The sequence below is a fragment of the Musa acuminata genome, chromosome BXJ3-6 (assembly GCF_036884655.1).
Source record: "Musa acuminata AAA Group cultivar baxijiao chromosome BXJ3-6, Cavendish_Baxijiao_AAA, whole genome shotgun sequence".
NCBI lineage: Eukaryota > Viridiplantae > Streptophyta > Magnoliopsida > Zingiberales > Musaceae > Musa > Musa acuminata.
Genome location: NC_088354.1, coordinates 30,987,815 through 31,059,903, shown reverse-complemented (window position 1 = coordinate 31,059,903; position 72,089 = coordinate 30,987,815). Strand labels below are relative to the sequence as shown.

The 72,089-nt window shown below is 38.7% G+C and overlaps 3 protein-coding genes across 4 annotated transcripts in view; all 3 read left to right on the top strand.

Moving 5' to 3' along the window:
- The first annotated feature begins 26,405 nt into the window (after positions 1 to 26,405).
- On the top strand, positions 26,406 to 30,369 carry LOC135640623 (alpha-(1,4)-fucosyltransferase-like). The gene is made up of 3 exons (XM_065155279.1): positions 26,406 to 26,935; positions 28,889 to 29,062; positions 29,556 to 30,369. Exons 1-3 carry the CDS (start codon positions 26,474 to 26,476, stop codon positions 30,120 to 30,122), a joined length of 1,203 nt encoding a protein of 400 aa, XP_065011351.1. The 5' UTR covers positions 26,406 to 26,473; the 3' UTR covers positions 30,123 to 30,369.
- An 8,990-nt stretch (positions 30,370 to 39,359) lies between these two features.
- LOC103988984 (zinc finger transcription factor YY1) lies at positions 39,360 to 43,308 on the top strand. Of its 2 annotated transcripts, none has more exons than XM_009407687.3 (6): positions 39,360 to 39,732; positions 39,890 to 39,948; positions 40,468 to 40,667; positions 41,181 to 41,270; positions 41,434 to 41,577; positions 42,566 to 43,308. In XM_009407687.3, the coding sequence occupies exons 1-6, from the start codon at positions 39,668 to 39,670 to the stop codon at positions 43,091 to 43,093; spliced, it is 1,086 nt and encodes a 361-aa protein (XP_009405962.2). In that variant the 5' UTR covers positions 39,360 to 39,667; the 3' UTR covers positions 43,094 to 43,308. The 2 variants fall into 2 exon arrangements, with proteins under 2 accessions (XP_009405962.2, XP_018682736.2); XM_018827191.2 differs by having other exon boundaries at positions 39,360 to 39,799.
- Positions 43,309 to 70,538: 27,230 nt separating this feature from the next.
- Positions 70,539 to 72,089, top strand: part of LOC135641553 (potassium channel AKT2-like) — a 6,127-nt gene continuing 4,576 nt past the window's right edge. The window contains exons 1-2 of the mRNA XM_065156976.1: positions 70,539 to 70,911; positions 70,972 to 71,190. Coding sequence (XP_065013048.1) covers positions 70,742 to 70,911; positions 70,972 to 71,190 — 389 coding nt within the window. The 5' untranslated portion in view covers positions 70,539 to 70,741. The remainder of the gene's footprint in view (positions 70,912 to 70,971; positions 71,191 to 72,089) is intronic.

Here is a 72,089-nt window from a genome sequence, read left to right as displayed (position 1 = left end):
ACAGTAGTATAAAAACTCCTGGCCGGCATCCAACCAAGGGGGAGGAAAGAAACAAACAAAAAACCAACAAAGCACTGACTTACTCGTTGAGGGGCCAAAGTCGAAAATCACCCGATGAGGGCCTTCTGTGCAGGAGAGAGGCCACCCCCTGAGCCACAACCATCCTCATCGAGTGCCGCCAACCAGCATCCCGACCGAGAGATGCCAATCAACATTCCGATGCCAGCGCATCGTCCCGAGGATGTGACCGACCTCGGCAACCAGCTCATCAACCGAGGACTCCCGACATCGACCCGTGGACCAGGCCGTGCTTACTCATCAGCCACAGCACATCAGTTCATCAACATTTTTGGTGCTAGAAGGAGAGCTATGTCGCAGGAGCATCCTGTTGAAGTTCCCCTCGAGGGAGAACCACTGACCGATCACCCCCCTTCGGGACTCGGGGACTAGCTCCTCCCCGTCCTCAGGGACAGGGGGATCCTAGCCTCGATGCTAGATAACTACTGACACTTATTTAATGATTCAGGGTTTTCTCCCCTCGGATATACCATAGGACCCTCGATCATTTCGTCCAAGGCGTTCCTCGTCTTGGCCAAGCAAGTATAAGCCTTGACGGGAATGATGCAGACAATCGTCTCGCTCATGCCACAGATTGTGCAGCTAGTAGCTCCCCCGATCGACCCAACTCAGCAAGGGTCGAGCAGGGAGCAACTCGGGATGGGAGATGCCTAAGAACAGATGATAAATTCGTGAGGCCTACCCGAGCAAAGCATACCCGCACCCTGCCGGGTCGCACTGCCCTGCCCCGAACCTGATACCATATCATCAAACTCGGCGGATGACTTGTTTAGAATCTAATTGTCCGTAGTCAACCGACGCCTGGATGAGTTCCAGCATAAGTTCCAGAAGTCGTGGGCGAGATGAGCGAAGGCAGCTTGGGTGGATCCCCCTTTGCTCAGGAGATACAAGACAAGAATGTATCGCTCAACTTCAGGCTACCGGCGTTGGAAACGTATGACGGCGACTCCGACACTACAAAACATGTCGCCACGTTACGGGCTCAGATGGCCCTTTACGACACCTCTGATGCCCTGATGTGTCAGGCATTCCTGACTACCTTCAGAGGACTGGTAGGAGCGTGGTTTAGCTGATTGCGCATGTTCTCAGTCTCATCCTTTGATCAGCTCACAAGGGAGTTCGAGCAAAACTTTCTGGCCAGTGTGCGACCCAAGCATTCCATCGCCACCCTACTCGTGTTATCCCAATGCAAAGGTGAATCACTCTCTCAATTCGTGGCGCACTTCGCCGCCGAGATCTGAGGGTTCCCCGACGCTCACCCTTCTTTGATCATGCAAGCATTTCTGATGGGCTTGAGACCCTCGAGGTTCTTCTAGTCGCTGATCGAGAAGTCACCCACGACCATCCCCGAGATGCTACAGCATGCCAATCAGTATATCACTACCGAAGCTCTAATGGCGGGGAGGTGCGAGGATAATAAGAGGCCGAGGATGGAACAAGCCCGAGGAGCAACTCCGGTGCCATCAATGCAACCTTGCAGGAGGCCTGACCGACCCGAGGCCCTTCGCCTCTGCCTCTGGACACGTCTTGTACTGAGATCTTTCTCTAGATAAAGGAGAAAGGTCTCTTGCGGCAACCCAATCCTCTGAAGGCCACTCACAAGGACTAATCTAAATATTGTAGGTTTTATCAGGACTACGACCATGACACGGAAGACTGCCGCAACCTCCAAAATCAAATCGAGGAACTAATTTGAAAAGGTCACCTTGGGCGCTACCTCAAGGAACCAGGAGAAGCAACTCCGTGCCCTAAGGGACCTATTGAGAGGCAAATTGACCTCATTACTAGTGGATCGACTGCCGACGGTAGCAGCTCGACGGCAAGAAAGGCCTACACCCGCAGCACGGTGGAAAAATGCCCTAGGCCCGAGTTCGAGCCCGAAATCACTTTCGGAACCAAGGAGGTCGAGCGTTCCCACCACGACGATGCCTTGGTGATCTCCATCTGGATCGCCAACACTCGGGTTAAAAGAGTAATGGTCGACACCGGGAGCTCTACCGATGTGTTGTACCTCGACGCCTTCAAGAAACTTAGCCTCACTAATGAGGACCTCACTCCCATGACTTCAGCGCTCATCGGATTCACCGGAGATTCCATCTCCCCGCTTGGGACCACCGCCCTCCCCGTTACCATCGGGGAGGAACCAAGAGCCAAGACAACGATGACTACCTTTATGGTAGTCAACCTACCCTCGGCCTATAACGTCATCCTCGGCCGCCCGACACTCAACAAACTGAAAGCGGTGGTTTCTACCTACCACCGAGCAATCAAGTTTCCGACCTCAACGAGGGTCAGGGAATCCCGAAGCGATCCGGGAGAATTGAGATGGTGCTACCTTATAGTGATCACTCTTCCGAAAAAGTCATGCCTCCGAAAAATCCTGGATCCCCATGAAGGTGTGACACCAGTGCACCTGGAGCCCCATGAGCAACTCACCGAGGTAACCCTGAAGAAGGACCAACCTGATTTGACTGTGAAAATCAGGATGACACTCCCTGAAGCAAACCAGCTCTAGCTCATTGACTTCTTGAGGGAAAATGCTGATATGTTCACATGGTCCTTGAAGGAGATGCCCGGAATCGACCTAGGAGTGACCCAGCACCACCTCAACATCCACCGCGAGGCGACGTTTGGGCTTCCCGAGGGGAGAGATGATCGCAGCATTTAAAACCCATCATGACTCCTTGGATTCCCCTAGATTCTCCAGTCTCAGAGGCCTCTTGCCAGATGCCACTCATGACGAGAGATCTCTCGCCAGGAACCGCTCGTGACAAGAAATTTCCCGCTAGAGCCTGCATCGCTCCACTCGGTATGCCACATGGCGCGTGAGCCCCGACGCATCGCCCAATGATGTGCCAATTAAACCTGAGCCCGAGATCAGTCGCTCGGCTAATAGGTCCAGTCTTTGCCCAAGTCGCATAGTTCAACCCTCAACTTGCGACTCGCTAGTCCTCAACCTGAGCCCGAGATCAGTCGCTCGACCAACAGGTCTAGTCAATGCCCGAGTCGCGTAGTTCGACCCTCGACTTGTGACTTGCTAGTCCTGAACCTAAGCCCGAGATCAGTCATTCGGCCAACAGGTCCAATCTTTGCCCAAGTCATGCAAATCAGTCCCCCGACTTGCGACTTTCCAGTCTTAAACCTAAGCCCGAGATCAGTTGCTCGGCCAATAGGTCCAGTCTTTGCCCCAGTCACGCAGATCGGTCCCCCAACTTGTGACTCACTAGTCTTAAACCTAAGCCCGAGATCAGTCACTCGGCCAACAAGTCCAGTCTTTGCCCGAGTTGCGTAGATCGGTCCCTTGACTTACGACTCGCCAGTCCTAAACCTGAGCCCGAGATCAGTCACTCGGCCAACAGGTCTAGTCTTTGCCTAAGTCGTGCGTCTCAATCCCCTGACCAACAACTCATCAGTACCATCCTACTTGGGCCCAGCCACCCTTCTGATAGTTTCAACCCTCCCCAAAGCATGGGTCACCGCCCTCTGAGCAGCCCCATGGTGAACCAACTCGACTTCCCCTCACAAGCAGCGAACGCACATGCAACAATCCGACCCAAGTGTGCCCCTCGCCCTCTCGCAAGGACCCCATGGCATGCCTCGATGGGGGGGGGGAGAAGTGATCAGGTATATTTTGGGCCTTGACCATGTCACAACCAACACCATGCCACTCCACCGCCAGATCAGCAAGAGGACTCCCACGTGTCGAGCTAGAACCCATACCAAGACGTTTCTCGGTACATCCTATCCCAAAAAGCTCGGGATGACGCTGTATGGCGCCGTTCCATGCGTCCTGGGACGACAATCGTATAAAGGTACCATCTTACGCCTCGAGGATTGGCCACCATGCTAAACCTCAATACGATCGAGCCTCGTACAGTAGTATAAAAACCCATGGTTGGCATCCGACCAAGGGAGAGGAAAGAAAGAGATAAAAAACCAACGAAGCACTGACTTATTCATTGAGGGGCCAAAGTCGAGAACCACCTGACGAGGGCCTTTTGTGCAAGAGAGCAACCACCCCCCGAGCCACAACCATTCTGACCGAGAAACGCCAATCAACATTCCGACTCCAGCGCATCTTCCCGAGGACGTGACCGACCTCGGCAACTAGTTCATCAATCGAGAACTCCCGACATCGACCTGTGGACCAGGCCATACTGACTCATCAGCCACAGCACATCAGTTCAACAACAAGTTCTTGTAACGGAGGTGCAACTATCTCAATAGTTGGTGATGCAGAACATGGATCACGAGAGGAAGAAGTTACTAAATCTTCTATTTCTTTGATTGATAATTCTCTCATCAAATCTTGGGTTATCAGAATTATCATTGTCAAAGTCATGAAGATAAGAATGGGTAGACGAAATGTGAGGAATATGAGTGGTTTTAAAGAAATAAAGATTTTTTAACAAAAATAACAATACACTATGTGAGATACAAATAAGCAATAGGATCATAACAAAGAAAACAAGATTATGTAGTCAATTTACTTCTCTCAGGAAGATGTGCATGGCAAAGACATCCAAAAATACCTAATTGGTTATAGTTGGGATGTTTATTAAATATACAAAAATATAGAGACTCATTATGAAGAATAGGTGATGGTAAGCGATTAATTAAATACACAATTATGGATAAAACTTCTATCCAAAAATAAAAAGATACAAAAAAATCAAGAAGGAAGCTAAGAGGAGTCAATTTTTTCTCTTGACAATTCTTATCTTGATGATAAGTATATGTGTAAAATCTTTGAGAAATAATTCTTTTACTCAGAAAAAAGGTTTAAAATTCATTAGATATATATTCTCCACTATAATCATATCTCAAAATTTTAATAAATATGAAAAATTAATTTTTTTGCATATGTAAGAAAATATTCAAAAGCATTAAAGACATCAATGTAAAATATATATCCAAGTACGACGATCGTGAGCATAACAAGAAAAATAAAGATTTATTGTTAGGGTAGTTAGGCAAGCATAGAGTAAACTGAAAAAATAAAATGAAGAAGATGTATTTCGTGAAGATATGGTGCTACCTATTTATACACGCTAGGAGGGAGGATCAACAAAGCAATAAGATTTTCTTATGCAGTTCAGAAAATCTTGTTATTATGGAAAATCTTAGCTACTAATATGCTCCTGCAAGATGGTGCTCCTGGGATGCCAATCTTGGACGTGAGAAACACATAGTTGATGTCTGATAATTTGTTCTCGCACGAAGTGAAAGCCGATGATAATATGTTTCATGCGTGTTGCTTTCATGCTCTCGTGCTCAAATCCCTGAGAAAAAAAGAGTTAGGAAAGAATTCAATTGAGGTATATTTTGTTTATAGAATTGAGAAACAGAAATGAAATTTTGTTTGATGTGAGGTGCATACAAATCATCATCGAGTGTGAAAGTTATGCTATGTAAATTAAGCATTGTGGAACCAATATGAATAATGGAGATTCCTATCACCGATGATGATGTCTTCATTGCCACCATAATTATTGTAGATAGACATGTTCTATAGATCAGAGGTGATATGATGAGATATGCTAGAGTCTACAATCCAATTATGTTGACAAGTATTCAGAGTAGTTATGAGTTTTGCTTGAGGCCAATGTGATGGAGCAGGAACTCTGGGCCGAGATCGATAGACTTTTGTAGAGTGGTCGACTTTGTCACACAACTGACAGACAATTCTTTATTGATTTGTATGGTCAGGACGCTAAGGCTGAGGATAATTGAAGTAGTCACCTTGATTGTTGTGACGAACATATTGATGATGTGGAGAAGGGGGGGTTTGTTTGGAGTTTACAAGTTCAAGAGGCATTCTGGCCAAACTTTTGTTGATGGTCTTATTATACTGGTTGCCTTTCTTCTTAGATTTTTAATTGACTCGAGTTGTGATGGATAGTCCTGATAATATGTCCTCATGCTTGAGATATATCTCACAGTCAGTTAACTTATTATAAAGTTCTTCAAATGACATCAGTGACTCATGTGCCCATATTACTACTGTTAATTCTTTATACTCGTCCCTAAGGCCATTAAGAGTGTAGACAATGACTTCTTCATTACTGAGGAAATGACCTATTAGAGTAAAGTTATCAATGATAACTTTTATATTTTGTAGATAATCGAAAATAATACTTCCCTCTTATTTTGTTTTCATAAGACTGGATAGGAGACTAAGCACATAAGTACGCGAACAATTTGCTAAGGTAGTTTGTAACTTGCACCAAGGTTTGAATAAATGAGTGGGGTGAGCGATCCAACGATTGAGGCTTAAATTGCTTGGAGGATAAGATGATCTTAGCATAACCATAATTTATGGTCCCGATTTAGTACTGGACTGGATGCTCCTAAGATGTTGACCATAGCTAATTCGTGCAGATATAGTGTTACTCCCTATTTATACAAGCGAGGAGGGAGAATTTTTCTCAACAGAGCAGCAAGATTTTATAACATCTTCTAAGAGGATTTTACTTTTTTCTAAAATATTTAAAGTATTATTTATCTTTTCAAAAGATTGGTGCACTTTTCAATATGTTCAAAGTATTTCTTCATCCAAGATGATCAAGTAAGACTATCTTGGACTAAATTAAGTTTAATTTTAACACTCCCCCTTAGACTTAGTTTTCTTCCATCCATCTGACTTAAACTTAGTAAATAGGTGAACTAAAAAGTGGTTTGGTGAACAAAGTAGATTACAATATCTTCCAAGAGGATTTTGCTTTCTTCTAAAATATTTAAAATATTCTTTATCTTTTCAAAAGATCCATACACATTTCAAGATGTTCAAAGTATTTCTTCATCCAAGATGATCAAGTAAGACTATCTTGACTAAATTAAGTTTAATTTTAACCCTCTCCCTTAAACTTAATTTTTCTTCCATCCATCCATCATACCAAATAACTTAAACTTAGTAAATATGTGAACTCAAAGCGGTTTGGTGAACATAGCAGCTACTTGGTCTTGAGTTTTGACATGAATAAGTTTAACTTCATTTGTTTTCATATAGTCCTGGATAAAGTAAAATTTTAAGTCAATATGCTTACCTCTTTCATGATTCACTTGGTTCTTAGTGCAATGGCGGATTTATTATTAATGTAAATTTGTGTTGCTTCTTATTTGATATCCATCTTCTCTAGTAAGCTTTTGAACCATATAGCATCACAAACACATGAGGATACCGAAACATATTCGACTTCATAAGTTGAGAGTACCACAATTGATTACTTTTTGGATGTTCAAGTGATTGTAGCATCTCTCATAGAGAATACAAATTCAAATATGCTCCTTGTATCATCAAGGGCTCCTCCCCAATTGCTATTGGAATATCCATGAAGTTCAAACTTATTAGAACTTGAATAGAATAAATAATGGGAGAGAGTACATTTGATATAATGCAAAATCCTTTTAGTAGCCTTCTAATGAGTTCATTTAGTCTCCTCCACAAATTAGCTCACTAATCCGATGTCATATAGAATATCTGATCTTATACATATCAAATGTCTTAAGCTTCTATCCAAACACTTATAAAGAGTTGCATCTATTGCTTTAATTTCATCATTCTTTAATAGCTTAACACCACAATCCACTTGTGTGCTAATTGAATTACAATCTTCCATCTGTGTGCTCTTGAGAACTTATCTTATACATACCTCTTGTAAAACAAAGACACCTGTTTGCTTTGTTTCACTTCTATTCTGATAAAATAGGATATTAATTTTATGTTAATCATATCAAACTCCTTTGTAATAGTTTGCTTAAAGTCTTGGAACATATGAAAATTACTTAATGTAAAAATTAGATCATCTACATACAAACAAATTTATAGCATGCTTCCATCTTTTTCTTTAAAGCACAAGGAGCATTTATAAGGACATTATATGAAACCATTAGCTTTAAAATAAGTATCAATTCTATCATTTGAAACCCTCGGAGCTTGTTTCAACTCATATAAAGCATTCTTCAATCTTAAACTTTGTTTTCACAGACTTTCTCAATATATCTCATAGGTTGTTCAATATAAACTTCTTCAAGAAACCCATTTAGAAATATAGATTTCACATCAAATTGATAAATTTATTATTTGTTTTGAGCAGCTAAAAAAATAAGTAATCTAATAGTTTTTATTTGAGCAATGAGAGCATACACCTCATCATAATCAATATCAACTTTTTTTCTTGTATCCTTTTACCACTAGTCTTGTTTTATATTTTTCAATTTCTCGTTAATTATTCTTCTTCACTTTGAAAACTCATTTGAGTCCTATGAGTTGATTACATCTTCAAAGGAAATAACTTCTTAGTTAGCATAAAGACAAACAAGAATGAGTTGGTTTGTCACCTCATACAATTTTTGTATGCTCCTTATTTTTCTTCTTGGTGTTGGACTTTCTTCCAATGTTACGCTTGATATAGGAGATAATGGAGGTGTAAGCTCTTTATTTATCACTTTATCTTCGTCTTCATCTTGTACCTCTTTCATATTTGTGCTTTAATTTCATAATGAAACTCCACATTTCTACTCACATGTATTTTTATTCTTTGGGATCAAATAACTTAAAGGTTTTAGATAAGGTATATAACCAATAAACATATATTTGGAGCTTTTATCATCCAATTTTGTTCTTCTTTGATCCAAAACATGAGTACAGGTAATGCATCTAAAAATTTTTAAATGAGAGATGTTGGACTTCTTACCACTCTAAGCTTCTTGGGTACTTCCAAACACATTGTTGGACATCTATTGAGTAAGTAAACTATGCATGCGACAACTTTACTTCAAAACTTCTTTAGCACCTTTTTGCTTTGTAGTATGCTTCTAATGATGTTAAAGAGAGTTTGATTCTTCCTCTCTACTATACCATTTTGTTGAGGAAAATAGAATGCTATTAATGATATTCGAATATCACATATTTCACAAAATTCTTCAAGCCCTTTTGATGTGAATTATCCTCCACAGTCTAATCGTAAGGCTTTGATGGTATAGTCACTTTGGTTCTCCATTTATCCTTTGAGCTTCTTGAATAATTCAAAAGCTTCTGATTTTTTTTTAGAAAATAGTCTTAAATTTTCTTACTCAAATCATCAATAAACGTTAGAAAATAATGATGCTCTCCATAAAAAAATAGAGATATTGATCTACATATGTTAGTGTAGATTAGCTCAAGAGGTCTCTTTACATAATAGACTGACTCTTTTGATAGCTCAATCTTTGGTTGCTTGCTAAGAATATATGCTTCATAAAATTGATTTAAAGAGTTGATGCGTGATAGTCCTTCAAGCATCATTTTTTTTTATAATAACTTGAGTACACAAAAATTGAGATGTCTAAGCCTCGAGTGTTATATCCAAGCTAAAGAAATCTCAATTTATAAATCTCGAAAAATCAAGATAAAACTCATTTATATTCAAATTATCAAATCAAAATCATTTTCAAGAGATTCATACAAAAAAAAACCATAGATAGATTCATTAATCTCTCATTTTTAAAAAATCGATAATGTAGAGAAATTTTTCTAGTAGAAAGATTTCCTTTTTTAGTATTACAATTCATATGATTGATTTCATATAAGTATGCTCAAGTTTTTTATATATGCCAAATCAAGACATGTATCATTTTTAAAAACGAAAAAGCCACTTTCATTACCGTAAAAATCGATAATCCATAAATCTCAAGAATCATTATGCATAATTTCGAAATTTATTAAGCATGATCATTATGCATGACATCAAAACATGGTTTCAAAATATTTAATATTTTCATTATATAATTCCATCATTATGCATCATCGAAATTGATTTCATCAAACATAAAGCATTTTCCACCAAGATCATTTTGTTTATTGTAGTCATGCATTTTTCCTTTTAGGTGAATCTAACTTTTCATACTTAGTTTTCCATACAAAAGCCATGCATCATCATTAAGTATGATATCAAACTTCTTAATATTTTCATTAAGACATCAAGCATGGTTTTAATCAAAATCGAAAATCATCAAGATACACATTATTTCTTCTTGAAAAACATATATAGGAACATTAGATTTAAGTCTAATATTTTTATTCATTTATCATAAAACATACAATTTTCATGATCATTTTCAAAATTACTAGAATGATAAGCATGATCCTAATTTTTTAGCATTTTTATTATATTATTAAACATGTAATTTTTAAGAAAAATAATTAAATTAAATTAAAAATAAATCATTAAAAGCATCATGTAATTTCAAAGTAAACTAAGGGCATTTTGATTATCTTATCGTCAAAAGCCGTTAAGGCATAGTTTGCCACCTCGCTTTTGTTGATTTTCTCCTCGTCTTTGGATGAGTTTGATTTATCCCAAAGAGCTTCCTTCATCTTGCCGTTCATAGCAAGTAGTTTCATTCTTTTTAAGTTTATTTTTATTCTTCAATTTTTGTTTCATGAACTTTTTAAATTTCATAATGAGGAGTTCAATTTCATCATCATTTGAGCTTATGCTCGAGTGGTCTTCTTTTGTTCGAAGTGCTAAATCCTTCCTATTCTTTGGAAGATGGTTCTCATGTTCGTCAAGTGCTACATTAGTCATTTCATAGGTCATCAAAGACCCGATAAGTTCTTCGAGAGGGAAATAGTTTAAGTTTTTCGATTCTTGAATAACCGTTACTTTTGAATCTCAAGTTTTAGAAAGCGATTGTAAAATCTTGTTAATGAGTTCAAAATTAGAAAAGTATTTGCCAAGAGCTTTTAAACTATTGACGACATCCGTAAAACGGGTGTACATGTCAACAACGGTTTTGCTTGGCTTCATTCGAAAAAGTTCAAAATCATGCATTAAAAGATTTATCTTAGAATTTTTTTATCCTACTAGTGCCTTCGTGTGTGATTTCAAGAGTGTGCCAAATATCGAAAGCCGTTTTGCATATAGAAATATGATTAAATTCGTTTTTGTCTAAAGTACAAAACAAAGCATTCATAGCTTTCACATTTAAAGAAAAAGTCTTCTTCTCCAAATCATTCAATTCGTTCGTTGGAGTAGAAGACTTTTGAAAACCAAATTCGATTAAATTTCATAAATCGAGATTCAACGAAAGCAAGAAAACTCTCATTCGAGTTTTCCAATATGTATAGTCCATTCCATTGAAAAAGGGAGGACGAATGAAAGAGTGACCCTCTTGAAAGCCGAAAAGAGCCATTTCTCATTGGATATTAAACCAAACAAGAAAAAACATCGGTTCTGAAAATATTTCGTATGATTAAAATCGATATCGGTGTTAGGATTCTTTTTCTGAGCTTTTGAATAATGTTTATTGAGTCTGTTTAGTCCAGTTATTTATTGAGTCGGTTTGGTTCAGTTAGAGTCAAGTAGAGGTTTATTTAATATTTGTTTATTATTAGAGTTCAAGTCTTGATGGACTCTGGGTGGAACTCTATAAATAGGGAAGTAACTGCTTCTTTTCAGTTATCTATGAAAAATACTATTCTGTCTTTTGACAAACCCTAGGAAGCCGATCCTCTCGAAGTGATCAAGGAGGGCCGATCCTCTCGAAGTGATCAAGGAGGGCCGATCCCCTCGAAGTGATCAAGGAGGTCGATCCCCTCGAAGAGATCATTATCATCCCCTTTCTCTTCTTCTTTTTTACGATAAGACTTTAGGGTCTTACCATTTGGTATCAGAGCATACGATAAGACTTTAGGGTCTTATCATTCGGTATCAGAGTGACGATAAGACTTTAGGATCCTATCATTAGGTATCAGAGCCTACGATAAGACTTTAGGGTCTTATCATTTGGTATCAGAGCGATGATAAGACTTTAGGGTCTTATCATTTGGTTGTAGTTCATCATCTAAAAAAAAAAAAAAATTTGAGGGCGAAGCCGGCAACCACGCATGCTGTTCCTTCTCAACCAAGAAGGAACATTTGCTTCCCGGCCACACCCCTGCTTTCCTTCTCCTCCACCGCCGGCGCTGCTTCCTGGTCGGCGACCACCGCCGCCGTTGCTCCTCGGCCAGCGCCCACCGCTGCCGCTGTGCCCCGGCCAGCAACCTTCTCACCTCGCCTCCTCGCTGCCCGCATCTCGCTCGAGCGAGAAGGGCCGCGGCCGCCGTTTCCCAGCCAGCGGACCACCCATCGCCGCTTCTACCATCGGCGATGCTGCCCTAGCCGCACCGTCATCACTGCCTTCCCTTGGTTGCAGCTTCGGCCGCGCGATCTGTCGGCGTCGCTGTTTTTGCGGTGCGATAGAAACAAGCAGCCGCAGGCGCCGGTTGCCTCTACCGCCGCCGCTGCTTCTCGGCCACATCAACGCCACCCCTCTTGTTCGTTGCCGAGCCACCACCGCTGCCAGCCACCGTGCGACGATCGCCGCACGCCTCCCAGCCGCCGATCCTCCTTGCTCTGCATCTTTTGTAACCAAAACAGGGCAATCACAGGCAACTCACATCTGCTGCCCTTGTTTCCAGCCGCCGCCGTCGCCTTCCAGCCGCTGCTCTCCCGTGCGATGACCGCCGCTCGCCTCCCAGCCGCTGCTTCCGCTCGCTTCCCAGCCACTGCTCCCCCTTGCTCTGCATCCGTGGTGACCGAAACAGGGCAGTTACCACCGTCGCAGTCGCGGGTTCCCTTGCTGCCGCAGTCGCGGATCCCCTTGCTGCTGCGAACACTGGTTGCCACCACCGTCGCCATTGTTGCCCAGCCAGCGACGACGCCGCTCGCCGCCCAGCCTGCCACGACCCTCGCTGCCTCCTTCTCCACCGCTGCCGCTGCGCTCCGGACAGCAACGACTGCTGCTGCCAGCCACCGCAGCCTTCACCTCAACCCCCTCGATCTGCACCGTTGCTGCAGCCCCCTTGCTCTGCATCTTTGCCGCAGCTGTCGGTTGCCACCACTACAGCCTCAACTCCGGCCGCTTCAACGCCACCTCCCTCTTGTTCTGCCTCCACTGCTGCAGTTGTTGGTTGCCATCACCGCAGCCTCAACCCGGCTGCTCGACGATTGCTTCCATGGGTCACATCAGTCACAACCGTCGCCTTTCAGCCTCGACGCTCTCATCTCACATAGTGACAAAAACATAGGGCAACAACTCTTCCTCCGTCATAGCCACCGCAGCGGCGAGTCCTTGCCGGCGCTGCCCCCAACCACACCACCATCACTGCCTCCCAGCCCTCAGCAGCAACGATCCCTCCACGCAGCGACTGCAACAAGCATCGTTGCCTCTCACCAGCGCCTCCTTCCGCAGTGTGACAGAAATAGAGCAACGCTGCCTTCCATCCGCGCCATCGCAGTAGTGAGCCCTTGGCGGTGCTGCCCCAACCGCACCACCATCGCTGCCTTCAAGCCCTCAGTAACAGCGATCCCTCTACGCAGCGACCGCAACAAGCATCGCTGCCTCCATGCGGCGACCGCAGCTACATCCCCGCATCCTCGCAGCAACCCTTCATTCCCATAGTGTTGCCACCGACTACGTCACAACAACAACACCGAATAGGGCAGTGATTGATGCCCTTGACCAACACCAAAAATAGGAGTTGAGATTACAGATTTGCAGTCTTACGAAATGGCCACCGATAACTCAGTGAAAGCACAAATGGAAGCATTGGAAATTAGAATTGAGAACCGGTTACAAGAAGTACTTAATGATTTGAAAAAGGACTTACTGGGGAGCCTTAGTAAATTTCAACAAGGTGGGAGCTCAAATTCTACGTTGCATAGATATGAAAATACACGAAAAAGGCTCCAAGATTATGACACAAACTACTTACACATGAAGGTGGAATTTCCGAGATGGAAAGATGGAGATCTGACCAGTTGGATCTCTAGGGCAGAAAATTTTTTCCATTTTCACAGAACTCCAAAAGAATCCAAGGTGGAAATAGCCTCAATCCAACTCGATGGAGATGCACTCCAGTGGTATGATTGGTATGTAACTGTTTACGGAGTTCCTTCATGGGAGAAGTTCAAAAGAGGGCTTCTTGTTCGATTTGGCCCATCCGAATATGAGAATGTTGATGGCCAGCCCACCAAAATTTTTCAAACTTCTACAATGTTGGAATATCAGAGTATGTTTGAAAGATTATCAAATCAAGCTAGAGATTGGTCGGAACGACAACTTCTGAATACATTTATTGAAGGGCTTAATCCGGAGATTCGGTGTGAAGTTAAGGCTCGTCAATCCCGCATTATGATAGTTGCGATCTCATTTGCACATCTACATGAGAAAAAAATTAGCAAGGAAAGATCAGCAAGGGGTTTGCACTATGATGAAAAGTGGAGTTTGGAGCACCAATGTAAACAAGGGCAACATCTAATGATTCAACCAATTAGAGAGGAACCGAAAGCAGAAGAGTTAGACTCTGATTATGAAGGTGTGGAAACTAATGAAGATATTAAAGCCATCACACATACAGTGCATGCATTGGCTGGCTATGCTAACCCACAAACTATGAAAATCAGAGGAACTTTAAAGCACCAGCCTTTCACTATTTTGATTGATACATGCAACACTAACAATTTTATGGACAGTGAGACTGTTGATCGATTGGCCCACTACATTGATGACTCTGACATATTCGAAGTAAAGATCATTGATGGACGGATTTTCACTTGTGATAGCAAAGGTTCAAAGATAAAATTGATTATACAGGGCCAGAAGTTTCATGCAACGATTACTACACTGAAAGATCGACATGTTGCTTACACTATCAAAAAGTGGAGACCATACTTACTTGATCAATGGGTTGTGATGCGTTGCAGATAGTCTATGGCTAAAGTGCTGAAAGAGAAGCTCCCCGAGATTGATGCTGCTCAGCCTTGAGGACAAGGCTGATTTGAAGAGGGAGAAACTGTTAGGATCCTTTTTCTGAGCTTTTGAATAATATTTATTGAGTCTGTTTAGTCCAGTTGTTTATTGAGCCAGTTTGGTTCAGTTAAAGTCAAGTATAGGTTTATTTAATATTTATTTATTATTAGAGTTCAAGTCCTGATGTACTCTGGGTGGAACTCTATAAATAGGGATGTAACTGCTTCTTTTCAGTTATCTATGAAAAATACTATTTTATCTTTTGACAAACCCTAAGAGGCCGATCCCCTCGAAGCGATCAAGGAGGGCCGATCCCCTCGAAGTGATCAAGGAGGGTCGATCCCCTCAAAGTGATCAAGGAGGTCGATCCCCTCGAAGAGATCATTATCATCCCCTTTCTCTTCTTCTTTTTTATGATAAGACTTTAGGGTCTTACCATTTGGTATCAGAGCATACGATAAGACTTTAGGGTCTTATCATTTGGTATCAAAGCGACGATAAGACTTTAGGGTCTTATCACTCGGAAAGATACTTAGATTGAAGGCATGTTTATAAAAGTATTGAAGACAATTTGCAGTTAATGTAAATTGCAATAAGTAAATGCAAACCAGATTTTATAGTGGTTCGGTCGTCATGACCTACATCCACTCCACCAATTCCTCTTCCGTCGAGGCCACTGACATCTACTTTTGGTCTTCCTACAATAGGCAAAGACCAACCACCTTTTATAACTTGATTCTTCTTTTACCAAGTTTAGGAGATAACCCTTATACCCCCACTTACTTCTCTCTCAAACTATTCTAACACTTAGAACTTTTGAGAGGAGTTCACACAAGACTACAGTAGCGTTTCTTTCTATTTGTACTCTCAAGTCTTGTGTGTGTTAACCAGGGATGAGAGGGGTATTTATAGGTCTTAAGTTGATTCAAACTTGGAGCCTAAAAACATCTCATCCTGGGTTTCCTAGGTTCGGGCGGTACCACCGCCTATGCTGGGCGATACCACTGTAGTGTCAGTCTGACACTAACACTGCACTGGGTGGTATCACCGCCTAACACTGGGTGGTACCACCGCCCAGACTGGTAATACCACTGCCTGCAACCTCTCGGAGGCTGTGTTTGGGCAGTACCATCGCCTGACACAGTCTCGGAGACTATGCCACGACAGTGTCACCTCTTGGGGCACTGTTTGAGCCTTTTTATTGGGCCCAACAAAGTTCTTATATTGGCCCAACTGACCCCTAATTAGGTTGATCCAATTTCAATCCCAATTATATGCTAACTACGAATTCTAAGACATTTCCTAAGCTAAACAAGTCCGTAAGTCTAGTTTCTTCCGGTGAGCTTTGGCGAACTTCCAACGATCTCTTGGCAATGTTCCAGCGGACTCCCGGCAAGCTCCTGGAACTCATGATGATCTTCTTGGTGAGTTCCAATGAGCTTCTCTGGCAAGATCTGAGACTTCTCGACTAGTTCCTGTAGAACTTCCGACGAATATATGGACTTTTGATGAACTCTCGAACTCCCAACGAAATTACGTTCTTGACTCCGGGGCTTCATTTTGCTTTATGCCTTATTATCGTAGTTAATCCCGCACATGTAAAAACACACTTCGATCTAGACAATTATTACTAAGCTTGAATCATGTTGTCCGGCATGTCATTGGTCCATCGACGCTTCATCTGATTCTTCGGCGCATTGTCCTCTCTTGCGGACAATTACCCAATCGGTCAGTTTACTCCGTAACTTCGATATCCTTGGCGTAATATCCACTCTTCTTGGCCCGAAGCCTTCTGTCGATACATCGATCGATCCTCTGACTCAACGTCCAATTTTTTGACATGTTCCACCGGCCCAACATGATTCTTCCTATTTTAATTGTCTCATCCTGATCGAAGCATCCTGTGTCACTAACAATGCAGATCAAATCATAAACACTTATCAATTGGTTTCATCATCAAAATACGAGATTCAATAGAGTAATGGGGATTCTTTTATTGTCACCGATGATGATGTCTTCATTGCCACCATAGTTATTGTAGATTGACAAGTTCTGTAGATCAGTCGTGATGTGATGAGATACGCTAGAGTCCATAATCCAATTACGTTGACTAGTATTTAGAGTAGTCATGAGATTTACTTGAGGCCAATGTGATGGAGGAGGAATCTGGGTCGAGATTGATAGACTTTTGCAGAGTGGTCGACTTTGTCACACAATTGGCAGACAACTCTTTGTTGATTTGTGTAGTCAGGATGCTAGGGGTAAGGATAATTGAAGTAGTCACCTTGATTGTTGTGACTAACATATTGATGATGTGGAGGAGGGGGGGTTTGTTTGGAGTTCACAAGTTCAGGAGGCATTTTGGCCAAACCTTTGTTGACGGTCTTGTTATACTAGTTGCCCTTCTTCTTAGGATAATGACTTCTTCATCACTGAGGAATGACCTATCAAAGACAAGTTATTAATAATAACTCTTATATTTTATAGATAATCGACAATAGTACTTTTATCTTATTTTGTTTTCATGAGATTGGATAGGAGACTAAGCATGCGAGTACACAAACGATTTACCAAGGTAGTTTGCAACTTGTACCAAGTTTTGACAGCGGTGTCATATGAAGAAATGAGTGGGGAGAGCGATCTAGCGATTGAGGCTTAAATTGCTTAGAGGATGAGACGATCTTGGCGTAACCATAATTTGTGGTCCGAATTTGGTATTGGACTGGATGCTCATGTTGATCATCACTATTTCTTGAAACTATAGTACTCCCTATTTATACACGCAAGGAGGGAAGATTTTCTTCAACAGAACAACAATATTTTATAACATTTTCTAAGAAGATTTTGCTTTCTTCTAAAATATTTAAAATATTCTTTAGTTTTTCAAGATGTTCAAAGTATTTCTTCGTCTAAGATGATCAAGTAAGACTATCTTTGACTAAATTAAGTTTAATTTTAACACTCTCCCTTAAACTTAATTTCCTTGCATCCATCCATCGTACCAAATGACTTAAACTTAGTAAATAGGTGAACTCAAAAGTGGTTTGGTGAACAAAGTAGATTACAACATCTTCCAAGAGGATTTTGCTTTCTTCTAAAATATTTAAAATATTCTTTATCTTTTAAAAAATTCCTACACTTTTCAAGATGTTCAAAGTATTTCTTGATCCAAGATGATCAAGTAAGACTATCTTTGTCTAAATTAAGTTTAATTTTAACACTCCCCCTTAAACTTAATTTTTCTTCCATCCATCATACCAAATAACTTAAACTTAGTTGATATGTGAACTCAAAGTGGTTTGGTGAACATAGCACCTACTTGGTCTTGAGTTTTGACATGAATAAGTTTAACTTCATTTGTTTTCATATACTCCTGGATAAAGTAAAATTTTAAGTCAATATGCTTACCTCTTTCATGATTCACTTGGTTCTTAGTGCAATGGCGGATTTATTATTAATGTAAATTTGTGTTGCTTCTTATTTGATATCCATCTTCTCTAGTAAGCTTTTGAACCATATAGCATCACAAACACATGAGGATACCGAAACATATAAATAATTTGTTCATCATTCAAGCTAGCATTCAAGCATTTGTCATCAACATGCTTTATGTTCAATATAAATAATTTGTTCTTGGCCATTTGCACTTGTATAATTATCTTCATACTATTATTTTTTTAGTGTGAGAATTATATTCTCCATGTGCACATTATATCATTTCTCCAAGTTGCCCTAAACTTAAAATGTTTGTCTTGCACATAATAGATATTAGAAATAAAATGATCATTTTTATTTTTATCTTGAATAAGGATTTATCTTTCCTTTTTAATTCAACCTTTGAGAAGCCTCCAAATGGAACTTAGTCCATTAACCTTTTTTATCTAACTCCATGAATATATACGTTTGCTTACATATGTGATTGCTTGCTCCAGTACTAAAAGTCTTCATCGTGAATGTTTTCTTCCTTTTGCGCTAACAATAAGATAGAATCATCTTCTTTTTCCTTCTTTTTACATAGTTAGCCTTCTCATCAACTTGATTAAAATTATTATACCAATATTCCGCCGAATAATGACCAATCTTGTTATAAGTATAACAATGAATTTTGGATTTATCATTCCTTCTTCCTCTTGAAGAATCATCTCTACTTTCTTCTTTCTTGGGGCATTCTTTATTATCATTATTATGCTGTACTTGTCCTCGGCCTCTTCCATGGCTTCTACCATGGCCTCGACCATGGCCATGACCATGATCACAACCTCTTTGGATTCTCTTCTGTAGTTTCTTTATTCTTATTGGAAAGCTTGCTTTGAAGAGCTTGTTCCATTTGTTCTTGTTCTTCTTTTATATTCTCTGTTCATGAGCTTATCAATGATCATGGCTTCAAGATCCTTTGATTATTCAATAGCTACCACAACATATTCGAATTTTGTATCTAAGGATCTTAGAATTTTCTCCACCACTTGATTGTCTTATAATGTCTTACCATTTTTTCTTAGTTAGTTGACACTAATCAAGATTCTAAAGTAGTTCGAAATAGATTATGTCTCCTTCATCTTTAATGTTTAAACGTACCCCTTAGAGCCTAGAGTCATACATTCTTCACCTTCTCTATTCGTTTATAGGAATTTTGAATGATATCTCATGCTTGATTAGATTTGATGGGTGACCTTCTCGAATTCTCCTTACTTGATTGATCAAGAAGAGAAATTTCTTGTCTCTCTTTCTCATATCCCTCAAGGACTCTTATTAATTCACTATAAGTGTAACTCCATCTTGGGACTCATTATATTCCTTCTTTATTATCTTCCATACATCTTTTGATCCAAGCAAAACGTTCATTTGAATGCTCTAATTTTCATAGTTGTTGGTGAAACGAGAGACAAGGAATGATATATTGGTAGTCATGTCGGATAACTTGATTTTGATACCACTTTATTAGAAATGTGGTAGAGTTATGGAAGAATAGTAGTTGAGGAAGAAGATAAAAGTTTAACTTTGTTTGGTTTTAAATATTCAAGCTTATAGTAACAATAATATCCTCTCATATATTTATGGGAGATAAGAGTGCATGATTACATTCATAAATGATAAAAATTAATGACTCCCTCGATTTTCGAGAGGATATTTTTTCTTCATAAGGTATCTTGACAACTTAGTATGCACATCAATTTTTTTAGGGATTATAGTATCTTCCAAGATGATTTTATCTTCTTTCAAAATATTCAAGATATTCTTTATTTTTTTGAAAAAGATTCATGCAAATTTCAATATGCATAATTCTTTTCATCCAAAACTTTTATTAAATTAAATTAAATTTCAATACAATTCCCAATGCCTTCACTGTCGAGGTAACTAAATCCAATCAATAGAACCATGTTGTCGATCATCTATCTTAGTTTCACTTATGATGTCAAAGACCTAGAAGGCTATCTCACTACGTGGAAGGCATTTGATTTTGAACTGGTGGTGGAGGGAATCAGAAGCAGAAACAGTGTTGCAATTAACAAATACTGATGATTGTTTTTCACCCTTGGAGATTCAGTTCAGATTCTTTGGGCTCTTCTCAGAGGTGGAAGGAATTATTGGCTGAACCTACCTTCCAGACTTGAAGAACACAACAAAATTAGATATGACAATACCTATAGTGGGCGAAGAGGATAAAAGTAAAGATGGTATCTCTTGTCTCTCTAGAATGCGATCAGTGTTTTTACCCCTGCGATAGATGACTTGACTTGTAAGGGCATCCTCCTTTCCTTTTTCTCTTGGTCGCTCGACTAAGATTGTTGGGTAGTGATGGAGCAAATGGATAGACATTTTTCCCCTATAATATTTATTATATTGATAACAACTACAAAAATTCTCATTAGTAAACTTATATTCAAAACCAAACAACAATCTCAACCAAATTGATCAGAAAAATCAGTAACATAGCATCAAGAAAAATTGATTCAAGTTGATATTCCAACTTGTCTATCCTTTTCCTTCCATTGCTCTAACTAAAGAAATCTTTTTGCTTTCTTTAATTTTTATACTAAAAGGAATGTTTCTTACATTCACTCAAGCTGCTGCCACTTGAAAGACTATAGGATGAGGGAGAGAATATTCCACTCGTAGAGGAAGGCACAGAAGGTGTACGAGCTTCTTCTGGTGATCCATGGCCTCGTAGAGCTTGTGGACATGGTGGTGTTGTCGAGAAATTTAACACATTAAATATGGATTAAACATGTTTTATAGAATCAAAATCAAATTTTAGAATGTTTCCATAAAAACTTATTAGATCCACAATAATATACATGAAATCCTATAACAATTATGAAATATATTATCATGAAAGCATACCTAATAAATCCATCGGAGTATTTTGGTTTAATTGGTGAATTAGCCTTCTAACTGCAGAGTATCTCTAAGAACCCTTTTGTTTCTCTTCGACGGGTGAAGAGAAATATGATGAATTGATACTGCAATTGGGGACCATAACCCTATTTATAGAAATGCCCGAAGATGTTTCATATTCCTAACTTGTCTTGTCATCAAGTCAAGATGTTTTATATTTTATCGAGTCAGGATGTTTCATATTCCTAACTTATCTCGTCATCAATTTAGAAATGTAACTTATGGTATCAACACAATTAATTTTCATAATAATTATGCTCCTTTGCCAAATAATATTATTTTAATTAGATCACTTTAATTTTGACTAATCAAAATAATGGTTTAACATATTTAATTATACATGTGTGACCTTTAAAATTCTAAAAATCTCCCATTGGGTCACATATGTATCCTTATAAATGTGCTATACTTTATGAGCTCAAAAATATTACCATTATTAAATAGGACATACAAAACAATCTTGTCCATTGGCCATATTAGTATAGAACTAAAGTGGTCTTCACTATATCAATCATAGCTAAACCCATCAATGATCATTAATATTAATATAACTAAATAACATAGATCAATCATGAAATGTGTAACATGAAAATTACATGAACGTGATATGTACATGTCAATTTTCAACAGGTCCAACTTTATCTTTATGAGATCATTAATAACTTTAATAGTCATAAATAAAAAATTAAAATTTTATTTCTAATAAAAAATATCTATACAAATATAGAGTCTGGCATAGAACATACAACAAACATATGACAAACTCCTACTAAACTAAAGTTTTCTCAAATTTTAATATACTCATATGAGTAGTATGCTCATGAAAGACCTTAGGTGGTACATCTTTTGTGAGAGGATCTACCAACATAAAGTTTGTTCCTGGGTATTCTATGAAAATTTATCTATTTTGTATCCTTTCTTTCACAACTAGAAACTTGATGTCAATGTGCTTTGACTTAGTCGAGTTTCTATTTTTATTGGAGTATAAAATAGTTGATTTATTGTCTAGTATATCTTTAATGGTCTTTTAATCTTTTGTACTATTTATAGCCCTATGACAAAATTCCTCTACCAAATTTCATGATTGGATGCCTCAAAACATGCTACAAATTCCACTGTTATGGTGGAGGAAGTAATAAGAGATTGATTGTCACTATGTCAAGAAATCGCCCCACCAACCAACATATAAATGTAGCCTGAAGTGAATTTCCTACTGTCTTAGCATCTAGCAAAATGGAGTCAGAATACCCAATGATCTTCAAATAATCTGATGTCCTATATATGAACATATGATCTTTTGTCCTATCTCATGACTCTTTTAGTTGCCTTCCAATAATCCATTCTATGATTGTTTAAGTATCTGTCTAACACTCTAATAATGTACGCTATATCTAGACACGTACAAACATGTCCATACATTAGACTCCCTATAGTTGATGCATAGGGAATCTTATGCATTTCTTAAGTTTTCAGATTTCCTTTAGGGTACTGATTGAGACTAAACTTGTCTCCCCTTATGATAGGGGTGTCTCCTAGTTTGCAATCCTGCATACCGAACATTTTGAGTACCTTATCGATATAACTCCTTTGTGATAATCTTATAATACCCAGAGATCTATCTCGATATATCTGGATTCCTAATACAAAAGAGGCGTCCACAAGATATTTTATTTTAAAATTTTTGGATAGAAATCTCTTAGTTTTGTGTAATATGCTTATATCATTTGTGGCAAGCAGAATATCACCCACATACAATATCAAGAAAATGAATTTGCTCCTATTGAATTTATGAAACACGCAATCATCAACAACATTCACCTCAAACCTAATAAGATAATTACTTGATGAAATTTGTGAAACCACTGACGGGATGCCTGCTTTAGCCTATAGATGGATTTTATCAATTTATAAACCATTTTCTTTGGGTCTCTTGACACAAAATTTTCTGATTATACCATATAAATCATTTTATCAATGTTTCTATTTAGAAAAGCTATTTTAACATCTGATAAGCTTCAAATCAAAATATACGGCTAAAGCCATAATTATCCTAAAAGAGTTATTCATTGAAATAAGAGAGAATGTCTCTTTAAAGTCAATCCCTTCCTTTTGAGTATTGCCTTTTGCCACAAGATATGTCTTATACCTCTATACATTACCATTAGAATCCCTTTTGATTTTAAAAATCCATTTATAACCAATGGGTTTCACACCTTCTGGTAACAGGATAAATTTCTAAACTTTATTATCTTGCATGGACTTATACTCCTGATTCATTACTTAGATCCACTTATCCAAATTGGAATCCTCCATGGCTTAACGGAAGTTGATTGGTTCATCTTCCATTATACCACTACTTGCTTCATGGTTCTGGAGAAATATCATATAATCATTTGAAATGACACTCCTCCTTTCCCTAGTGGATCATCGCAAAGGTGCTAGCTCTTATGGCATGGGTTCTTAAAGATGTTGAGTTTTCTCCTCATGAATAATCTCCTCATACTATATGGGAGTTGAAATGACTATATCCTTTTGAGGTATTGAATTTACCACATTAGTGGAAACTATATGAATTGGATCAAACTGAACCAATTCTTCCTCAAAAGTATCTTTTCAGTATATAATAACAATCTAAATATGCCTATAACTTTCACATCTACTAATTTTCTATCCCCTACATAAATGAATCTCTCAACATCATTGAGCCTTCAGTAGCTCAAGCAACCCTACATTGAAACACTGATGTTAGTAGTTGCACCAAAGTCTAACCATAAAGTGTTTCTAGGTACTGAAATTAAATTGACTTCAAAATAAACCAAAGTAAGAGACGTACCCTTTTTATCACCCCAAGTATGATATTTGGCATCATTCTTTAAATGCCTAGATTTCTTGTAGAAGAAACAAGTATCATCCTTATTTTATTTTTTCTATACTAGACCCTTATCAGCCTTATTATTTCTATATTTATATTTTTTTTTCTTACCCTTATCTTTAGAGGTGTTAGCCAAGTTGACACTTTCAGTCTTTTCTTGCTTCAGCCTTTCTTCTTCTTACACACAATATGAAATGAGCTCATTAAGAGACCATTTATCCTTTTGACAGTTATAACTGACCTTAAACTGATTGAATTGTGTAGGGAGAGATATCAAAACCAAATAGACAAGTCCTCTGATAAGCTAAGCTTTAATGCTTCAAGCTTTGAAGTAAGATTAGACATCTCCATGATGTACTCCCTTATATTTCCTCTGTCGTTATACCTCATGGAAAACAAACTTTAGTGTTTGTTTCCGTCTTATCATTTTTAAGAAAATGCTTTTCTATTTTGGTAAGAAAATCTTTGGCCTTAGTAATCTCTTCGGATATCGCACCCCTAAAGGATTTCGGAATCTCACGCTTAATGATCATGAGACTCATACGATTAGACCTGTCCCACCTCTCATATGGTCTCCTTTCATCATGAGTACTATTTTCCATAAGAGAAGCAAGTTGGTCTTCGCTTAGTGTAAAGTCTAGATCCATGCAACCCAAAACGATCATAATGTTTTCCTTCCAATCCTTAAAGTTGATTCCATTTAGAACTGATACTAAATTGAGGTTAGTAGATATTGTTGTAAGAGAACCTAAATAAGAGAACAATATACAACCATAAATTATGCTCATATATATTACCATAAACTTAAGTGAATTCAAATAATGATATAACTCATCTCAAGATAGCAAGTGCAATATTAATATCTTATCTTTGAACTTCAATATTAATTGCTAGTTGTAGGTAATGATCAAACACTAATAATAAGATATATCAAATGATAAATCCATCTTTGGATTGATTTATTATTCACATGTACAACTTTATAATTATCACATGTTTATCATTATAGGTGTGTATAGAATCCTACTAATCATAACTTCTTTTGAGCCAAATAATTTCCGTGTGGATATAAATATATATTATATTTAATATTTTAATAAGAAATATCACACATGAGAGGTCACTTTGTTAACTTCATGCATCAAAATACTCAATCTAATATTAAATAATTTTATAATCACTAATTGAATTTGAACCATATTAATCAAATTGGTTTAACTTAACAATCAACTTTATAGAACCAATATTATGTTTAAACCAATTATTAAATTTGTATAGATAAAATCCAAAGGTAATTAAAAATAATAATAATTATAATAATAAATTGGAAGATACACTACAGCAAGGAGGTTTATGCAGCATGAAAATGAACAACAATAGGAGCTCTAATACCATGTGTTGTGCTGAAGAGGAAAAGACATAAAAATAAAAATCTCAAATTGTGAAGCATGCTACATGTGTAATTATATAAAATTATCATCTTCTTCGACGACAATAAAACCATAGCTAAAATACTGATGAAAAGCACCATTTAAATACATAAAAAAATAAGTCGAGACATACAGTATAAGAAGGCTCTATACCACATGTTTGAGAAATTTAACACATCAAATATGAATCAAACATATTTTATAGAACCAAAATCAAATTTTAAAATATTTTCATAAACACTTATTAGAACTACAATAATATATATGAAATCCTACAATAATTATAAAACATATTAACACTGAAACGTATCTAATGAATCCATTAGAGTATTTTGATTTAATTGGTGAATTAAACTTTCATATCGACGAGATAAGTTAGGAATATGAAATATCTTGACCATTTTTATAAATAAGGTTATTGATATTACAATCGAGAACCATAACAGTATTTATAGAAATAGCTCAAAATGTTTCATATTCCTAATTTGTCTCGTCGTCAAATTAGAAACGTAACTGATGGTATCCACACAATTAAATTTTATAATAATTATACTCCTTAATCAAATAATATTATTTTAATTAAATTATTTTAATTTTGACTAATCAAAATAATAACTTAATTAATTACACATCCTTAAAATTCTAACAGGTGTATCTCATTCTACTTGGGGTCTTCAGCCTCATCATAGATAGATATCAGAAACACATAGGGTCTAAAATTGGTATGTCATTTGAGAATTTTTGTGAGGGTAGAAATTGAAGAACACACTTTCAAGATCATAACGATCTCATGGGTCATCCAATTTCCATCTAACATTATGAAATTAATAACGCCAAACGTTAAGTACCCATTAATTGTTGGGAATAATAATAACTCCTCCCTCTCCCTCGCCTCCGTCTCTCTTCTCCTCGGCAAAGCCATATGTTGCTGCCCTTGAAGCTCATCAACTACATAGTGCCCATGCTTGCCACCGCCATCCTCCTCCTCCTCCTCTTCTCCCACTACCTCGACCTCCCCTCCCTCTCCTCCCCCGTACCGATCTCCACCTCCGTCCGCCCCAGGGGCCCCAAAGCGGCCTTCACCGATCTCGTCGCTGCGTTTGAGCTGTGGGACGCCGAGGTGGGCTGCGCTTGGTTCCGGGAGAAGCACGCTGGATGGGCGACCAACGCCTCCGCGATACGGCCCGACGACGACAACGACGAGTGCGCTGCAGCAAGGATGAGCCACGTCAGCGTGCTCGTCAAGGGGTGGACTTGGATCCCGGACAGCATGGATGATCTTTACCCGTGCCGGTGCGGGATGACCTGCATCTGGACCAAATCGCCCGTTCTCGCTGATAATCCCGACGCCGTGTTGTTTGAGAGCGTGACGCCTCCGGCGACGGTAACTCCAGTCGCCCAGATACTTTAGCTTTGTGAGGAACATATAATTCATGCGAATTTGAAGATTATCCTGGAAAATGGCATATACAAATGTGATCTTTGGTGAAGTGGTAGCTTTAGAAACCAAGTCGAAGTACCCAATGTACCGATATTATCGCAATTAGTGCTTCTGCATTTTTGTTTGATGAGTGAAAGTAGATCTTGTTTTCATATATCTCTTGCAATTCAGATCGGTTGTTCTTAATATTGTCTTTTGGTAGCCTTAAAAATCTTTCTGATCTTTTGATTCCTTTCTGACATTTAATAAGGACTGTGTAAAAAATTAACAAGACAGATATACTTGGTGGATAAGAAGGACAAAGAAGAATTCGACAAGGCAACATAACCATCACGGCAATAGAAACTCTAAACCTGGGCTGATGAAGGTGTGCTATATGTAGCGACCAAGCCAAATTAGGCAAAAACACCAAATCCACAATCGCACACATTCAGTCGGTTAGTCAATGTTTTAAACCCACCTTTTATTTATCCTTCCCTGATTATGTTCAAAAAGTCAGCAGAACCCATTGATCATACCAGCTAGGTGATTCACTTTGCAATTGATACTTCAAACTCGTTGATAGTCTTTCGTCTTGCTTGACATCCACTTTGGCTCCCTTATCTCTTCATATGATATCCTTGTCAGTGGACACCACACCTGCTATGTCATCAAATAATTTTAGTATCTCCTATCTAACAGAACTTTGTACGCGAATCATACAAGTTGATTTGAAATTTCCACAAAATACACAGACAACTTTCTGTGAGGGCTGGTTTCATTAAACATGCAAGTTGTTCGAACAACGTACCCGTAGGAATATGAAGTATTTTTCACCATAGCAAACAATTAGCGTATGGCAATCTTCAGAAACATCTTTTGTTCCTGTTTTTACAAAAACATTACTCTTCCAAAATTCTGTCCTTATTCATGCCAATGTGCTGCTCTATTTGATAACTTTTCCTTGCTTTGCAATTTCATTTGCTGCAGTCTTTTTGTACCTATTACTCACTGAAACCTTGATCTAACTCTCTAATTACCTTGGTAACCAGACATTGTACCAGGATCCTCTTTGTTATGTGTACATGCCAACTTTTATAATAAAAGAAGTTCTATGAAATGTGCCTGCATCCTCATATGGACGGACCACTTTTTTGTTTGCTGTAAAAAACCCGGAATTCTGTCCCGCTGCACAAGGGAATTGAGAATCCATGATCAGGGGAAAAAATGGGCATTCCAAATGAGATGCCTATAAAATTCGTAAGTACAAAACGGTTCATTCTTAATGTGTGCACCAAAGAATGACGATGTGTTTTATTTTGCTCATAGAAATGTGTATCAATTTTTAGGAAACGATATACATTTTCCCCTTCCATTTTTGCTTACTGATTCTGAATAAAAAACCTTGCCAAGATCTCTCCATCTTCAATGAATAGGTGATGGATCAGCTCGAAGAATCCACTTGTTATATTATATCATGAATGATTCTAGAATTGTAATTATAAAAAATATTCAAAGTAATTGATTTGTTTTTGATACATTCGCTAGACAATTTCCCAGAATATTCATTTGGCAAGTTATAAGATTTATTGTCTATAATTTTCTCAATTGTTCATAAGGAGAGCAAGCATTGGCACCACACCATGGTTAATCCTTCATGACCCATATGACCAAGGTTCAATTTCTTTTCTTGCAGAAGGTTATGACCCTCCCTATACTTGTATTGGCAGGAGACTCATGTATTGGGCTGAAATATTTTTTACTCAAATCTAGTACAAAACAATTAATGCATCTTTGCTGCTGTATACGGCAACATATTCATGTTGAGCACTTGATATGCAAGAATATTTATGAGCTTTGTACATTTCTAGATTTCTAGTACCCTTATGCAACTTATGTTTACCTTTGTTTTACCAGAGGAAAAAAGGTGATCCACTACGTGTTTATATGGATCTTGAGGCCAGTAGAAAACCTTCGGGTTTCGAAGACATATTTATTGGTTATCATGCCAAGGATGATGTGCAATCCACATATGCAGGGACTCTGTTTCACAAGAGCCGAAATTACCATGTTTCATCTCAGAAAAGAAATGTGAGTTATCATTCAGACTTCTCAAACACTTCTTTTACTATTCTTGATGTTATTTGTCATCCTAATAGTGTCGTAAAGATTTGCAACCTACATCTTGTCATAGTTGGTCATCCTTATAGCTATACTGTACACTGGCTTTTTCTATTTGCTCAACTTTGGTTCTATGCCAAGCAACAATTGGAGCATTTATATCTTTGCATGCCTGAAAATTGATGCTTGTTATGAACACCTAAACACTTGATAATAGACATGGGTAGGATGCATTTGTGTAGAGCATGCCTGAAACTTGTGGACAGTGTGCTTCATGACATACGTACTTACCAAGTAAAGATAGAGCACATAGTGGTAGCAGCAGTTTTCACAGGACCAATACTCGTAAACATCATTTCCCCATATGAGCTACCATTTTATTCTGTAAATTTTCGTGGACAAATGGTTTTTAAACATGCATCGAAAATGATAATATTTTCTCACTTTTTTCATTTCCTTTCAGGACGTCCTTGTGTATTGGTCTTCTTCAAGGTGTCTTCCCCAAAGAAACCAACTTGCAAAAAGATTCCTTTCCCTCATCTTTCACCATTCTTTTGGTGAATGCCTGAACAACGTTGGGGGTCCTAATGCTGCACTTTCTCTCTATCCCGAGTGTTCCATGAGTGAGAACCCAGTACCTCATTGGTGGGACCACCTGCATTGTGCCATGTCACATTACAAGTTTGTGCTTGCCATCGAGAACACCATAACCGAGAGCTACATAACAGAGAAGCTCTACTATGCCCTGGATTCTGGTGCAGTGCCCATATATTTTGGTGCACCAAATGTGTGGGATTTTGTCCCTCCACATTCTATAATAGATGGGTCCAAGTTTAGTTCTCTAGAGGAACTGGCATCCTATGTAAAAGAACTAGCAGATGATCCGATTGCTTATGCAGAGTACCATTCTTGGAGGAGATGTGGTGTGATGGGCAACTATGGGAAGACTCGTGCCGCCAGCATCGATACGCTGCCGTGCAGATTGTGTGAGTTGATAAGCAGGAAAGGTGGAAGGAATGCCAGATCATAGTAAGGTTGTGATCTGTGGCCTCAATTCATAAATTGTATGCCTTATAGTGGTACCTACATCACGATCAAAGCATCACAGGTCTACAGATAGATAGGTTTTCTCCTATTCTTTAATTTGTCCTTCTTTTTATGCTCTTTAAAATCAGTCTTATAGTTGTTGTATAATAACTATTGATAGAACAAATGACATGAGACACCTGTCAATGTGTAAATAATTTGAGATGCAAAGTAAATGGGTTCAGCCTCAATGGCCAAGTTGTATTTAGCATGCCAAGGAGAGACATCTCCATACTTAGCAAGAACCACATTTATCCGCAAATCATTAATCCTATTATCAAGTATAAGTTAATCCTCTTATTCTGAAGGGCCAATTTGGGAATCTGTAAGTTATCAATGTAATCAATTCAAATATTTAATTTAAAAATTAATTTTTATTTCTTTACTTACCATTGTAACTTAGGAAATATTAATCTTGTTCCTTGTTTGTTATTAGGAAATGATTATTAAGCATTCCAAATAGGATGATATCATATTTGTTAATATATTAAATAGAAATTGAATCTCGAATTTTGATGATAAAACTAATTGATAGAGTTTATGATATAATCTGCGTTTTTGAGTAACACAGAACTAGCTTCGATCATGAAGGGACAGTTAAAACAGGAAGAATCAATGTTGGGCCTGAAACATGTCAGAAGATTGAACGTCGAGCCGGAGGATCGGTTGACATATCGGTAGAAGGCTTTGTGCCATAAGTTCGGGCATCGGGCCTAGAAGAACGAACATTGTGCCAGGGAGATTGGAGTTGCGGAGGTCAATATGTCGATTGGGCAAAATATTGCAAAAGAGGAGGATGCGTCGAACGATTGGACAAAGTGCCGATAAACCAATGACATGCCGGAAAATATTTGATTAACACTTTATAATAATTGATTAGATGAAAATAGTATTAAGATTTAATTGAGTTGGAATTAGGCCAACTCAATTAGGGGAGCCATTGGGACTAAGTAAATCAAAGTTGTGCCAAATGGAAGGCCCACTTGACCACTTGGAACCATGCTAAGTGGTGGCACCGCTTGAGGCTCAACCTCAATAGAGGTTTGGGCGGTGGTATAAATGTTGTCAGGTAGTGGTACCATTAGAGCCCAGTCTCCGAGGCTCTATCAGGCGATGGTACCACCAGACTGGGTGATGGTACCGCCCAGTGTAAGTGTTGTAGGTGGTAGTACCGCCCAACATAGGTGGTGGTACCGCCAATACCCCGAAAATTGGGGATGAGACACTTTTAGGTTCCAAGTTTGAATCCATTTGGGGCCTATAAATACCCCTCTCATCCCTATTCAGAAACATAAGAACTGAGAACAAAAATAAGAGAAAATTCTGTTGTAATCTTATGAAGTTTTCCTCCTCTAGTCTAAGTGTGATTTCTATTTAGAGAGACGTGAGTGGGGGTATAAAGATTCTCTCCTGAGCCTATTAAAAGGAGAATAGAGTTGTAAGAAGATGATTGGTCTTTGCCTATTAAAGGAAGACCGTTAGTAGATGCCGGTGGCCTCGACGGAAGAAAAATTGAGAGTAGATATATGTCATGATAACCGAACCACTATAAAACTTGGTTTGCATTTACTTTAAACACTTTAATTTCATTGCACACTATCTTAGTTAACATCTTTCTGATACGTTTTTTCATCGAATAAAAGTTTTTCAAATCGGTGATTTTAATGAAAGCACTAATTCACCCTCCCCTCTTAGTGCCAACTCGATCCTAACAGAAATAATTCATATTAAATAAATATAAAAATTAAGATAAATTTCTCTACTTTTCTTGAAATAAAAGTTTTAGTTTTTATTTTAATTCTTTAAATGTTGAAAGTTTTATAGTTTGAAAATATTTATTAATCCGTCAAAATTTTTGTTGTTATATTAAAATCTATGAACTGAAGTTTTTATAATATTCTTGAACCCCTACTTAAGTTTTTTTTTAGATTTAAACATGATAAAAATTTACATGATTTATGTATTAAATATATGATATTTCATAGTATTACAACTTATTTTTTAATCTTATCTGGATTAAAATTTTGTTATTAGATTAAAATATGTTATCTAAAATTTTTAATATTCTTTGATCTGAAATTTAAAATATGTTATTCTGAATGGTTTAAAATTTATTTTACTAGAGTACGTTGAAATTATACATATGTTGAAAGTATGATTTCTAATTCTTGTTGAATTTAGAAGATTATTTCCTTGTATCGAAGCTTATCTCCCAATCTTCTTTTAATGTGTTATCATGTATATATATATATATATATATATATATATATATATATATATATATATATATATATATATATATATATATATATATATATATATATATATATATATATATATATATATATATATATATATATATAATGACTCTGTTTTTTATAATGCCGTTTGTATTTTTACGAAGGGTGATGCATATGATGTCACATGCCGATTTGTGGATTAAGTGAAGGACAAAATGGTGCTTCCACGATATAAGACCCATGCAACATCGATGTTGTTTTGAATGATCTCGACTCAACATTTTGCCTCAAAATTTTTGTCTTAGGATTTGTAACAAATGACTTGAAATCAACAAATTCTTCTATATAATGTCAAGTCAGCTCCACTCTCCCTTTGGAACGTCGAATGGATTATGTTATTACGATATCCGATTTGTGACGAGGACTTATTAGATGGAGCAAAACCGCTATTTGCTTCATGTTAAATACTTTTTGTGAGTTCTACAACCAATTACTTGTATCGATATTATGTTTATTAGCTGCTTATTTAAAATCATGTACTCTTATAGTTCTCACAACTTCTCCTTGAAGTTGTATAAATGTTTCAAACAGTATCTGCGTTTGGCGTCATGAAGCAAATGTGCAATGGCCTCTACTCATCTAAACCACTGATTGAGATGTTCAAATCCCTAACAAGTAAGAAGATGAACCAATTCCATATATTATTGTTCTCCCTCTCAACTATTGTATATGCAAATGAAAATATTTGATTATTTGGGTCACTTCTCATAGCAATCAATAGTACAACTTTTGATGTATAACTTGTATGATATCCATCTAGGCCTATAATGTGCCTACATTACAGGAGTGAATCATTCCAGCAAAGCTGATATAGAATCCACGGAATTTATCATTTTATTTATCAAATCTAGAATTGAAAACACATGTGCTCCCTGAATTTTTGTTACATATCTCCTCAGAATAATTCTATAATAAAGTATATTCTTCCTAAACCTTGTGTATTGGGATATTCAATATATATTCTTTTTGAATTATTGACTTCAACAAATTACAGATTCATTTTAATTCTATCATAGTATTTATCGAGCTAGAGGATTATCGAATGATCTCCCATATGAATATATAGCATTCAAAGTTTTCACTTATAAAGATGACTCTTGTTGCTTTTACGATGCATCTATCATCAATCAAATCCAATTTGGCATACCATCCTAATCCTTTCTTTATCGTCACTTTTATCTAATTTGAATCTAATATAACCTAAATTATATTAGTCTAGGGTGATTTCAGATCAGTTAAATAAGGATTAGAGATTAATTCAGTTAGGTTCTAGTAAATCGAGTTTAATTGGATCGATTGAACTATGATTCAAGTCAAATGAAGACTAATTTGTATTATTTGATATTGATGATATTTGAAAGAGATGATTTAAATATATTATTTCATCCCGATATAGACATGACTAGTATGACATTATGTTATTCCATGCGAGGGCAGGTAGGGCGATTCCCTTCGGGGATTAGCGGACCGTCAAACATAGCGGCTGGACGATTCCTCCATCTGCTATTGGGAGGAACGTGTCCCTACTTTGGTGGGTGAGAGACACCACTCCATCCACTATTGGGAGTGTGATATAGTTTGCCTCCATCCGCTGTTGGAAGAACACAAACTCATCTCGTAGGATAAAGCCTCTCCATCCGTTGTTGGGGGAGTGCTCCTTCGGGTATTTAATATACGTCAATGAGATGATTGATTTTTGATCATATATTCATTTTGAGTTGACTTTTGGGGTTCCTACTCAGCATTACTGAATTTTCTTTATTTTTGATTTTCAGAGCAGCTTCCCACTAGTACTAAATCGGATTCCAATGGAAAGCAGACCTTCCTCTACCGCTAGGTAGAGCCACTTGGATAATTCTTCGAGTTAACATTACTATGTTTACCTTTCTACTTATGATTTGATGAATAAATAAATTATAATAAATATTTATAAATAATGAATAAAATGATATTTATCTACTTGGCTCTAAATGTATGGAAAGATATGATCTTGAAAAAAAAAAATCTGGGATATGACAATTGATCCTCAATCCACTTTCACACTTTGGGTCTCCTAAAAAGTTGTAGCAATTTTTTGTATATTGCCCAACACTTCCCTAGCCATCCAGTCACACTTGAGACTGTTTAAAATCAATCAAGGAATGCTCAATATAGCTATCAAAGTAGTCAACAAGGGTGATACAACCAACTTGAGATAGCTTAGAATCAACCCACTTCCGTTGTATTTGTTGGGTAATACCATCTAAGATCAAATTATCTCTTCTATTGTTAAGAATATCTGAATTATAGATATTGACCAAACTCACCATGTTGATCAAGATCTACTTGAATAAAACATTCAAAATCCTAATAGAGACAACTAATCTATTGTCATAGTTGCAGTATCAATTATATCTTTTCTTCCCTGAAGATATCTCGAGATCTTTGTGGAATCTATGTATTTCTCTAGATATCTCCTTCATAGAATTTGTGGCCTACATTATTGCCTCCCCTTAAGGCTAGATATCTTTATGGAGGTTACGATGTCAACTTGCCACTTAATGGGACCTTGAGGGCAACGAGATTCTTTTCGAGTTTTACGTAAGTAACAATCGAGATACCCCCATTTGGTTAGCTATTCAATTTATAGTTTCAAATTATAATAATATATAATTATCATGATTATAATTTCTATGAAACTAATAATACTTTGTCTTATCTCTCATGCTAGGAGACTTCATAAGTTAAGGAGAAATCCCTTATTGGTAGCATGTGGACTCCATGAGGAGCTTTTTTTATGGTTGATTGAGAGGGATTTTCTTCTTTAGTTGGTTTTTTTTATTTATTTTCTTCCTCCCGACTAGGGATTCAACTACAATATACTTATTTGACTTTTTGTAGGAACTCTAGATAGGTGATCAATGAATTTTTAGCAATCAACTAAAATAAAAATTGGTAGAGGCTAGTAACGAAGGCTAGGATGAGAACTATCTTTTTCTTATCAGGCTGTAAATATTTTAGACCTCTTTGGTAGCTAATAGTTAATATAGTTAAGCTTGAACTCACTACTGAGTTACTTAAAAGAACTTATTGAGTTTAAGGCGAGGCATGTGTACCATACTCAAACCACACCATACAAAGATGTTGGGCAAGATTAACACATGAGTGTTGTATATAGGCAATTTGAGACACAAAAGTCATGACATGCTTAGTAGAGTTCGAGCTTTCCTCAGGGGTTTCAGAGTAGGTAGGTGGAATGCTTAAATGAATTAACTCAACTCTAATGTCTTGCATAAATGGGGATCACATGCAAGGCTTGTACTATGTGGGTTCCTTTCTCTACTTTATATCTTGCCTTAGTCTTAAAGGCATTGATCAATTCAAAGAGTTACTCCTTCACAACGAGAGGCAATTCCTCTCTTAGAAAGTGATAAGGGGAAAGTACCTCACAAGGAGCCTTTGGCAAGATTGATTAAGAATCAATAGTGATATTGGAAATAACCTATAATAGAAGTATTATTGGCCTCCCTATTGCATGAATTATACTAATTGTGGAAGGAAAAGTATGATGGTATATATCATTCTAGTCAAGATTTAAACTTGCTGAATCATGAAGTTTTTTATGATCATGGTGATGGTGGGTGTATTGATTGGTGGAGGAACAATCATCAAATAATTATAAATGCATCTAAATACTAATGCCCATCATCGAAACCGAAGTCAAGATCAAGAAAGCAAGGTCCTTCAAATATGCTTATGAAGTTATGATTTAATTATCTTATAATATGTTGAGCCTTACTTCTAGCCCTAATCTGCTATGTTAAATTTTGGTTGATCAACACATCAGGGATTTAGATACAACTTAGATCCTCCAAAATTGCATCGGAGGTATACCCACAAAAGGCCCATTTGATACTTAAATTGGTAGAGCTAGAGGATTTAAGAAATAAAATATAGAATATTCGTTTTAAATGAACTAACAAATGTACTTGAAATCCTTTTAGAATGAGATTGGTAACCATTGCAATAAAACAAAGAGTTATGCAAAACAGTTATGTGAAATTATCGATCATTATTCAATCTTAGAGATGTTATGATAACTGCATGTTGGCTTAGGTTGAAGTTAGGAGTTCTTGACAAGTGTGTCAAGGTGAATCGATATCCACACTAATACTAATGAGTTGATGCTATCATAAAATGGTTGTGTGACTAATGTGTGATATTAAAAAGATGCTAGATGGATCTAATGTTTCGTTAGATTATTTACTTGTCATTATTTTCTATCACATCCTTTAGTTGAGAAAAAAAAAAACTAATTTATATTTATTTATATAATCCCATATGGTATTTCATGGAAATGAGATAGCCTTTACTAATGTGCTTGTGGTGCTTACCAATATATGAGATTAGTAGTATTGTTGCTTGGAAATAAGTTTGGAGGTAATATGGTAATCCGATGTCACTCCCAATTTAAGTTTGGCTTGGATGCCACTTCAACATCAATCATTCTTGTTGCATTGATAATGCTTCTATCAGTCTTTGTTACCTATGTAGTTTTAGTTATGGACCTCTTAAACCCTTATTGTTTATATATATAAAATAATAATCTTTATATTTTAAAAAATATAGTATATAAGTCCCTCATGTCAAGTTTGAGTTAATAGATGTTAGAATCTATTTCATGACACGTTGACTCATAATAAATCATTAATATAATGAGACATGTAATTTAGGATTAGTGTTCATTTTAGTCATGGACATTTTAAGCCTTTATAATTTACTCGTATCTAAAATAACCCATATATTTTTAAAAACATAGCATATAAGCCTCTCCCGTTAAGTCAGAGTTAACATACGTTAGAGTATGCTTATATGAAATATTGACTTCCAATAAACCATTATTATAATGACACATGTAACTGAAGTTTAAAAAAAACTAAGACCTCCATCAATGGCGAGACTAGGCATCATCGTGGAAGCGACCACTAGCAGCAGCATCGAACCACTACTACATAGCAGGACATCGTACACACGCAACCTCTCCCACGTTACGATGAGCTCAAGAGCTTCCGATCCTCCCTCAGGTGGATGTGCGTCGACGTAATCTCTTGGTCCCTCTTCCTCCTCTTGGGCATCTTCATTCTCACCACCTCCCATTTCATCCTTCTTGAGCTTCCGATCCTCCCTCAGGTGGATGTGCGTCGACGTAATCTCTTGGTCCCTCTTCCTCCTCTTGGGCATCTTCATTCTCACCACCTCCCACTTCATCCTTTCTTGCACCCCCATCCACTGCACCTATGACATGGTGGTCTAACTTTTCCTCACCTCCGCCTCCAGCCTCTCTTACCTCTGCCTCTCCGCCTTCGTCTGTCGTTATGGCCTTCGCTACTTCCTCTTCCTTGATAAGCTAATCAGGGAGAGAGAGTAGGTGCGGGAGGGCTACATGGACTAACTCAACCACTATTTTCACCTGCTCTCCGTCTTCATAATGTTGTGCTTCGTGAGGGAGATAGCTTATAAGGTATGATAGTACTCATCAGGATCGGAGTGAGTGCCATTTATGATGGCGAGGAACGTTATGGTGGGTGATGTGGTGGCATGCGTCTTGGAGCTGACGAGTGACATCCGAGTGGAGGCATAGGAGAGAATAAAGTAAGAGGCGATAGGGACAAAGATGCCTAGGAGGAGGAAGAGAGACTAAAAGGCTACTACGTGCTTAGTGTCGGACTAATCGACACACATTCACCTGAGGCAGAATTGGAAGCTTCTGAGCTCATCGTTGGCTCGGGAGAGGTTGTGTATATACGATGCCCTACCAAGCAGTAGCAGCTCGGTGCTACTACTAATTGTCGCTTCCACGATGACATCTCCTACCATTGATGGAGGTCTCAGTTTTTTTTTTAAGCTTAAATTATACGTACCATTATATTAATAGTTTATTGTGAGTCAATATGCTATGTAAGCAAACTCTAACGTCTATTAACTCATATTTGATGGGAGGGACTTATATGCTATATTTTTGAAAATATAGATGATATTTTAGACACGAGTAAACCATAAGGACATAAGAGGTATATGACCAAAACCATAAGGGTTGAAATGAACTTTAATCCTAAATTATATGTGTTATTATATTAATAATTTATTATGAATTAGTATGCTACACAAGCAGATTCTAACATCTATTAACTTAGAATTAACGAGGAGTTTATATGTTATGATTTTAAAAATATAGAGCTTATTTTATATACAAATAAATCATAAAGGTTTAAGGGTTTTTAAAAATATAGATCCATGACTAAAATCACATGATTAAAATGAACCTTAACCTTTAATTATATTCTTCAGTATGGTTACCCTTCTCTAGCTGTTGATTTATCGATGATAATATTCTGGCTTGGTGGGAAAGGTTTGGCATTAATGGATGGTTTAAAAAGAGTCATAGGAAACCTAAAGAATATATGAATACGAATGGATGCTATGAATGTAATTAATTTTATTTAAAAAGATTTTACTACTCTCTATTACGTATGCATGGTATTAGGGACCATTCGAGTTACAATTGTATAGCTTATAACTTTAAACTAATTTTGAGGGAACCGAAAGGTTATCTGGTTCTGGTAGATTTTGGGGAATTTGGCCGATTGGATTTTGCTGATGCAACAGCTAATGGTTGTTTTTGGAGAATCAGGGAGTCGGGCCCATAGATTTTGCTGACGTAAAAGCTGACCAAAGGTGACTGAACTTTCCGTTTTAATCATCAACAACAATCATAATAATAATAACAATAATAATAATAATAATAATAATAATAATAATAATAATAATAATAATAATAATAATCTGCTGTTATTATAATGAGGGAGGCAGTCGGGTGTTTCAGAAATACTCCAACTACGTCCCTTATCAGGAGTCGGAGCAGGAATCGGGTACCATACCATACCGGGAGGAGGTGCGATAGCGGAACCATGGCGACCTTTCCTTCCCCGTATGCTGAATTCCACAATATATCTCCTCCTCTCCCTCTTGCTATTATCCCTTTGCCCCCGTCTCTTATAACACCCCATCTCCACTCGGATTTGCTATCCGCTTCAGCGGTTGTCTTATCCAGCCTCCCCTATTCCCCCTATTGCTCTTCCGATCCAAGCCCTAGCCGGCCCCTTCCTCCCATCCGCCCTTGCCATCGGCTCCACAAGGAGATCGCCGTGCGATGGAGAAGCGCTCCATCGCCTCCGCTAGAGGCCGCCCCACTGCCGTCCGGTGGTTCAAACGATGGTGCCTCTCTCTTTCTGATCTTGCAATGCGTTATTGTTTCCGAGTTGATGACGCGGTGTAATAGCAAGTGGATAATTGTAGTCCCTGCTTGGTTAAATTTATCCGATCCATTTGGATGTTTTGGTAAAGGTTGTTCGTTTCTTGTTGCTTGATTTAGGGTTCCGCAGGATGTGGTTGCTACAGGTGGGAAGTGCCACTTGTTGAAGTGGGTCACAGGTATGGTTCTATTTTTCACTTCATTTGCCTTTTCCATGTTTGGCATGATCTCTATTTCATCTAATGGAGGTTTTAGATATTTCAGCGCAAGAGATTCATTGCTATGATGTGGTTCATGTTAGAAGTTTAATTACCATGATGGATGTAGTTCGTGAATATGATTTCTATTAAATTCTTTTGATGATTCATTCTTTTGAGGGTGTAGCTGTTGAGTCCTCTTTTTACTATGCATAAAGTGGTGTGTAAGTCTTTTTCCAGTACCAATGCGTACTTTCTGGGAATATCTACCACACAACTGCTGATATTAGTGTGCCTGATTGGAAAAGTTCGCAATTTTGACTTCTTTTTAACTTTGTGGAGGTATAGATGTTGAACCCCTGTTGATCAAGTAGAAGTCCATATGAACATGCTCAAGGAATCTGTATGATTGTTAGTTGCTAATTCAGCAGTAAAGCATAACTTAATCATTGATGATAATTATATCAATTAGATAATTGATCCTTCATTGTTTGTTACTAGAGGGAATGTTAAAAGCTCTGGAAGACAAGTCCAAGGATTCAGTTGCTGAAGAGCAAAAACCTGAACCAAGAACAGAGACACTCTACCTCTGCACCTATGAAGGTTGTGGGAAAGCTTTCATTGAGTTTGGAGCTTTAAAGAAACATACACACACTCATGGAGAGAAGCAACATGTTTGTCAATACGAGGGATGTGGGAAGGTAATTGGTTCTCCTTTTTCCCTCTTTTGGTTGCTTTCGTTTTTTTGCTACTTTGTGTACCATAGTATATGTTGGTCAAAGCCCATATTGAAAGAAGAAGGCACCAAAATCAAGGTGCAGTTGAATATTTGATGGAACTTTGTTCTGAATTTATGACATTCCAATTGTATCTGTTCACATTTTCTTTTATCACATACTTTCCGAGCAACATTGTCTCTCTTCTTCGTTTCTTTCTTGTGGTTTCATCGCTGAGGATTGATACCTTCAGTTTAAGAGTGTTAGGCGCACTCACTCCAATTATTAAAGCAAGAAGATATGCACCCTACTTTGAGAATTGTGAAAGACAAACTTCGGCGATGCCATCTCTAGATAATCAACACTGTTCCACATATCAGTGATTGTCTTAGTTAATTCAGTAGTTGTCCTATTTTATTGATTATTTGATTGAAGATGACTGAAACTGCACAAAAGTAGCTACTTGAGCCTCCTAAAAATTAATCTTAAATTTTGCAGAAATTTGTAGACAGTTCAAAGTTGAAGAGGCACTATCTGATACATACTGGTGAAAGACAGTTTGTTTGCCCACATGAAGGCTGTGGTAAGGTAATTGTAGTTTACCATGATCTGGTTCATATCACATATGTACTTTTATTTTGTAATTTCATATCATTTTTATATTATTGTAATACTGATATTACTGTGTTAATTTTGTTTTAGAGTAACCTTTTTAAAATAAAATGATTAAACAAAAGGTATGTAATTGCAGGCCTTCTCATTGGATTTCAACTTGAAGTCACATATGAAAACACATTCACTGGAGAACTATCATGTTTGTCCTTACCCGGAATGTGGGAAGAAATACACCCATGAAAGCAAGTTAAAATCTCACCTAAAGGCACACCATGAAAAGGTATATCATCCTGTGTATCCTAAAAGTTTATTATCAGTACCTGTTTTTTGCAACATGCTTCTTGCTTTGTTTGGTGAACAAGTCCTGAATTCGCCTGCTAGATGTCTAACCTCCTCATATTACGTACCTTTTTCTGAGCTGTTATGCAAGATCACATCAATCTTGATTAGTAAGGCTGACACCATTAATTGATTCTTTTAATTGATTTGCATTGCTGTTACGTAATGTGTTTTGTTCACGAACATGCAAACTACAAACAAAACAAAAAGATTATCAAGAATCTCTTATCAATTATTGATATATGACATTATTGTTTGTAAAATTTGGAGTTGTCTCCACTAAGATCTTGGAGAAACTTTGTAAATGGACCATTCTTTGACATAACAACTAAGTTGTAAATTAAGTTGTTTCCACTAAGTCCATCTATTGTTCTTTCGATCTCATCCAAGTTGCACCTCAGTTAGGTTAGTTATCTTCTCTGAAACAGATTCCTTACAACTGAATATGGGAGTATGTACTCTTTCAAAGAGGTTTGCCTCTTGACCTTCACTAAAATTTCATATCATATCCCTCTTCCAAAGCATTTAGGCGTTGGTTTATCATATTTTCCATTATTTTTGGTATACATAAAACAACTACAGCAACCTATGTTAAAATTTTCAACTATCATATTTTCCATTATTATTATTTTGACACTGATTCAAATAACATTTGGAGTGATTTGGTTTTCGTTTCTTTCTTTTTTTTCATGCTGCCTTTTTTTCCTTCTTTTGTCTAATTGTCAGGAAAATATTCCTGTTATTTTTGGTCTAAAACAAATAAAAGGTTTAAATTGGTGTTGATCAACAATAAATATAGATGGAAATGGAGAACAAAGATATAAGAAATGCTTTCATAAAAGTGCAAACTTTTATGATTGGCTTGTCCAGCCTAATTAATTATAGATTTATGGGATATAGCTAATTCTGGTTATTTCCTTACTCCATAGGTTACTACAGTGGAAATGGTGAAGCGCAAGCCAGCCTCGGATAAGCCCCATAATACCTCTAAGTCTGCTGCTACTGCTTATGTTTCTGCCTCTGCTGAGCGTCGTTTTGCTTGTCCATATGAAGGTTGTGGGAAAGCCTACATCCATGAATATAAACTGAACCTCCATTTGAGAAAGGAGCATCCTGGACACAATCCAGTAGAAAATCGCAAATCTGCTCTTTCTATCGACCAGACCATTGATGAACCTAGTAATCAAGATGCATACACCACAAAGGGTGGTATTGGCAAGAATTCTAAAAGACGCAAACCCAATCTGACACTGCTGATGCCTCCTGCCAAACTTCCAAAACGAACAAGACCAAACTTGGTACCGCTGGATACAAAGACTGTCAAGAATCACATGCAAACCAAAGAGATGTACGAGGAAGATAGCCAAGAAACAGAAGAAGATCGAGGCAACATCAAGACGGATGGATGGAGTCACCATGATATGAACGACGATGATGAGATGGAGGCTGTAAAGTGATGTGTATATATTCAATACTTGGCTGGGTGGGCAGATAGATTTTATCTTACATGTAAGAAAGGAACTTCTGCTAGAAAGTTAAATTTGTATCGGGGATTAATTAGCCATACCTATTTGTTGCTGGATCTACTTTTTGATCGATCCAGAAATTCAATTATCAGTGTTATTACATGCATTTATAATCATAATAAAGCTGAGATATGTCTTGATAACAATTTTATATCTCTACAGTGTCGGAATCGAGGCACAAGGTTAATATACCAACGAAGGACGCTGCAACGTCCTGAACAGTTTCTATTCGTTCTGGCAGTATATGTATCATTTTTGTTGGGCATTTTGCAAGAATTTGTCAAAAGATAAGAAGGCAAAGTGTAGCCCAAAAATGATAATAAGATTGAAAATGAGAAGTATTTTACAAATTATTTTTATTATTTTATTTTTTATTAGATTTTATTTTATCTTATTTTTCTTGCTGGTTTCATTCTGAATCGACGAAAGGACAGACAGACAAAGAGGTTGGGCCGCTGACAATAAATAAATAGAATAAGGGATTTTTATGATTAAAAAAAGGATAAATAAAGAGAACATAAATGCTAGAAAACACGTGCTTCACACCTCTCAGGATAGTTCAGTATGCCAGACGAGCGGCACCACGAATCACCTCCACACGTGCTTCACGTGTGCTCGGCATAGTTACCACGCTACAAGACCACGGATTACCTTCCCACATCATTCACCAAATGAGCTATACCGTGAATCGTGCACATTTACTCCCTTTCCCTCACTCAACACAAGTGGTACCACGAATCCTGCATGGTTTCTTCGTATTGGAGAAACCCGAAGAAAAGAAGCTGCGGGGAGGAAGAAAGATGGTCACTATTTTGAAGTACTCATGTGTAACAACACTCTCGGTTTATTCATAAATCAAAGGCAAAAAGAAATTTGAATTGATTTGGTTTGATGAACGTTTGGACATGTGGTCATAAAATTTTGAAGTCAAAGGATAATTATCGTATCATATTGATAAATGATATTAAAGTCAATATAATAATGAGCATGAAGAATTATACTCAGAATGATTATAAGTTACCTTTAGACAATGATAAAGATGTTAATTCTTTGAATGGACGAGATTAGAATACCTTTAATTTAATTTCACATCTGAAATGAAAAAAAAATTAAAATTAATTTATAAAATTTAATGTATTATTATTAATTTAGGCTTAATTATTTTGAGTTGTATGGCAATTGGTCTATCAAGCTAAACATCATATGTAACATAAGGTCTACTAATTCTAACACCTCTAGTTTGGTCACCTATTGGAAGTAAGAAAAAAAAAATTAAATTAGTTTTTTTTAAAATAGATAAATATATTACTATTAACTTGATGTTGGAATAAAGTAAAAATTAATTTTTAACTTTTTTATTCTCAATGCAATATGAATATTGGATCATTAAATACTTATAACAAAAGATGTCACTTGGGGTGCTTGACCAAGATGACTCAGTTGACTTGCACTATGAGTATTTTGATTTGTCCAATGTGCCATCCAGGGTCTCATGTTCTAACACCCTATTCTAATCCCGCTTATACCTTATATGCATGATTAAAATATAATATCACTTTTCAATTCTTTTATTGCTATCAAGGAGTATGCAATCTTAAAAATAAAATATATTAATTTACTTTACTAAACAAAATTATAAGGTTCCTCCTATACACAATGATTTTGACACCTGTACGTAATTATAACCTCTAACCAAAAGAAGAAAAAAAAATCTACATAACATGTCCAAAAGTTATATACAAACAAATGCTTATAGGTCATCGTCCATATCAGTACTAGCATGGGCTCGCATATGCTCACTTTTTGACCTAATCAATAGGGTATTAGTATCTTTGTCTATAAAATAGGGTTTATAGTGAGTAAACACTCAGTAAGTATAAACCTTTATAATTTTATTTAAGTGAGAATGTATTATACCTTATATATAATATTTTAAAATCATCGACAGAAGATACTTAATGGTAAATCCTTTCATCCTATTACTTCTTTAGTAAGTATAACGCTATAATTCAGAATGCTTATATGCACATATAAGAAATAGTGAATTCATAAATTTCTATACCTCGTATCATAACATATATATATATATATATATATATATATATATATATATATATATATATATATATATATATATATATATATATATACACTCATTCACCACATGTTATAGTATATACATGCATTACATATCAATTTGAGAATCTCAAATTGGGACACTCATAACTCTATGTACCTATCTTATATTAAAGTCATACCAAAAACTTTAGAATAATAAGATATTTAAAATATATTAAAAAAATTAAATATAAATTTAAAGTTTAAATTACTCAAAAGTAATTGAAAATATCAATTTATAATCTATAAAATTGAAATCCTAAGTATAGCAAGGAAAGATTAAGTTTTTCTTACATAAACCTTCTTTAGAGTTGGGGTTTCCTAACATGCATGAGAAAAGTTAAGAGAATATCTAAAGAATAAGAGAAAGGGTTATAGGTTATTTGATTAGTAAAAGAGGATAATGTTAAAATAAGATAGAGGTGCTTAAGAGGTTACCTTGAGGCCTAGTGTTTAATCCCATTGGACCCTATTTCAAGTTTTTCTTTTCTTTTCTTTTCTTCCTTTACTAATATAATTATAAGGTTGTAGCAACTTCAATTGATTATAATTTAGTTTGATAAAGATGATATTTTTGCTCTAAATATATCATTCAATCTTACTTATGTATCTCAACATTTTTAATATAATACTCTTTTTTATTTATAATTTCATTTAGTTTTTCAATACTCCATCCATGCCTAGGTAGTTATTATCCTGTATATATATATATAGGATAATATATATAGGTAGTTACTTTATATATATATATATATATATATATATATATATATATATTAAAACTTAAATTTTTTTACTTTAATCATGATCAAACTTAAAATTCAACTACCACTTCTAGCCACTATTTGCATACTTATTACCATAACTTAACATTATATTAAAGTTTGTTAGCACACTTCTTGATGCATCGAAGGGCTATGCCTTCGTGCTATAAAATATTCTTAAAGTAGATATTGATGCTTATGTATACTCAATTAAAGTTTTATAGAACATCATGAATAATATATTTTAGGGAGCATGTAGTTTAACTTTAAAAGTAAAAAATATGAGCATCATTTATTATATTTATGAAGCATAGACATCACAAATCATATCACTAAGTGAGGATAATATATACATATTTTTTTTATTTTTACTAGCATACTACTTGTAATTTAATGTGTATGAGACTCGGGCACTACAACCCTTCCCTCCTAATAAAAATTTTATCCTCAAAATTTTTTATCTGAATAGCTCTAGATATTTCTCTTGCATCCCTTTTTCTCTTTCTCAGGTTACTTCCTCTATTACGTGATTCCTTCGTAACACTTTGACTAAAGCAATCTTCTTATTACGAAGTTTTATCTCATTTTTATCAAGAATTTGTATAACTCATTCCTTCTATGTTAAATCTTCATCTAATTCTATTAATTATTCTTCCAGAATATGAGAAAGATCTGAAATATACTTCTTCAATGTTAATACATAGAATACATTATGCACCATTGCTAATGTAAAAGGTAAGGCTAGTCTATAGGCCACATCACTAATTTTATCAATAATTTCATATAGTCCTATATATCGAGGACTTACCTTATCTTTCTTTTCAAATCTCATAACTCTTATTAGTATCACCTTTAAGAATATTTTATCGCATATATCAAATTTCAAATATTTTCTCCTATTATCGACATAATATTTCTATATGTATTATGCTGGCTTCATCTTTTAGCGAATCTTTTCTACTATTTCTATTATTTCTCTTACCAAATCTAGCCTTAAATATTTTCTTTCATTCATCTCATCCCAAGGTGACCTACACTTTTGGTCATATATTGCTTTAAATGATGTCATCTCAATAGTTGTTTGGTAACTACTTTTGTAGGCAAACTCTATCAAATATAAATATTTGTTCTATGATCTCTTAAAGTTCATGACATAATCTTTTAACATATCCTATAATATTTGAATGATTCTTTTTTATTAACCATTTGTTTGAGAATGAAAAAGCAATGCTAAAAGCAAACTTTGACCTCAGTGCATTATGAAAACTCCTCCAAAATCTTGATATGAATATGAAGTCTCTGTCTTACACAGTGGACACGGGCACACTAAGGAGTTTAATTATTATCTAGATATATAATTGAGCATATTCATCCATGGAATATATAGCACACATAGGTAGGAAGTGGGCTATCTTAGTCAATATATCCATAAAAACCCAAATTTGATGTCCTTTGCTAGTCATAAGCAACCCTATACAAGATCTGTATCGATCTCTTTCTATTTTCATTGGGATATTTGCAATAGATTTAAGGTACCTACTAGTCTATAATGTTCTATTTTGATTTGCTGATATGTGAGATACTTTTTAATAAATTAAATAAAATATCTCTTTATTTTTAGCTTCTCTTTCAGATTCCTATATAACATAATTGTTTTAAGATACACTGAGTCTAAAGATAAGTATTTCTATTAAAATTTCTTATTTTAGACCAAGCTCTTCTCATACACATAATTTACCCTAAAATTTGATTACCCCTTTATTAATGTAAAAATCTTTTCTTTTCCCTATCTCAATCGCAGACTTCAATCGATTCAAAGAAGGGTCCTTGACATGTAACTCTTTAATTTTCTCTAAAATGGTTAGCTATAGTGATAGCATTGTCAATCTTCTAATTAAACATTTAAAGATAATCTTATATTTAAATCTTTACATAACTACATGGAGAGGACCTTTAACTATTGATAAGATAGCTAAATTAGTTAAGTTTCTACTCGATGTATCAATAACTATATTCACTTTCGGAGGATGATAATTGAATATCATAATCTTTTGTTGTCTCTTATTTAATTCTTTTTTAAGTAACAAAATATTTCAAGCTCTTGTGATTAATATATATTTGGCATTTATTTTCATAAAGATAATGTTACTGAATTTTTATGAAAAACACTATTGTTGTCACCTCTAAATCATAGGTTAGATAGTTCTTCTCATAATGTATTAGTTGTCTTAAGGCATAAGTTATAATTTTATAATTCTACATCAAGACATATCCTTGATCATTTCTAGATATATCATTATACACCACGAATCCTCTTAATCCAAATGGAACAATAAGAATTGAAGCTGAAATCAATCTCATTTTTAGTTATTAGAAACTATTTTCACAAGCATTAATCTATTCAAATTTAATATTTTTTCTTATTAATTAGGTGAGAGGTGATGTTATCTTAGATAATTCTTTTACAAAATATCTATAATAACTTGTTATGTCAAGAAATCTCCTCATTTTCGTTATAGTATTTGGCCTTAGCCAGTTACTAAGTACTTTCATTTTGGTTGGATCCACTTAGATCTCTTCCTTGAATATATTATGCTTGAAATGCTATCTTCTCTAACCAAAATTCATATTTTTTAAATTTTATATATAATTACTTTTTTTCAAGATATTTAAGTAAATATTATGCATGTTCTTTCTTAGAGTGTAAATTTGTTTATATACTCCTTGAATACCCTATTCATTAAATCCATAAAGAAGGCTAGTGCATTTGTTAAGCCAGATGGCATCACTAAAAATTCAAAAAGCCCATATTTGGTCCTGAAGGCAACCTTAGGAATATTCTCCTTTGTAATTTTTAGTTGATGATATTTTACTCTCAAATCAATTTTGTAAAACACGGATTCACCTTGCAAATGATTATTAATTCTGAGCAATGAGTATTAATTATTAATAGTCACCTTATTCAACTCTTTATAATCTATGCACAATCATATTGTCCAATCATTTTTATTTACAAATAGGACTAGTGCTCCTCATAGGGAAAAACTAAAGTGAATGAACCCTTTCTCAAGGAGCTCCTATAATTGTATCATTAACTTCTTTAGTTTTACTAGAACCATTCTATAATGTGCTTTGAAAATAGGCTCAATACCCGATATTATGTTTATGATAAATTAAATCTCCCTATTTGGTGATAGTCCAAGGAGGTCCTTTGGAAATACCTGAAGGAATTCACTCACAGTTAACACATCTTCTAGCTTAACCTTTGATTCTAGTCTAATGTCAATAACATTTGTTAGATATCCTATGCATCCACCCTCAAAGAGTCTCTATGCTTTCATTATTGAGATAAAATGGATTAATGTCTTTTCTTCAAAATTAATAAATACAGACTCTGCTAACCCTAGAGGTTGAAGTACTACCCTCTTCTTATTACAGTCAATCAAAATATAATATTTAAAGAACTAGTTCATACCCAATATAACATCAAAGTCATATATTTAATATCAGATATATAACTAGTTCTTTATCGGCTATCTAAATCAGATAAGATCTCAATCCCTAACTTGAATAAATTATATCATATAATGGAATAACTATGTAATAAATCACATATAGTACTTTAGTTAGTTTGCCTTATTTCTCCATAATAGCTAGTGATATAAAAGAATGTGTGATGCTAGAATCAATTAATGCATGTAAGAAAATATCATAAATAAATATCTTACTTGAAATAACTAACGGGCTAGCTTATGCTTCTGTCTTGATCAGACTTTGTTCAATACTCTTTTATATTCTGATGAGATTATTATGCAGATCCTTGCTTAAATGTCTTGACTTTTTACATTGAAACATAGCCATTTTCCTTCAAGGCATTCTCACATTGAAAACATAGCCATTTTCCTTCAAGGCATTCTCCCATATGATGCTTCCCACATTTAGGGCACATGGGTCATTGTGCTTGAGCTAGCTGAGAAGACTAAGATGTTTAACTCATTCTTTCTTATGTAGAGCATTTGAGTTGTCCTTATTATTGTCCTTGACTTAGGTACAATTTTTATTTGTTACCTAGAATCTATTGTGGAGGCTTATTACCAAAAATATATCCTTCCTTTGCATATCATAGCTGCTAGTCATAAATGTTATGCAAGCCAATCATGTAAGTGATGGTATATGTGACATGATACGTAGTCTTTTTACTTATTATTATAATGATATTTTTTACTTTATATTACTTATTGCATATATATTGTGATGTACATGCATATGTGAAATGAGAATCAAATTGTGATGAGATCACGATAATGAGACTGATTCACTTTTAAAATAAACTCTAAATAATTCTATTCATAAGTTACTCGAGAGGGACATCGAGATAACCAGATAGACTAGTGTGCTATATACTCGTCTATATGTTGGAGGCGGTTGATCTCATAGCTGTTTGTGTGGGGACACTAGGGTTACAATGCAGGTGCTCATTGGAGAATGAGTTTACTGATTGATCCACTCACGGAATGCTGGATGGTTGTGTTGAATCTTGGATTTTGATGATGAAATCAATTGATGAGTTTGTAATCTAATCCACATTTTGAGTGACACAGGACTAGCTTCGATTAAGGAGAGGCAAATTGATTAAAGCAGGAGGAATCGGATGTTGGGCTGGAGTGAACATGTCAGAAGATTGGACACTAGGCGGGAGGATCGATTGACATGTCGACAGAAGGCTTTGTGTCGTGAATTTGGGCATCAGGCTAAGGGATCAGATATTATGCTAAGGAGATCGAAAGTTGTGGGAGTCAATATGCCGAAGGATTGGATGAAACGCCGGATGAACCAATGATATGTAGGACAAAGGATTCATGCTTTATAATCATTTATCTAAGATTAAAGTAGTTTATGCGGCTAATTGAGTTAGCTTTTGGTGTAATTATGCTAACTCAATTAGGGACCAATTGGGCCTTAATTGGAACTGATTTAGGCTCATTAGGATGCCCATTCAGTGACCCAAACGTTAGGTCAGGCGGTGGCCCCGCTAGAATAGGAGGTGGAACTGCCTATGAGTTGGAAAACTCAAAAATCCTAATCTCCGAGGTTGTCGGGCAGTGGTACCACTAGACTAGGTCATAGTACCGCCCAATAATAGTGTGTCAAGCGGTGGTACCGTCAATTGGGTGGTGGTGATATAGCATATTTTGGGACCTCGGATACGCCACCGCTGATGCCACACGCCAAGTCAGAACCATACCAAGAAGCTGTTCCACTGTCCCATCCCGAGAGCTCGGGGCAGTGTCGTCTAACGCAGCTTCACACGCCCCGAGATGGTGGCTGGTCAGAGGTTCCGTCCCATCCCTCGAGGGTCGGCGGCCACGTCGAATCAACGTGCTACCGACCCTCATGCAATAGTATAAACCCCCGAGCCGGCCTCCGGCCGGGGGAGGATAGATAATTCTACCCACTACTGACTTGCTCGTCGGAGGGGCTAAAGTTGAGAATCATCCGACGAAGGCCATTTTTGCAGGAAAGCAACCACCTACGGCCCGCGAGCATCCCAACCTTGGAAGTCGCCGACCGACGTCCCCAAGGTGAGCCATCAATCGGCCTGGATCCCGACCGATGCCAACCAGCACCCCTTCCCAAGGGCACGACCACCTCGTCATCCAGCTCATTCTATAGAAAGCTCCCAACATTGACCCACGGACCTAACGGTGCCGACTCATCAGCCACGGTATATTTGTTCGCTAACATTTTGGCGCTAGAAGGAGGACCATGTCGTAGGAGCATCTGGCAGGAGCTCTCCCCGAAGGAGAACCACCGACCGACCTCCCTTCCGTCCACCCCGAAAGTCAAGCCCTCCCCGCTCCCGGAGATGGGGTATCCAGGCCTCGACACCAGATCGCTACTGGTGCCTGTTCAATGACTCAAGGTTGTCACCCCCCGAACTCACCATGGGATCCTCGGCCGTGACACCCGAGGCGTTCCTCAGCCTGACCAAGCAAGTGCAAACCATGGTGGGCATGATGTAGACGCTCGCTCCGCTTATTCCTCAGATCGTGCGGCTAGCGGCTCCCCTGACTAACCTTACCCGGCAAAGGCCGAGCGGGGAGCAGGCTGGGACCAGAGAAGCCCGAGAGCAAGCGATGGACCCGAGAGGTCCGCCCGAGCAAAACATACCCGCACCCTACCGAGCCACACTACCCGACCTCGAACCTGACACCGTATCACTCGACTCAGCGGACAACTCGCTTAGGGCCCAACTATCCCGGGTCAACCAACACCTGGATGAGTTCCAACACGAGTTCATAAAATCATGGAGCGAGTCTAGCGAAGGTAGCTCAGGCGGGTCCCCTTTCACTCAGGAAGTACAGGACAAGCTGATACCCCTCAACTTCAGGCTGCCGGCATTGGAGACATACGACGGCGGCTCCGATCCCACGGAGCACGTCTCCACATTTCAGGCTTAGATGGCCCTCTATGGCACCTCTGATACATTAATGTGCTGGGCATTTCAAACCACCCTAAGGGGACCGACACGAGAGTGGTTCAGCCGGCTACACCAATCCACGGTCTCATCCTTTGACCAGCTCACCAGGGAGTTCGAGCAGAACTTCCTCACTAGTGTGCGACCTAGGCCTTCCATGGCCACCCTGCTCACATTATCTCAGCACGAAGATGAGCCGCTCTCCCAGTTTGTGGCACAGTTTGCCACTGAGATCCGGGGCTTCTCGGACGCTCACCCCTCTTTAATCATGTAGGCGTTCCTAATGGGTTTGAAGCCTTCGAGGTTCTTCTGGTCGTTGATCAAGTAGCTGCTAGTAACTATCTCCAAAATGCTCCAACATGCCAACCAGTACGTCGCCGCCGAAGCATTGGTGGTGGGGAAACACATGGATGGCAAGAGGCCAAGGGCGGAATAATCCAGGGGAATGACCTCAGTAGCCCCGGTGCAACCCCGACAAAGGGCCGACCGACAAGAGCTACTGCTCCCGAGGCCCCCGCCTCTCCCCCTAAATATGTTCTGCACTGAGATCTTTCTCTAAATTAGGGAAAAGGGTCTCTTGCGATAACCTCATCCCATGAAGGCCACTCACAAAGATCGGTATAGATATTGCAGGTTCCACCGGGACTACAGTCATGACACGGAGAACTGTCACGACCTCCAGAATCAAATAGAGGGACAGATCCAGAGAGGCCACCTCAGATGCTATCTCAGGGAACCTCGAGAAGCGACTCTGCCCCCCAAGGGACCCGTTGAAAGACAAATCAAGGTTATTTCCGGGGGACCAGCAGCCAGCAACAATAACTTTATGGCGACGAAAGCCTACGCCCGCAGCACGGTCGAGAAACATCCCTGGCACGAGCTCGAGCTATGCCTCGTGGCCAGTCTAATGTCCGAGTCACATCTCGGCCAATCCAACGCCCAAGCCATGCATCTCAACTAGTTCGACACTCGAGCCACGCCTCGGGACCAGTCTAATGTCCGAGTCGCATCTCGGCCAATCCAATCCCCGAGCCATGCATCTCGGCCAGTCCAACGCTCGAGCCATGCCTCGCGACCAATCTAATGTCCGAGTAGTATCTCGGCCAATCTAACGCCCGAGCCACGCATCTCGACCAGTCCGACGCTCGAGCCACGCCTCGCGGCCAGTCTAATGCCCGAGTCGCTCCAGATCGACCCCGACTTGTGACCCGCCGACACCAAAACCTGAGCCCGAGCATTGTCGCTCAGCCCATAAGTCCATATCCTTCCCAGGTCACTCCAGATCGCCCCTGACTTGCGACCCGCCGGCACCGAAACCTAAGCCCGAGCATAGTCGCTTGGCCCACAGGTCCAGTTCTTACCTGGGTCGCTCCAAATCACCCCCGACTTACGACCTGCTGGCACCAAAACCTGAGCCCGAGCATAGTCGCTCGGCCCACAGGTCCAACTACTACCTGGGTCACTCCAAATCGCCCCCGACATGCGACCCGCCGGCACCGAAACCTGAGCCCGAGCATAGCCGCTTGTCCCACAAGTCTAGCTCCTGCTTGGGTCACTCTAGATCACCCCCGACTTGCGACCCACCGGCACCGAAACCTAAGCCCGAGCATAGTCGCTCGGCCCACAAGTCCAGCTCCTACCCGGGTCACTCCAGATCGCCCCCGACTTGCGACCCATTAGCACCAAAACCTGAGCTCGAGCATAGTTGCTCGGCCCACAGGTCCGGCTCCTACCTGGGTCACTCCAGATCACCCCCAACTTGCGACCCGCTGGTACCGAAACCTAAGCCTAAGCATAGTCGCTTGGCCCACATGTCTAGCTCCTGCCCGGGTCGCTCCAGATCGCCCCCGACTTGCGACCCACCGGTATCGAAACCTGAGCCTGAGCATAGTCGCTCGGCCCACAAGTCTAGCTCCTGCTCAAGTCGCTCTAGATCGCCCCCGACTTGTGACCTGAAAGCACCGAAACTTGAGCTCGAGCATAGTTGCTCGGCCCACAGGTCTAGCTCCTGCCCGGGTCGCTCCAGATCGCCCCCGACTTGTGACCCGCCGGCACTGAAACCTTAGCCCGAGCATAGTCGCTCGGCCCACAGGTCCAGCTCCTGCCCGGGTCACTCCAGATCACCCCCGACTTCCGACCCGTCGGCACCGAAACCTGAGCTCGAGCATAGTTTCTCGGCTCACAAGTCCAGCTCCTACCCGGGTTGCTCTAGATCGCCCCCGACTTGCGACCCGTCGGCACCGAAACCTGAGCCCGAGCATAGTCGCTCGGCCCACAAGTCTAGCTCCTGCCTGGGTCGCTCTAGTTCGCCCCTGACTTATGACCTGCTGGCACCAAAACCTGAGCCCGAGCATAGTCGCTCGGCCCATAGGTCCAGCTCCTTCCCGAGTCGCTCCAGATCGTCCCCAACTTGCGACCCATCGGCACCGAAACCTGAGCTCGAGCATAGTTGCTCGGCCCACAAGTTCGGCTCCTACTCGAGTCACTCCAGATCACCCCCGACTTGCGACCTACTAGCACCGAAACCTGAGCCCAAGCATAGTCGCTCGGCCCACAGGTCCATCTCCTGCCCGGGTCGCTCCAAATTGCCCCCGACTTGTGACCCGCCGGCAGCAATACTTGAGCTCGAGCATAGTTGCTCGGCCCACAAGTCTAGCTCTTGCCTGGGTCGCTCCAGATCGCCCCCGACTTGCGACCTGTCGGCACCGAAACCTAAGCTTGAGCATAGTCACTCGGTCCACATATCTAGCTCCTACTCGGGTCGCTTCAGATCTACCCCGACTTACGACCCGTCGGCACCGAAACCTAAGCCCGAGCATAATCGCTCGGCCCATAAGTCCAACTCCTGCCCAGGTTGCTCCAGATCACCCCTAACTTGTGACCCACCGACACTGAAACCTAAGCCCGAGCATAGTCGCTCGACCCATAAGTCCAGCTCCTACCCGGGTCGCTCCAGATCACCCCCGACTTACGACCCGTCGGCACAGAAACCTGAGCCCGAGCATAGTCGCTCAGCCCACAAGTCCAGCTCCTTCCTGGGTCGCTCCAGATCGCCCCCGACTTGTGACCCGCTGACACTGAAACCTGAGCCTGAGCATACTCGCTCAGCCTACAAGTTCAGCTCCTGCCCGGATCACCCCAGATCGCCCCCGATTTGCGACCCGCCGGCTCCAAAACCTAAGCCCAAGCATAGTCGCTCGACCCACAAGTCCAACCTTCAAACCAAGTCACATCTCAGCCGACCCAACGCCCGAGCATGCCTCACGGCCAATCTAACGCTCGAGTAGCATATCGGCCAACCCAACGCCCGAACCACGCCTCTTGACCGACCCAACGCCTGAACCGTGCCTCTTGACCGATCTAACGCCCGGCTTAATCCACTGTCCGAGTCACTCCATGTCGATCCACTACTCGCAACTCGTCAAGTCTCTAACCGAGCCACTCCAGCTCGCTCGCCGACTTGCAAACTCGATGGCCATAACTTCGAGCCATGCCAAACTAGTTATCCGACCTATGACACGTTGGTCTTGCCTCGTCAAGCCCTAGCCGCCTTATCAGCATAGTCAATCCTGCCCAAAGCATGGGGCTCCGCCCCCCTAAAATGCCCCACGACGAGTCAATTCAGTTTTCCCTCGTAAGCGATCAACATCACTCCAACCCAAGCATGCCTCCTAGCCCTTTAAGGACCCCACGACATGCCATGGAGGGGGGGAGAAATGATACGGTATATTTTGGGACCCCGGATACACCACCGCTAACGCCACATGCCAAGTCAGAACCGTATCAAGAAGTTGTTCCACCTGTCCCATCCCGAGAGCTCGGGGCGGTGCCGTATGACGTGACTTTGCACGCCCCAAGACGGCGGCCAGTCAGAGGTGTTGTCCCATCCCTCGAGGGTCAGCGACTACGTCGAATTGACGTGCTACCGACCCTCATGCAATAGAATAAAGCCCCAGGCCAGCCTCTGGCCAGGGAGAGGATAAATAATTCTACCTACTACTGACTTGCTTGTCGAAGGGGCCAAAGTTGGGAATCACCCGACGAAGGCCATTTTTGCAGGAAAGCAACCACCTACGGCCCGCGAGCATCCCAACCTTGGAAGTCACCGACCAAGGTCCCCAAGGTGAGCCATCAATCGGCTAGGATCCCGATCGACGCCAACCAGCACCCCTTCCTGAGAGCACGACCACCTCGTCATCCAGCTCATTCTACAGAAAGCTCCCGACATTGACCCACAGACCTAGCCGTGCCGACTCATTAGCCACGGTATATTTGTTCGCTAACAAGTGGTACCGCCCATACCCGGAAGACCCAAAAATGTAAATTTTTGGCTTTATTTTTTAACCATTTGTGGCCTATAAATACCACACTTGGGCAGCAAGAAAGGAGCAAGAATTCTTGAGAAAAAAACCGAGTAAACTCTACCAAAATTTTGAGTTCCTTCCTGGTGCTTAGATTTAGTTCTAAGATTGGTGTGTGAGGGACTACTTGTAAAAGAGTGGCTTGTAAGAGTTGTCTCTTAAACCCATGAAAAGGAGAAAGAGTTATAAGAGGATAGTTGGTCTTCGCCCATTGAAGGAAGATCGTTAATAGATGTCGGTGGCCTCAACGGAGGAGGAATTGGGAGTGGACGTAGGTCATGACGACTGAACCACTATAAACTTGGTTTGTATTTTTGTTTTATTTTTTACCTTTATTACAAACTGCTTTACTTCCTCATTACTTTAGCTGCACACTCTTACGAATGTTTTCAAAGTTAAACATTCCTTGATACGATTTTATCGTACGAAGATTTTCGAATCAATGTAACTTTTATCGTAATCACGAATTCACCCCCCCCCCCTCTTAGTGCCATCTTGATCCTAATAGTTGGTATCAGAGCCTCTTTTTTTTTTTCTCATTTGGTTTAACATCCAAGAGAAATGGCTCTTTTCAACTTTCAGGATGGTCACTTTATCATTCGTCCTCTTATATTTAATGGGACATACTACACTTATTGGAAAACTCGGATAAGAGTTTTCTTGCTTTCATTGAATCTCGATTTATGGAAAATTGTTGAAAACAGATTTCAAAGTTCTTCTCTTCCAATGAATGAATGAAATGATTTGGAGAAGTCTTTCTCTGTGAATGCCAAAGCTACGAATGCTTTGTTTTGTGCTTTAGATAAAAATAAATTCAATCGAGTTTCTATTTGCGAAATGGATTATGAGATTTGGCACACACTTGAAATCACACACGAAGGCACTAGTAGAGTTAGAGATTCTAAAATTAACCTTTTGATATATGATTTCGAATTGTTTTGTATGAAACCAAGTGAAACTATTGTTGACATATACACCTGTTTTATGGATGTCGTCAATAGTTTAAAAAGTCTTGGTAAATATTTTCTAATTTTGAACTTGTTAATAAAATACTAAGATCCCTTCCAAAAGTTGGAATCCAAAAATAACGATAATATAAGAAGCAAAGGACCTGAACAATGTTACTCTTGAAGAACTTATTGGATCATTAATGACCTATAAAATGACGTGCAAGGGACATGATAAACTTGAGAACAACTTTCCAAATAATAGGAAGGATTTAACACATAGAACAAAAGAAGACCACTCGAGCGAAAGCTCAAGTGATGATGACATTGAACTCCTAACAACAAAGGTTAAAAAGTTCATAAAATAAGAATCAAAAATTAAAAATAAACTTTAAAAGAAGAGGTTTCCAAAGAAGAAGAAGGTACTTAAGGTGACTTTGGACAAATCAAGCACCTCCGAAGACAAGAAGCAAACCAACAAAGACAAAGTGGTGAACTATGCCTTGGTGGCTCTCGATGATGGGGTAAATGACTCACTCGAAACTCAATTAAGGCTCTTCTAGCTAGAGTTCTAACAGACCCACCCTCTTTAAATCAGCCTTGTCCTCGAGACTGACGATCCATGAATTCTGAGAATTTGATCTTTAAGTCGTCATAGTTCTCCCAAGTGGCATCTTCTGCTGGTAGGTTCGCCCACTGTATTAGCACTCGGTTGGGTTTGGAGTTCTCTTTGGGTAGTTATATTTGGTATATGTCTTTGGGCTATCTCGTTTTGTCCTAACTTGAGCTTTAAACACGACACATGGAAGATTAGATGGATTCGAGAGTTAGTGGGTAAGTCCAATCTGTATACTACCACTCCGATGTGCTCCAAAATTTGGTAGGGTCCATAGAACTAAGGTGAAAGCTTCATAGAAGCTTTGGTCTAGATTGATGTTTGCTTGTATGGTTGGAGTCGTAGGAAGACCCAATCTCCTACTGAAATTTCTCTTTCACCTTTGTGTTGATCATATTGTTGTTTCATCCTTGCTTGAGCTACGGTAAGATTATCTTTTAGCAACTTTAGCATTTTGTCTCTGTCCTGTAGTTCCCTGTCTACTTGTTCTACTTTAGAGATGCCCAACATATATTTTGGGATCACAGGGGGAGGTCGGCCATACATAGCCTCATAGGGAGTACATTTTATGGATGAATGATAAGTTATATTATACCACCACTCAGCCTAGGGAAGCCACTTTGTCCACTCTTTTGGTCGATCACTAGTGAAGCATCTAAGGTATGTATCAAAGCACCTATTCACTACTTCAATCTGGTCGTCAGTTTGTGGGTGATATATCGTAGTCATTTTCAATTTAGTGCCCTGCATTTGGAATAACTCTATCTAAAATCTACTCGTGAAGACCCTTTCACAATCACTTATAATAGATCATGACATCCTATATAATTTTATAATATTCTCTATGAATATTCGAGCAATACTAGAAGCAGTGTCGGGATTATGAACAACACAAAAGTGAGCATACTTAGTAAGACGATCAACCACGACAAGAATTGTATATTTTTCTTGTGATGAGGGAAGCCCTTCAATGAAGTCTATTGATATATCAGTCCATATTGAGTTTGGAACGGGTAGAGGTTGCAGCTTTCCGGGACTTGCCACTGTCTCGCCTTTATGTCATTGACATACATCACATTGTGCTACAAATTTAGCAATACTATTTTGCATCCCTACCCAATAAAAATTTTACTTAATTCTTTTATAGGTTCTAAAGAACCCGGAGTGCCTGGTCGTAGGCATGGAATGCATCTCTTGAATGATGATCTTTATGCAAGTAGAATTTGGCACAAGCACAATACGTCCCTTATAGCGCAATTCTTTTGAGTCCCAACTGTAATGAGCCACAGAGCTTGGTGCTTCCTCCAATTTTTTTATAATCTTACTAGTCTCCGGATCTTCCTACTATTCTCTCTTAATATCCAAGAAAGTCACTGGTCAGAAGTGAAACAACCAAAAATTCAGCTTGCTTGGGTAGCCGTGAAAGCGTATTTGTAACAATATTCTCTTTCCCCTTTTTATAAGTTATTTCATAATCATATCCAAAAAGCTTTGTTACCCATTTTTGCTGCTCTAGAGAAGATATCTTCTGCTCTAAGAAATATTTTAGGCTTTTATGGTTGGTCTTGATTTGAAAGCGTTGTCCGATCAAGTACGATCTTCATTTGGTCACCACATGCACAATCGCGAGCATCTCCTTATCGTAAATAGTTATCTTGAGATGGAAAGAAGATAATGTTTTACTAGCATAAGTGAGGGGGTGGCCATCTTGCATTAGTACAGCACCAATTCTGACTCTGGAAGCATCAACTTCAATAACAAAAGTCTTGTCGAAGTCGGGTAGTGCTAATACGGGCGTTATCATCATTGCGGCTTTAAGTTCATTGAATGTGGTGGTGGCTTTGTCCAACCATTGGAAAGCATCTTTTTCAGCAAAGAAGTAAGGAATGTACTGATTTTTCCATAGTTTTTCATGAACTTACTATAGTAGCCTGTTAAAGCGAGAAAGTCGCGTAGCGATTTTATGTTCCTCGGGATCGGCCAGTTCTACATTATTTCAATTTTGGAGGGGTTCACTGTCACACCTTCCTCTGATATAATATGCCCAAGATATTTCACATTCTGTTGAAGAAATCTGATTTTAATTTTTTGATTAAAAAAATATGTTCTCGTAAAATCGTCAAAACAAGTCGTAAATGCTGAAAATGACTTTCAAGAGAAGGACTGTAAATAAGGATATCGTCGAAGAAAACCAGCATAAACTTACGAAGATAATTTTGGAAAATATCATTCATAAGGCTCTAGAAGGTGGAGAGAGCATTGGTGAGACCAAAGGACTTTACCAAAAATTCGTAGTGGTCATTATGTGTTCGAAAAGTGATTTTCGGTATGTCTTCTTCGCACACTCGTATTTGATGATACCCGGATCGAAGGTCCAGCTTTGTGAAGACTCGTGCTCCCTTTAATTCATCAAATAATTTATCTACTACTGGAATATAGTATTTGTCCTTGACGATTATGTCGTTGAGAGCTCGATAATCAACGTACATTCGTCATATTCCGTCCTTCTTTTATACGAGGAGCACCGGTGACGAGTAGGGGCTGCAACTTAGCCGAATAACTCTTGTTTCGAGCATCTCTTTTATAATTCTTTTTATTTCATTCTGCTAGAGATATGGATATTGATATGGCTGAGTATTTGCTAGAGGTTTGCCCAGAAGAATCGGTATACAATGATCATGCTGATAGGTACGAGGTAGGTTGTGTGGTTCATCAAATATATATAAAAATTCAGCTAGCAAAGGAAGTAGGTTTGGATCTTAATTGCTACTATAGTTGTACCAAAAAGCCACTGTATGATTTGTGCAAAATCTTCTCCATTCGTTGTGTGCAAATGGTCGTTACGTCGCCCCCACGTTTCCCGTGCAGTATCACATGTTTCCTCTTACTATAAAATTTCATAATTAGTTTCATAAAATTCTAGGAAATATTATCTAATGTTGTCAGTCATTCGATGTTGAGCATGGCCTCATAATCATCAAGAGGGATGAGGAAGAAATCTGCAATTATCTCTTGGTCCTGTAACAACAGTTTCACCTGCGGGCACCTATGATCACACTTCAAAATTCGTCTGTCGGCAACCTTAACATCAAACCTACTGCAATTCTCGATAGGTAAGGCTACCCAGACAGCAACCTTGTTATTCATAAAATTATTAGTACTCTCGATGTCAATAAGAATGGTGATAGGTTGTTACTTCAGAAGTCCTCCCACTTTCATCGTTTATATGTTCGCGTAACCGGCAAGGGCATGCATTGTAACATCAACCGGCTATTGTTATTCATTTGTGACCTCTCCCTCATGCTCCTAGACCTCCTCCTCCATGTCTTCAAGAGGTTCAATTAGTAGGATGTGACCCCTTTTGCACCGATGATCACAGTTCCACGGCTCGTCGCAATGCCAACAAAGACCCTTTGCTGATCAGTCATGTAGTTCTTCTCTTACCAATTTTTTTGGCAGCAAGGGACGGCTAGAAGTAGAAGGAGGTTTATATGTCGTGGGCCTAAGAGAGGTTCTCATCCTTCAAGCATCTTAGTTGAGCCATTCTTCTTGTCTTCGGGCGAAAGAAATCGCATCTGTCATGGTACGGGGCTGTCGCGCCTTACCCTCCCTTTTTATCTCTGGCTTGAGTCCTTCGATGAATGTTCCTAACAATTGATGGTCAGTCCAATCATGAGCAATATAGGATAGCTTTTCAAACCTAGTTTGGTACTCTTGAATTATAGAGGTATATCGAATCTTTGCGAGTTAGCCATCGATATTTTCATACTCTGTAGGTCCGAAATGATTCAGCAGTGCGTTCTTAAATTGATTCCATGTCGGAGCCCCATAATTGTATTCTAGCCAATTGTACCATTGAATAGAATCTCCTTCAAGATGGATGATAGCAATTTCCACCATAGCATCATCCGATGTTCGGTAGTAGTAAAAGTAACATTCAACGTGCGAAATCCACCCTATCGGGTCTCCTTCCCATCGCGGGAAGTCCACCCTCATGTGTGGCTGAAGCATGTCCGAGGGCTATCTCTCCTTCTCTGGAGGCCTCTCTGAACTCTCTACTTACTGAAATTTGTTTAGACTCGGCAGTTGTCCAATTCTAAATTCTGCAAACAAAGCACACAATTTGTCCTCTAAGCACGATTCAAGCCGTAATTCAATTTGAGATTTCAATGCTTTAAATTTGGCATCAATTGGATATTGAGAAGCCATAGCATATGCTTATAGATCAGAGATGTCCCTGTCTTTTTTCTATTAATGGGTTAATGGCATAGGGTGGTGGAAGGTTCAAAAAAATTGAGGATCACGGAGAGGTACTGCAGTAGATTTTTACGTCTAAAGTGTAGTAGTTTGGATATAAAAGATCAATAGTTTATATTGAGAATTTTTTGATAAAACCAAAGGGAAATCCACTGTTAGGAAGTGTCAAAGTTGTAAAAATTTCATAGAGATTTGGACAGAAAAAATGTAGTAGTAAGATCAAACAAAATGTGCTATGTGGTTGAAATTCTATAGTGCATCTTTCGCCATAGAGATAAAAACTTTACGACGAAAAGTTTATGTAGTAATATATGAATATTTTTTTTTTTTATTTCTAAATAAGGATAACTAAATTGTAGTAGCAATAAGGTAGAAAATCAGAACCTATTGCAATTTACGGGGAGATCAAAGGATGATCCGCGATGGTGGAGATGACGACGGAATTCGGCAACGATCTTTAAAGCAATTGTGGGAATTACTTTGGGAGGATGTGGAGGGCTGATGGATGGTTGTGGAAGGGCAGCGAGATGCCAAAAACGCTACTCTGATACCAAGTGTTAGAACCCTAGTGAATTCTAAGCATGAGGTTGTTCTCTTTAGGGGATCGACCTCCTTGAAACTCTATAACGGTTCCTTCCTTTAGGTTGCTGCTCAAAGGCTGCTAAAAAGATTCATATATTTCTTGAGAAAAAATGATGAATACATGACTATTTATTGGGCTTCTAAACCACAACTCTTTATTGAATCTTGGATTTTGATGATGAAATCAATTGATGTGTTTGATCTAATCTGTGTTTTAAGTGACGTAGGACTAGCTTCGATCAGAACAGGCAAAACGATTAAAGCAGGAGGAATCAGACGTTGGGCCGGAGCAAACATGTTAGTAAATTGGACGTCGGGCCGAAGGATCGGTCGATGTGTCGGTAGAAGGCTTCGTGCAATGCATTCGGGTATCAGGCCTAGAAGAGCAGACATTATGCCAAGGAGATCGGAGTTACGGAGTCAACATGCCGATTAGGCAAAAAGTCACAAAAGATGATAATGTGCCGAAGGATCAGATGAAGCATTGGATGAATCAATGACATGTCGAACAATATGGGATTCACTTGTAATCATTTATGCCTAGATCGAGTTAGTTTAGGTCTAATTGAGTCGGTATTAAGGTGAAATAATGTCAACTCAATTAGGGGTCAATTGGGCCTAAATTGGGAGTGACTTTGGCTCATTGGGAGGCCCATTCAATGACCCAAATGTTGGGCCAGGCGGTGGCACTGCCAGAATCGACGGTAAAACTACTTGTGAGTTAGAAAACTCGAAAAACTCGGTCTCCGAGGCTATCAAGTGGTGGTACCGCTCAGTGTCAGGCTGCAGGCGGTGGTACCGCCCGTACCCAGAAGTTTGATTTTTTGGCTTCATTTTTTAAACCATTTGGGGCTTATAAATACCCCACTTAGGTAGTAAGAAAGGAGCAAGAATTCTAGAGAAAAAAAACTAAGTAAACTCTACCAAAACATTGAGTTCCCTCCTCCTAGTGCTTAGAGTTAGTCTTAAGGGAGGTGTGTTAGGGAATACATGTAAAAGAGTGACTTGTAAAGGTTATCTCCTAAACTTCTGAAAAAGAGAAAGTGTTGTAAGAGGGTAGTTAGTCTTCACTCATTGAAGGAAGACCGATAGTGGATGTCGGTGGTCTTGACGGAAGAGGAATTGGAAGTGGATGTAGGTCACGACGATCGAACCATTATAAAATATGTTTACATTTTTTTAAGGTATTTACTTACATTGCAAACTACTTTACTTACTACACTTCCATACGCTTTCAATTTCAAGCTATCTTTCCGAAATCGGCTTTAATTGAATAAAAGATTTTCAAAACCAATGATTTTATCTACTACACTAATTCACTCCCACCTCCCCTTTAGTGCTGACTCATTCCTAACCCTCCTAATATGACTCCTACTCATGACTCCTACTTCTAATCAACTCTTAATATGACTCTTACTCAAGACTCCTACTTCTAACTAACTCCTAATGCTAATCTAAGAAACAACCTCCAAACTAATCCTAACATTAGCCGGCCTCTTCACCTCTTTAATAGGGGGTCGACTAGATAAGTTTTATATGAATGCCCCTTTCAATGAAACTCAATTATGACTCTCCTAGCTAGAGTCCTAACAGATACTCTGCCAAATCTATGTAAAGTCGGAACTTGTGTGCTAAGTACCTAAACAGACTCGAGGTTGTAGAGTGGTGCTTGAGCTGGGTTCTCCAACCTCACTCAACTCTATCACGCTCTCATTGTCTCTGAGGGATTCGTGTCTAAGGACTACCCAGATAAGATGTGTAGGTTGCTTAGGTTCTTTTATGGACTAAAGCAAGCTTCCAAACTTGGAACATAAGATTTGATGAGGCAATCAGATCTTATGACTTCGTTAAGAATGAAGATGAGCCTTATGTGTACAGGAAAGTAAGTGAGAGTGCTATCACCTTCTTGGTGTTATATGTGGATGATATCCTGATCATTGGGCATAATATAAGAATGCTATCCACAATAAAGGCTTGGTTATCTAAACAATTCTCCATGAAGAACTTAGGGGAAGCATCCTATATCTTTGGGATTCGGATCTATAGAGATAGATTCAAGAGGATATTTGTCTTGTCCTAGTCTAGGTACAGAGACACCATTGTTAAAGGTTTGGCATGAAAAATTCTAAGAGATGTCTCATACCGATGAGACATGAGATATCACTTTCTAGGAGTATATCCTCAAAGACTCATGAAGAAAGGGCTACTCAAAAACTCCTGAAGAAAGGGCAAACATAGATAGGATACCTTATGCCTCGGTAATAGAGTCTATCATGTATGTCATGCTATGTACCAGGTCTGATACAACGCATACTCTAAGTGTCACGAGCAAGTATCAAGCAGATCCAAGCTTGAAGCATTGGAAAGTAATAAAGTGTATCATTAAGTACTTGCGAATGACTAAAGATCTTTTACTGATATATAAAGGTAGTAGCCTCAGGGTTGAAGGCTACACGGACTCGAGTTTCTAGTCCGATGTCGATGATAGCAAGTCGAATTCGGGGTATGTGTACACCATGAATGGAGGAGTAGTATGCTGGAAGAGTTTCAAGTAAGATATTACTACTGACTCGACCATAAAGGCGGAGTACATTGCTATACTAGAGGCAACAAAGGAGGGAGTCTGGATGAAGAAGTTACTACAGATCTGAGAGTCGTGCCGAGCAGCGAGAAGTTGATTCCCTTATATTGCGACAACAACGGGGCGATTGCTCAGATCTCATCATAAGTCTAAGCATGTTCTAAGGAGATTCCACCTGATCAGAGAGATCGTGACCCGAGGAGATGTAGTGGTAAGAGTTACATCCGGAGATAACATCGCAGATCCACTAACAAAGTCATTGTCTCATATGATCTTTGAGCATCATAGGGGTCTGATGGGGATAAGACACAAAGGTGATTGGTTTTAGGTCAAGTGAGAGATTGCTAGTCATAGGTGTCATGCAAGCCAATTACGTTAGTGATGGCACGTGTGACATAATATATATTCTTTTTGCTTATTATATTATTTGACATTTTATTACTTTATATTGCTTGTTGCATATATGCATATATATATATATATATATATTGTGATGTTCATGGATCTGTACAATGAGAATCGGATCGTGATGAGATCATGATAATGAGACCGATTCGCCTTTAAACACAAATCCTAAATAATCTCGGTCACAGGTTACTCGAGAGGGACATTGAAACAACCGAATAGACTAGTGTACTATATACTCATACATATGATGGAGGCAGTTGGTCTTATAGTTGCTTGTGTGGGGACATTAGGAATATAGTGTAGGTGCTCATTGGAGAATGAATTTACTGATTGATTCGCTCATAAAATACTAGATAGTTAATAATATCTCATTATTAGACAATGAGTACTATATTCTTTGACACCAGACTTATAGGCTTGGAAGTTTCAGATCTAGCACAATCAGTCATCAAGAGTGACAGTCAATCTTACAACGACTATTGAGTGTCAATAGAGGATCATCTACTCTCAATGTTATAAGAGGAATATCACATATGCTCTTGCTAAGACAAATCCCTAGCTAGGGTCATTCGGATTGAGAGAGAGAGTTTTTCGGGAGAATCTGATTAGAGCGAGTCTCGAGTAGAAACTGTATGGGCTTGATAGTACCATACCTGCTATATAGTCTCTGGGATATTAGATGGATGAGGAACTATAGATACACAGTAACTAAGGATAGATAGGTCCATTGGATTGGATTCCCCTATATCGTCTGAGGACTATGGTGTAGTGGCCTAGTATATCCGTAGTCGATGAGTTGAGTGAACTATTATGGAGATAATAATTCACTGAGCTATAAGGAGTTCTGACAGGTATAACTCACGACCAACTTGATATTGGGCCTTGAGAGTCACACACATATGATAGGCATTGCGACAAGTAGAGGTTCGTTCGGATATGAGATATCCACCGAAGCCCCTATCTTATTGGATATCCAATAAGCCCATGAATTATTGGATCCTATGGATGAAATCAAATAAAAACCAATGAGAGATTATTGAATAGAAATCCATTAATCTAATAGGCTTAGGTAGTTGGATGAAGATCCAATACCCAATAGGGTAGGATCCATTATAGTTAAGTTGATACGGGGCCTCTATAAATAGGAGGGAACCAAAGGTTCATAGGGTAGAGCTTCTCTTAGTTGTCATCTCCTATTCTCCTCTCCCATTTTCCTCCTCAAATAGCAAGCCTAGAGATTTGAGAAGCGTCATCGCAGCCCTACTGTGTGAATCACCACTAGAGAGGAGGGCACTTGACTTTCTTCATCCTCTCCTATAGATCTGCAAAGATTTATGAATATATGATCTCCCTAGATAAAATATAATCTTTCATATATATAATTTTTTGTTTTACAAATTTTGCACACCAATCTTTACACAACGACGAACACAATTTATAAAAAAATTAAGGATTTTTATTTTTCTATTCTTTCAATGTGTATGTTCTCTCTTATATTTCCAAGATACATTTGAGAAGGAAAATTATAAACCATGATTAATAATTATTTTTAATTCATCTTTTTTTTCTCCCATTATATTTCTGAGATATTTTTTAAAATAAAAATTACTTGTCATGGATCATCTTGAAGCGTTTCTTCAAGAACTTGTCTTACTATTAATCATATTTCAAATTAAAAAACAAATTATATTCATTATTATTATTATTATTATTATTATTATTATTATTATTATTATTATTATTATTATTATTATTATTACTGTTGTGTATTCTCCATCTCTTTGAACTCGTTATTTTTTTTTTCCTAATCTTTGCTATGGAATATTAAAGAAATACAGGTTGTTAAAACATAAGACTTCTATCAATACAGGGTGTGTACAAACTTATACTTGTAGACAAAGAGGTTATTTTCACAATTAAAACGAGCATCAAATCACAATTATTGATACCAAAAAAATCTCAAATAGTAAGATTCAAATATCCTTTCTTACAAACATGTGAGGAAGTAGAAATCCTAAATATCTCTTTCTCATTTCATTGAAATAAATTAAAGCAATAGCAGTGAATAAATCAATGCAAAAGGCTCCTACCAATACAGATTTCACAAGGATCGAAGCAACATATTACAGAACGTTGATACCAACCAAGATCCTAGATAGTCACATTTATATATCCACTCTTGCTTACATTTGAGCAAGCAGAAAGCCTAAGCATATTCTTCTCATATCATTTAAATCATTGAAGGCAAACCGCAGTTGCTGTACTCATGTTCGGTGGACTGGAATCTGTCAATGGTGGTCCTAAAACATTTCTTCCACCTGCAAACATGATGTATATCCCAACAAAAAGAAAAAGTTCACGTGAAAGAAATGTTACACACTCAAACCTCCAATGCACCATCATATTCGCCGACTTCAGTGGCACATACTGAACTATTATTATCTATCAGAAAGATTGGTATGCAAACACTTGTAAGGTCTGTGTGAGCCAGCCTTTCTTTTCTTTTTAGCTGCTTTTTTTCTCCAAACCAGACCATATCCATCTTATCTGCTGCACCAGTCCACATATCATTTTTTTTTCTTTTTATCCCTTTTTCAAAAAATCTCATGGAGGATTTTTTTTTCATAAAAGAAGATATTGCCCTCCTAGCCTCCACGCTCACCATTGCCCATCACACTCGCTTTCCCTCCCTTCTTCCTCTACCGTTATCATCATCCTCGCTCACACACCCTTGAGAGTTGCATGCTTGCCCATAGCCCCTTTTGCCAAGTTGATGATGGAATAGTGAGGCTAGGACGATAAACAACTTTCATTGTCTTCGCCAACAATCCTCTATGCAAGGTCATTGGCAGAGATTTAGGTAGACGGTGATGACGGGTCTCTCAACAAGACAGATAAGGACGACAGGGGTGAGAGTAGTAGGGAAGAAGCAATGACCGATGGAGTAAAGACGATAACCGACGGGGCAAATGCAAGGGGGACAATGTCATATTTTAGAAAAAAAAAATGCTCTACGAGAATTTTTAAAAAATATTAATCAAATATTTCTCAAAATATTTTCCGAAAGATTATCATATATATATGGTAATTTATCTCATATATATATATATATATATATATATATATATATATATATAACTCTAATGAAAGTAGAAAAAATTTTGTTGACCCAGTAAGACTCAAAATAATAATTATTGAAGTTTTATTGTCATCAGAGTTCTAACGATGAATGAGAGCACGTGATCCAGAATAAGCATCCGGATGCGTCAAGAACACCACCTAATCCAACGGAATTGTCTCCATCGATTACTGGCCAGGACTTGTTCTAATCATTCTCAGTTCATAGTTCTCCGTTCATGTATACTCGTACATGTTAGTTGTGCTCCAGATTTTTACACCGGCAACACGGTACGTGTGAAGTCCCACTTATTCGCCCACTAGATAAAATTAGCAACTCGCAAAGTCTTTGTCAAACATACAGCATCTCTTGAATTGAAGCTGCTAAGAATTATTACTATGTTCCCGAGACGCATCTTTTTCATGCTCTCCAATTGCCTTCGGTGGGGCGAGTTCTTTGAGAAGTCGATGTAAGAATCATTTCACGAATCCTCAGGAGAAAACATATCAGAGCTCCCTGTGATGACTTTGATAGCAGTCTTTGGTCTGCAGAAAGAAAAAGAATGGTGAACACAAATCTACTTCTTGGCATGTCCTTTAGGACCTTTACGTTTTCAGCCAACACAAGATCAAATCATCGCTACCTCGTCAGATTTCAGATGGCTCTCAAATTCTTGCAAACACTCTTCTTGTCTAGGTGATGCCTATTTCCACTGCATCTGAGGCATCTTATCATCACAATATCAGATTCACATGACGAAAACGGTCTCACACGATCAACGATTCAAAGTAGAGATTAGAGATATTAATTAGCTTTGGCGATTTGCATAAAATGTAAATTAACATCTGATGCAATGGCCAAAAATAGAAGATATGGATATTCGTTTCTGGACTGTAGTTGATGCGATGCTCTAATGGATTTTGATTCTTTCAGATAAAAAGCAGAGAGAGAGAGAGAGAGAGAGAGAGGGGGGGGGGGGGGGTTGGGGTGGTTGGCAATTTTCTGACGGGTCAGCCGTCTTGAATCCAAAGTAACATTCTGACATCATTCTGTAAAACTCAGACATGCCACTCCAGAACGATGAAGCAAGACAAAATGACCATGGCCACATCCAACCACATGTTATTGAGCCACCACATAATGCCCAGGCCTTATCCCCATCAACCATCAATGCGCGAAGCCAGAGATCTGCCAGGACCACTACCGTGCTCCTCCCTCCTCCATTATTTGCGAGGCCTGCGTGAGTTGCCTCCGCTTCACTCCTGCTTTTGATAGATGGCCGGCAGAGTGGAGGATCTCCACTGAGGGGCACTCGATCGGTCGAGCACTCGGTGGAGTCTCAGAGCTCCATGGAGAGCGGCCATGAGAGGAAGAGGCGGCACGACGAGGAGCGCTCCGAGTCTTTCAACCTCCGCAACCTCTCCAAGCTCGTGCTTCCGCCCCTGGGCGTCTCGACCTACAACCAGAACCCGAACGACTCCCGCGGCAAGGTCATCCTGCCCATGGACTCCAGATACAGGTGTGAGCCCTCCCGACTAAGAACGGCAAGTAGGCCATGAACTAAGATGAGTTGTTCCAGGTGCTGGGAGACGTTCATGGTGGTCCTGGTTGCGTACTCCGCGTGGGTGTACCCGTTCGAGATCGCTTTCATGGGCGCCGCCCCCAAGGGCGGGCTGTTCATCGCCGACAACGTCATCGACGCCTTCTTCGCAGTCGACATCGTCCTCACCTTCTTCGTCGCGTACATTGACTCCAGAACGCAGGTCCTCGTTCGCGATCCACGGAAGATCGCCGTCAGGTGAGACTATACACTGCAACTTAAACCACTAGGATGTCTGCATTTCTCAGTGCCACAGAAAGATACGTGGCTTCCGTGTCCCCGTGAGTAGGAGAAGAGGAAAAGGGAGAGCAGGGTTTCGTAGCGTTTAATCACACGGTGAAAGCTTGGGCGGGTGGGCTTCTCTGGAGCCTATTTACTGTAACAATCACCGTGAGTAGGAGAAGAGGGAAGGAAAGTGAAGAGTAGAGTTTCGTAGCGTTTATTCTGACAGTGAAAGCTTGGGTGGGTGGGCTTCTCTGGAGAATTCATTTGGACCGTGGACCGTCAGCATCACAAATGGTGCGCTCCGATTGCTCGGACTTCAATGATTGGGACTCAGTGGGTATCACATGAATTATTTTGGGAGAAACGTGAGACTTGGTAGAGGCATACCGCTCCGTTCCACGGGGTGCGTGGATGAGCCTCCTCCGAGTTGCTAGAGAAGCCAATAAATACCCTGTCGCTGCGGTTGTGCAGTCTCTGTCCATATTCCCTGTCTTAATTCGTCGTCGGAGGAGGATCGATATAAGCGATCTTATCCTCGCAAGCACAAAGACTGCTTTCGTGTCTCTAACCTGATCGTTTAGACTATTTCCCATTGTACGGTATGTGAACGTAGTCCCTGTATAAGGTCTCATCAGATCTTTCAGATGACTCGATCACAAGACTGGTGCACATAAAGAGTCAACCTGTCACTATCGTGAAGAGTGCCAAGGTAATAGTTGTGAAGCTTCTAGTGTATACAAGTAGAGATGTCATTGAGATCGACTCTCCCATGTCATTGACCTGGAAAACCCCACCACCTCTGCTCCTGCAACCAAATTTATGTTTCTCCTATGAATAATTGAGCATTCGGAATAAGCATAACACTTCAACAT

Coding starts and splice junctions, on each gene's coding strand:
- LOC135640623 (XM_065155279.1), top strand. CDS start 26,474: ATGTTGCTGCCCTTGAAGCTCATCAACTACATAGTGCCCATGCTTGCC. Junction 26,936..28,888: donor GCGTGACGCCTCCGGCGACG/GTAACTCCAGTC, acceptor TTGTTTTACCAG/AGGAAAAAAGGTGATCCACT. Junction 29,063..29,555: donor TTTCATCTCAGAAAAGAAAT/GTGAGTTATCAT, acceptor ATTTCCTTTCAG/GACGTCCTTGTGTATTGGTC.
- LOC103988984 (XM_018827191.2), top strand. CDS start 39,426: ATGGCGACCTTTCCTTCCCCGTATGCTGAATTCCACAATATATCTCCT. Junction 39,949..40,467: donor CTTGTTGAAGTGGGTCACAG/GTATGGTTCTAT, acceptor GTTTGTTACTAG/AGGGAATGTTAAAAGCTCTG. Junction 41,578..42,565: donor TAAAGGCACACCATGAAAAG/GTATATCATCCT, acceptor CTTACTCCATAG/GTTACTACAGTGGAAATGGT.